We start from the raw sequence: 72,089 nt of genomic DNA, 5'->3' as shown, positions 1-72,089 counted from the left end.
AGGTATGTCTTTCATTCTGTGTTTTGTGTTCAAACCTCAGTTAAGGTTTAATATTATTCTGGTTTAAGTCTACCATAGGAATGCACAGTTTAGAAGTTGGGTGGATATTTGTGTGAGTTTATATATAACATTAGGGGATATTAGTCCGTTTTCACACTACTATAAAGACATACCTGTGACTGGGTAATTTATAAAGGAAAAAAGGTTTAATTGACTCACAGTTATGCATGACTGGGGAGGCCTCAGGGAACTTATAATCATGGCAGAAGGGGAAGCAGGCACAACTTACATGCCAGCAGGTGAGAGAGCATGCTTGAGAGCACAGAAAAATCTACCATTTATAAAACCATCAGATCTCATGAGACTTCACTCGCTAGCCCGAGAACAGCGTGGGGGAAACTGTCCCCCTAATCTAATCACTTCCTACCAGGTTCCTCCTTCAACACCTGGGGATTATAATTCAAGATGAGATTTGAGTGGGGATACAAAGCCTAAACATTTCAGGCTCTGTCTCCTAAGATGTTTCCCATCATTTCTCCTGTTCACAAGAGTGTTCCCTGCTTCCACTAGCAATAATTATAGTGGGATTTTTGTATTTGTATTAGCTGTTTGGGTAGCACTTATCTATGATTGTGACAAAACCTTCCAGGAAAGTCTTGTAAGGAAAAATTGTGAGAAAACTTATCCTCATGCAGTTTGCTTCCCCATATTTAGATTCCCTTGAACAATATTCATGCTTTTGTTTACTTTTCAGAGACTGTAGTTTATTTTGGATATTTTCTAGAATTTTTAGTTAAAATCAGAGGAAGGAATGGGCCATAGGAGGTGTCTATCACTGTAGCAAAAGCAGAATTTGTTTAGTTTTGTCTCTAACTTCTGCCATACCTATAATTTTGTCTCCTTTGTGACTAGATATTTTACTTATTTCTGTTTTTTTTAATGAAACTTGCAAGATATTTGGTATCTTAGTAGTTGCTTTAAAAAACCAAGTTTGACCTAATTTATTTCTCAACTGAATCTTTGTTTTCTGTTTCTCTAATTTCTCATTTTATATTAATTATTATTTCCTTCTACCATATTTAAGTGTTTCTTTTCATTTAAAAATTTTCTAAAATGAGGACTTTAGCTAATTAATTTTAACTTCTTTATATTAAAACACAAGCATTTAAACTTCTAAAGTTCTCCTTAAGTATTGTTTTTATTATACCCTATGAAATATAAAATGCAGCATCAAAAATATTATTTAGTTGTACTTTTACATTTGTATTAATTTTTTGTTGCATAAGTTATTTAGAAGTATGTTTTGAAAATTTCAAATACAGGTCTTAGATACTTTATCTTTTCATTATTATTTCTAGTTGAATTGCCATGGACTAAAGAAACTTCCTTCTCTGAAATTTGCTTTATGATCAAATGTGTGGTAAATTATTATAAATTTGATACAAGTGAAGGAAAACTTAGATAATGTAGGATATTCAGGTAATGAAATACTTAGCTGTTCTTGATGGTTATCAATTTAAAGTGAAAAATGGGGATTAAATGCTTTAATTTCTCAATTTTCAGATTTCTATTTAGAAGTCCAAAGAAAAATATAATGATGTTCATTCTGTTTTTAAACAAATAACAAAAAAAGAAGAGAAATATAGACAAAATTTGATAGTGTTTGCAAGACATATGAGGATGTGGATGGACTGCTGGGACATGGATCTAGGCTATGTTAGGAGGGGAGTGTTGCAGTGTGCAGGAGGATGGCTGCAGAGATGAGAGGGAGAAAATGAATAGGAATACAGGACGTATCGATCAAAGAGTCTGATGTTTACACTGAAGTTTCAGAGACAGTGGAGTTACTGCAGTTGCAGTTTGTGGGTTGAAGAACAGATGGGTTGGAAAAAAACATTATTGGAGGTGATATAGGTAATAAACGAAGAGAAAGGAAAGTGGAGAGGTCACCAGAAGGCATATTTAGGACACCAAGAATGATTATAACAACTGGGGAGAAATTAAAGGAAAGAAAAATGAAAATGTTTTTAAATGATACGTACCTACTAAAGTACAGTATGTGACAAAAAATGAGGTGTGTCTTATTCATAGAATAAATGGGGTGACAGTTTAGAGAAGAGAAATATGCAGTGGAGTGTGTTAATCTCAAATGGGTGGCTCCAACATGCACAATGAAAGGGATCCTTGCCTCTGTCGACCCATCTTCCTTCTCCTCATATATCTGCAATTCTTAAACCAATCTCTGAACATTCGTAATAATTTCCTTTCCCGACTGATATGGTTTGGCTGTGTCCCCACCCAAATTTCCACTTGAATTGTATCTCCCAGAATTCCCACGAGTTGTGGAAGGGATCCAGGGGGAGGTAATTGAATCATGGGGGCTGGTCTTTCCTGTGCTGTTCTTGTGACAGTAAGTCTCATGATATCCAATGGGTTTATCAGGAATTTCTGCTTTTGCTTCTTCCTCATTTTTCTTTTGCTGCTGCTATGTAAGAAGTGCCTTTTGCCTCCCACCATGATTCTGAGGCCTCCCAAGCCATGTGGAACTGTAAGTCCAATTAAACATATTTTTCTTCTCAGTCTCAGGTATGTCTTTATCAGCAGCATGAAAACAGATTAATACACCAACCTACAATGATTGTTACTTGCAAAGTTTTCTATATACTGTAGGAACGATGTTTTCCATATTTTACCAAGTAATGCTAATTAATATCTATTGATCTCATAGCATTTTTCTTTTAATTTTTAAATATTTAATTTAATGTTTATCCATTTTGAATGTGTGCCAACTGCTGTTACCAGTTAAGATCTAAGAACATGGAAGGCAAATGCCATAGTATCATTTTGCTTTTATTTTGATAGCACTTTGGGTATTTTTAGGTATATATAGGTACTACATGGATACTAAACAGTTCTTCAAATTTTTAAAACACTTTTCCTTTTTTAAAATTTTATTTTTTTTATCTCTTTAAAAAAATGTCAGTAGGTTTTGGGGGAACAGGTGGTATTTGATTACATGGATAAGTTCTTCAGTGGTGATTTCTGGATTTTTGATGCACTCATCACCCAAGCAGTGTACACTGTACCCAATGTGTAGTCTTTTATTCCTCACCTCCTCCCTTTCTTCCCCCTCAAAAAGTCCACTGTATTATTCTTATGGTTTTGCAACCTCATAGCTTAGATCCCACTTATAAGTGAGAACATACAATGTTTTTTCATTCTGGAGTTACCTCACTTAGAATAATGATCTCCAGTTCCATCCAGGTTGCTGTGAATGCCATTCATTTTTATGACTGAGGAGTATTCCATCATGGGGGTGTGTGTGTGTGTGTGTGTGTGTGTGTGTGTGTGTGTGTGTGTGTATAAAAAACATTTTCTTTATCCACTCGTTGATTGATGGGCATTTAGGCTAGTTCCATATTTTTGTATTTTGTAATTGTGAATTGTGCTGCTATAAACATGCGTGTGCAAGTATCGTTTACTTCTTTTCCTCTGGGTAGATACCCTGTAGTGGGATTGCTGGATCAAATGGTAGCTCTACTTTTAGTTCTTTAAGGAATTTCCATACTGTTTTCCATAGTGGATGTACTAGTTTACGTTCCCACCAGCAGTGTAAAAGTGCTCCCTTTTGACCACAACCACGGCAACATCTATTATTTTTTGAATTTTTGATAATGGGCATTCTTGCAGGAGTAAGGTGGTATTGCATTGTGGTTTTGATTTGCATTTCTCTGATAATTAGTGATGCTGAGCATTTTTTCATATGCTTCTTGGCCATTTGTATATCTTCTTTTGAGAATTTTCTGTTCATGTCCTTAGCTCATTTTTGATGAGATTATATTTTTTTTCCTGCTGATTTGTTTGAGTTCCTTGTAGATTCTGAGTATTAGTCCTTTGTTGGATGTATAGACTGTGAAGATTTTCTCCCATTCTGTGAGTTTTATGTTTACTTTGCTGATTATTTCCTTTGATGTGCAGAAGCTTTTTAGTTTAATTAAGTCCCATCAATTTATCTTTGTTTTTGTTGCATTTGCTTTTGGGTTCTTGGTCATGAAGTCTTTGCCTAAGCCAATGTCTAGAAGGGTTTTTTTATGTTATCTTCTAAAATTTTCATGGTTTCAGTTCTTAGATTTAAGTCTTTGATTCATTTTGAGTTGATTTTTATATAAGGTGAGAGATAAAGATCCAGTTTCGTTCTTATAGATGTGGCTTGCCAATTATCCCAGCATCATTTGTTGAATTGGGTGTCCTTTCCCCACTTTATGTTTTGGTTTGCTTTGTCAAAGATCAGTTAGCTGTAAGTACTTGGCTTTATTTCTGTGTTCTCTATTCTGTTTCATTGGTCTATGTGCCTATTTTTATACCAGTACCATGCTATTTTGGTGACTATAGCCTTATGGTAGAGTTTGAAGTTGGGTAATCTGATGCCTCCAAATTTGTTCCTTTTGCTTAGTCTTGCTTTGGCTATGTGGGCTCTTTTTTGGTTCCAAATGAATTTTAGGATTTTTTTTCTAGTTCTGTGAAGAATTTGATGGGAATTGCATTGAATTTGTAGATTGCTTTTGGCAGTGTGGTCATTTCCATAATATTGGTTCTATCTATCCCGATCACAGGATGTGTTTCCATTTGTTTGAGTTGTCTATAATTTCTTTCAGCTGTGTTTTGTAGTTTTCCTTCTAGAGGTCTTTCACCACCTTGGTTAGGTATATTCGTAAGTATTTTATCTTATTTTTGCATCTATTTGTAAAAGGGGTCGAGTTCTTGAGTTGGTTCTCAGCCCTTGGTTGCTGTTGGTGTATAGCAGTGCTACTGATTTGTGTATATTGATTTTCTATCATGAAATTGTACTGAATTCATTTATTAGATCTAGGGGTCTTTTGGATGAACCTTTGGCGTTTTCTAGGTATACAATCATATCAATGGTGAACAGCGACAGTCTGACTTCCTCTTTACCAATTTGGATGCCCTTTATTTATTTCTCTTGTCTGATTGCTCTGACTAGGACTTCCAGTGCTACGTGGAATAGAAGTAGTAAAAGTGGGCATCTTTGTCTTATTCCAGTTCTCAGGGGAATACTTTCAGCTTTTCCCCATTCAATATAATGTTTGTTGTGGGTTTGTCATAGATGCTTTTATTACCTTAAGGTATACTCCTTCTATGCTGATTTTGCTGAGGGTTTTAATCATAAAGAAATACTGAATTTTGTCAAATGCATTTTCTGCATCTATTGAGATGATCATGTGATTTTTGTTTTTAATTCTGTTTTTGTGGTGTATCACATTTATTGACTTGTGTATGTGAAACCATCCCTGCATCCCTGGTATAAAATCCACTTGACCATGGTGAATTATCTTTTCGATATGCTTTTGGATTTTGTTTGCTAGTATTCTGTTGAGGATTTTGCATCTATGTTCATCAGGAATATTGGTCTGTAGTTTTCTCTTCTTGTTATGTCTTTGTCTGGTTTTGGTATTAGAATGATACTGGCTTCGTAGGATGCTTTAGGGAGGATTCCATTTTTCACTATGTTTTGGAATAGTTTCAATAGGATTGGTACCAATTAATTCTTCTTAGAATGTCTGGTAGATTTCAGCTGTGAATTTATCTGGTCCTGGACTTTTTTTTGTTGGCAATTTTTTTATTGCCATTTCAATATCACTGCTTGTTATTGGTCTGTTCAGAGTTTCTACTTCTTCCTGGTTTAATCTAGGAGGGTTGTATATTTCCAAGAATTTATTCATTTCCTCTAGGTTTTCTATTTTATGCATGTAAAGGTGTTCATAGTAGCCTTCAATAATCTTGTATTTCTGTGATATTGTTGGTAATGTCTTCCATTTCATTTCTAATTGAACTTACTTGGATCTTCTCTCTTCTTTTCTTGGTTAATCTCACTAATGGTGAGATTGTTTATCTTTTCAATTTTGTTTATCTTTTCAAGGAACCAGATTTTTGTTTCATTTATCTTTTGTGTTTCTTTTTTTTCAATTTCATTTAGTTCTGTTCTGATCTTTGTTATTTATTTTCTTCTGTTGATTTTGGGTTTGGTTTGTTCTTGTTTCTCTAGTTCTTAACAGTATGAATGTAGATTGTCTATTTGTGCTCTTTCAGACTTTTTAATGTAGTTAATGTGATGAAATGAAATAAGTGGTCGTCTTAGTACCACTTTTGCTGTATTCCAGAGGTTTTGATAGGTTGTGTCACTGTTAATATTCAGTTCAAAGAATTAAATTTTCATCTTGATTTTATTGTCAGCCCAGTGATCATTCAGGAGCAGGTTATTTAATTTCCATGTGTTTGCATGGTTTTAAGAGTTCCTTTTGGAGTTGATTTCCAGTTTTATTCCACTGTGGTCTAAGAGAGAACTTGATAAAATTTTGACCTTCTTAGATTTATTGAGACTTATTTTGTGGCCTATCATATGGTCTATCTTGGAGAATACTCCATGTGCTGATGAATAGAATGTATATTCTGCAGTCGTTGGGTAGAATATTCTGTAAATATCTATTAAGTCCATTTGTTCTAGGGTATAAAGTTCCTTGTTTCTTTGTTGATGTTTTGTCTTGATTGACCTGTCTAGTGCTGTCAGTGGAGTATTGAATTCCCTCTCCATTATTGTGTTGCTTTCTATCTTATTTCTTAGGTCTAGTACTAATTGCTTTATAAATTTGGGAGCTCCGGTGTTAGGTGCATATATATTTAGGATTGTATTATTTTCCTGTTGGATTAGTCCTTTTATCCTTTATAAAGTCCCTCTTTGTCTTTTTTAACTATTGATGCTTTAAAGTCTGTTTTGTCTGCTGTAAGAATAGCTATTCCTGCTTGCTTTTGGTGTCCATTTGCATAGAATATCTTTTTCCACCTTTTAGGTTTATGTAAGTCCTTATGTGTTCAGTGAGTAACATATCTGTTTATGTGGTGTATCACATTTATTGACTTGAAGACAGTAGATACTTGGTTGGTGAATTCTTATCCATTCTGTGATTCTGTATTTTAAGTGGTACATTTAGGCCATTTACATTCAATGTCAGTATTGAGATGCACAGTAGTATTCTATTCAGCCTACTAGTTGTTGCCTGAATACCTTGTTTTGTTTTGTGTTATTGTTGTACAGACCCTGTGAGATTTATGCTTTAAGGTGGTTCTATTTTGGTATATTTCAAGGTTTTGTTTCAAGATTTAGAATACCTCTTAGCAGTTCTTGTAGTGCTGGCTGTGTAGTGGCAAATTCTGTCAGTGTTTGCCTGAGAAAGATTTTATCTTTCCTTCATTTATGAACCTTAGTTTTGCTAACTACAAAATTATTGGATGATAATTGTTTTGTTTAAGGAGGCTAAAGATAGGACTTTAATCCCTTTTAGCTTGTAGGTTTTCTGCTGAGACATTTGCTGTTAATCTGATAAGTTTTCCTTTATAGGTTACTTGGTGCTTTTGCCTCATAGCTCTTAAGATTCTTTCTTCATCTTGAATTTAGATAACCTGCTGACAATGTGCCTAGGTGAGGATCTTTTGGTGATTAATTTCCTGGGTGGTCTTTGAGCTTCTTGCATTTGGATGTCTAAATCTCCAGCAAGGCCAGGGAAGATTTCCTCAGTTATCCCCTCAAATAAGTTTTCTACAATTTCAGATTTCTCTTCTTCCTTGGGAACACCAATTATTCTTAGGTCTGGTCATTTAACAGAATCCCAAACTTTTTGGAGGCTTTGTTCATTTTTTTATTATTATTCTTTTTTCTTTGTTTTTGTCAGATGGGGTTAATTCGGAAGCCTTGTCTTTGAGCTCTGAAGTTGTTTCTTCTACTTGTTTGATTCTATTTTTGTAACTTCCCAGTGTATTTTACATTTCTCTAAGTGTGCCTTTGATTTGCAGTAGTTGTGATTGTTTTTTATGGATGCTTTCTATTTCTCTGGAGTTTTTGTCAATTCTGTATTCTTAAAATTTTTCGAGATGGTTTCTCCCGCTGCCCTCCATGCTGGAGTGCAATGGCATAATCTCAGCCCACTGCAACCTCTGCCTCCCAGGTTCAAGCAATTCTCCTGCCTCAGCCTCCTGAATAGCTGGAATTATAGGTGTGGGCCCCATGCCTGGCTAATTTTGGTATTTTTAGTAGAGATGGGGTTTTGCTATGTTGGCCAGGCTGGTCTCAAACTCCTGACCTCAGGTGACCTGCCCACCTCAGCCTCCCAAAGTACTGGAATTACAGGTGTGAGCCACCGTGCCTGGCTAAATTTTTTTAAGTTGGTTTCCTCTGGTTAGCTCCTTTCTCTGGTGCCTCCTCAAGTAGATTAATAATCAACCTTTTGAATTAATTTTTCTGGCAATTTAGAGATTTCTTCTTGGTTTGGATCTATTGCTGGTGAGCTAGTGTGGTCTTTTGGTGGTGTTAGATAACCTTGCTTTGTCATATTATTACAATTGTTTTTCTGGTTCTTTCTCATTTGGGTAGACTATGTCAGAGGAAAGATCTGGGGCTCGAGGGCTACTTTTCAGATTGTTTTGTCCCATGGGCTAATCCTTTGATGTAGTGATCTTCCCCTTTCCCTAGGAATGGGGCTTCCTGAGAGCCAGACTGCACTGATTGTTATTGCTCTTCTGGGTCTAGGCACCCAGGGGAGCAACCAGGCTCCAAGCTCCGGTCTGATGGTGGGAGTGTCTAAAGAGTCCTGTGATGTGATCCATCTTCAGGTCTCTCAGCCATGAATACCAGCACCCGTTTTGGTGGAAGTAGCAGGGGAATTAAGTGGACCTGTTAAGATTCTTGGTTGTAGTTTTGTTTACTGCACCGGTTTTCTTGAATTCTGGTTGCGTTAGCAGTATAGTTGTCATGTGGACAGAGTCTGGACCTCTGGTTAGCCAGGATGTTACAGGTGGTGAAATTAGCTGTTGTTTTCTTCTTTCTTGGAGCTGGGCTGTTCTTTTATGAGTTGCTGTACTAGCTTGAGTTGGTTGGCCTCCAGCCAGAAGGTGGCACTTTCCAGAGAGCATCAGCTGTGGTAGTATAGGGGGAAGACAAGCTTGCCCTAAGTTTGCCTGGATAAGTATTTGGGTTTCTCAGGTGATGGGTGGGGACATAGAACTCCCAGGTGATTATGTCTTTTGTCTTTGGCTAACAGGGTGGGTAGAGAAGGACTATCAGGTAGAGGCAGGGTTAGGCATGGCTGAGCTCAGACTCTCCTTAGGCGGGGCTTGCTGCAGCTGCTGGTGGGGATGGGTGTGTTGTTCTCAGGCTAATGAAGTTATGTTCCCAGGGGGATTTTGGTTGCCTTCTGCTGCATCATACAGGTCTCCAGGGAAGTGGGAGAAAGCTGGCAGTGATAGACGTCATCCAGCTCCCACACAGCCAGCATGGCCAGTCTCACTCTCATGTGCCCCACCAATAGCACTGAGTTTACATCCAGCCAACCCCATGAACAGGGCTGAGATCTTGCCCTAGGCTACAAGCTTCCCCACAGAGAAAGCAAGCAAGGCTTTCAGGTCCCCACCTCTCTGCTTGCATCAGCTTTTGTGCATATCTGCACTTCCTGTTCATGCCCCCATCCTACTCCCCTGATTCTGCCCAGGAAAATTTGGCCTGGGTTGAAATTATTACCAAGTTCAGCTGGGGGTTTCCTTCTTCCTGGGGTCCTTCCCCAATTCTACTTGCAGCCCTCCCCAAGGACTCCTGTGTGAGAAAGTCAGAAATGGCTTCCCTGGGCTTCCCTGGGGACCGGGAGTGCATACAGGGCTCTTCTCATTGCTTCTACTTTTGTATTTCACTCAGCTATCTAAATTTGTTTCAACTCTAGGTAAGGTATAATCTGGATTTTTAGGTTCCCTCCTCTCATTATCTGGATTTTCAGGTTCCCCAGTGAGGATGTTTGTTTAGAGGCTGACTTTCCCCCCTTACACTTTGTGTATTCAGTTTTTTGGCTGTCTCATGGAGTTTCCTGTGGCAAGCTGCTTCTTTGAAAGTGTCTGTGAATTCTTTTGTTTTTTCCTATGGTCGTTCTTGGAGCAAAAGTTCACTGTATGAGTCTCCACATGCTGTTCTGTCCATCTGAGTAGGAGCTGCAAGTTAGCCCTGCTTCCTATCTGCCTTTTTTTTTTTTTTCTCTGTAAAAGACATTTTTAATACTGTCACATTTTACTAATGTGGATACACATTCAGGGAAGTAAGGAGATTTGCTCTAGTTCCTGCAGTTAACCCTAAAATTATAGAATGTTTCTCCAAGCTCAGTATTCTTTCTATGACACTATGCAGTTTCTTCCTTTTGAATTACTTTTAATGAGGGAGTATAATTTTCCAACTGGTGAAATTAAAGCATTCTGCCACCCTTTCAGCATTAATTACTAACTTGAGAAATTAAAGGAAAAAGCAAAGAAGTGATAGCAATTATTATTACAGGCTTATAGAATAGCCTCAATATGAAAAAAAACCTGCTTAAATTTAGAAACTAAATGATTATGTGTGTGTGTGCATTTGTGGTGATGGGGGCTGTCATAAGGAATTTGAATAAAGGAAATTAAAATATATGAATAAATTATTAAGATATATTTCCTTGGTTCCCTTAGGACAGAGAAAGCATTAAAAAGCATGCAAGCTAAACATCATAGTGCTTAACACATATTGTGTTAAATACCAAACAACTTTTGTTTTAAACAAACATGATCAATATGGTAAAAAAACTACCTTTTGGTATTGATTTTATTCAGTATTGCCTGGTAGTAGAGAGAATATCATTTAATATGTGACTCTAGTTTTAATGTCTTGAGAAGAAAGATTCAATGGTTTCAATCCTTCTACTCTCATATTAACATATATACATCCACAAATTAGGTTGAGAAAGGGCAAATGTTTCTGGAAGGAAGAAGACATCCAGGTAGACCTTTTAGACTGATTTACCTCTCATATACAAGGACAATAAGTTTGTGGAGCTTGTGTCTACAGTCCTTTTCATATTAGAAGAAAAAACTCTTCCTCACAGTCATACTGAAGAAGAGGTCCATGTGTTCTTAATATTGTGGACAATGACTAAGTCTTGACTACATATGGAGAGGCAGAAATGAGAAGACAGAGAATGTTCTGATACTGCTACTCTGCCCACTTCTGTTCAAAGAGCATGGTGAAACCAAATGTCTGGGAGAACAGAAGTTCTAAGCTTTGTACCAAGAGCTTGAAATGTTTATTCTCAATGATGCTCTGCTAAGTCTCCTCAGCTTCATGTGGTTGCTGTGTCCCCAGTAATTTGGGATCCCTGCCAACTTTAGGTTGGTTTAAATGAACAGGTTATCACTGGCACTGGGGGACAGAATATCAATGAACATTTGTACAGTCAGCAAGAGTGTTACTTAGTAAACAAGTAGTACCTAAAGATGGAAAGCTTATGGTACTACAGAATGAAACAATACATAGCGAATTATCAGGAAGTGCTGAAGTATATAAATGTATATATTTATATGTATGTCTGTCTACCTTCATCAATATTGATATGGCTCCGATTAGTGGAGAAACAAGGGCTCTTGTCTCATGCTGAATTAGATAAAATGACACGGACACACATGGAGTGGTTTTAATGAGTAGAGAGTTTAATAGGCAGGAAAGAAGGGAGAGGAAAGAAGGAAGAAGCTCCCCCATGCAGAGACAAAGGGAGGGGGTCCCCAAAGCCGAGAGAGGAGACCCTGAGTCTGGCTGATACCAGTCAGTTATATGAGGAGGCTGGGTGAGGCAGTGTCTGATTGGCATAAGGCTCAGGGCATTGGCTTGACCAGGCATGTCATCCAGGTAGCCGGCAAAAAATCTGGCTCTCCCACTCTAGCCTTTTAATATGCAAATGCAGGGCACCATGATGCTCTACACACACGGGGCGGGTATGTTGCCAGGCACATGTGGGGGCATGGGCAGGAAGAAGAGGGCAGGAATCACCATGTTTGTGTGGACCCAGTTTCTAATGGACTGCATTTGCCTGTCAAAGGTTGCCTGCTGGGCTCTAAGAGATGGGGCTTTCCTGCTAGACAGGAAATGTTTCTGGAGCTGCTTTAAAGGAAACAACTTTCCAAGGACCTCTTTTCCTCTCTGCCTAAAATTATTTCTTAATAACTCCCATAACAATATCTGCATATAATTAGGAGACAGGAAAGACTCTTTTTTTCTTTTCCTTTTTCTTTTTGCTTTTCTCTTGATGACAATGAAAGGGCCCAGATGTGTGCATTTGTCTCTAACTTGAATGAAACATGTGAATATGTTTTCAGGGTAAGGCATATCTCACAAACCATTGCCTTATCCTTCATACATTTATACCAGAGAAAATAAATCTAACTTCCACTTAAAAATTAGTGTATATGGTAAGAATTATAGGTTTAATGATTATTAAAATGTTCTGCAAATTATTTTAATGGAATAGGCACATGCTATTTCTGGTCATTTTACCCACCTCCTTTTCTCTCCCTCCCCTACCCATCTTTTTTTTTTTTTTCTAACAGAGAAGAGACTTGTTGAAATCATATCTTCCGAACAAACTTTCTCTATCATGAACACATCTTCTTCTTCTTTTTTTATTATTATTATACTTTAAGTTCTAGGGTACATGTGCACAACGTGCAGATTTGTTACATATGTATACATGTGCCATGGTGGTGTGCTGCACCCATTAACTCGTCATTTACATTAGGTATATCTCCTAATGCTATCCCTCCCCACAATAGGACCCAGTGTGTGATGTTCCCCTTAATGTGTCCAAGTGATCTCATTGTTCAATTCCACATGGACACATCTTCTATAAGGCCACATCATATGGCTAGAGACCAAACTTCCACAAGTGAGAATTTCTGTGACCAAGACTGGGAATATCTTTAAAAGGCTTGATTGTATAAAAATATTGTTTTTATTTATAGAAAACTCACAAGTTGTCACTGATAACTTTGCAGTGGTCCAAGTGATGAAGAAACTGCATTGGTTTTGCTATCTCAACATAGACCTAAGCACACAGCAGGTGCTCAACATAAAGTTAAACAAAAATATTCTTAAAGGAAAATAATTATTTTCATTAAGGCTAAGGGTATATATAAAAATGAAAGCATATAAATTGTGTAAAAATATACCTGATAGGCAACATATATGGGCCGAATGAAAATATTTTTCTGTGAGTTGAAGAAAGACATAATTTGTATGAACTAATAGCATTTATTTAGCACTGACTATGGTGAACAAAAAGAAACATAAGATGTTGTTTTGCCCAAAGGGTGCTTTCAGTTCCATTGATCTAAATAAACTTGTATTACTATCTAATTTTTTAAAGTATTTAGTTAATACATTGAATTGTTTAGGTGAATGTGGGACAGAGCGTCTAATGCATAAAAAACAAACAGAATTACATTCTACTTTGCAGAAGTAAACTTATTTGGCTTAATCAGAAAAAAATTAATAATGAAAAATCAGGACACAAATTAGTCAAAAATTTTTTGTGAATTTAGGTCAGGATATCGAGAAATTTCAATGTGTTAGAGTTTTGTGTATTCCTATCCTGTGAATGTGTATATACATTTCAACACCCCCATATACATATGTATTATACACACACACACATATGCACACACACACATACACATAGGTATACATATGGGAGATGTTTACATATATAAATGTATATATACACATATCTCAGCAAATTTTTGGTAGCAGTTATAGTATGCAAAGCACTTTCTCATGGTTAATTACAAACTTTTTGTCATCTAAATATTGTTACCTTAAATTAACAGATGAAGAAACAGAGTTGGCATTGAAATGAGTCTGAGGCCTAGTCTGTTTGTTTCCTACTACAGACACCTGCAGAATACTAAGAAGGAGTGTTGAGAAACCTTATGTAAGGCCCTACATTATGATGTGTAATTCATAACCAATGCTTTTTCCTTTTGGACAATTCCAGTTTATTAGGGTAATGTCTTCTTATTATCATCATCTATCTTAAAACATCATACATATATCCTCATTATTCTGCAGGTCACAAATGTCACTAATAAGCATTATTTCATTTTTGGTTTTCTTAATGGATCTGATGATAAAAATGTTTTTCTGAAAGATATAAAACCCATAGTTGCCTTCCCTGGATTGGTTAAAGTAATAGTTGTTAGAGTCCAAAATCTGCTCTGATGTTGTCTCTTGATTTTTTTTGTATCATCGAAGTTCTCTTTCATCTTAGTGTCTTCATCTTTCATTGTCTCTTCGGTTCAATGGAAAAAGATATCAGAGAAACTTAGATATGTAGAGGATATTAATTCTAACCTCTCATTAAAACTCTTGTCTAAATATTTTAAACAAGTAGTTTATAAGTTGCTACAATTACTTTGAGATTGTTCCTAACTAAAGTATTCAACTTCGACTTCGTGAGCAATTTCTGAAGAAACTGATTTTCCATTGTAGTTCCAGGCATAAGTGATTTTGGTAGGCTGTTATTCTACCTGTAAGCCAAAAGCCATTCTAGCTACTTACAAATGTGGTCATGAATTGATTGTAACTCCTAAAGAATAAGGGCTGTAACCTCAGTGCACATATCAGGTGTCTAGCAAGTAATATCAATTTATTAATTCACTCAATAAATATTTATTGAACAGTAGGCACTACGATAGAGGCTGGAGACACAATGGAAAACAAGATACCTGTTAATTATTTTCATTATTATTAGTTTTCCCGACTAGAATGTGGACCTTATGAGGTCAGGGTCTTTTTGTCTTGTTCGTTGCCATCCCTGGCACATAGGATAGTGCTTGGCACAGAACTATTACTCAACAAATACCTGTTGAATGGGCAAATGATGTAAATGAGTAATGTCAACAATCTAAGAGAGGAGAGAAGCAAAAATAAACATTCACTAAAGATATGAGATGATTTTCAAATTGTGATAATTCTTATGAAGAAAAAGTAACCACTAATGGCTGGCAGAGAATAATGGAGGGGGAGGTTCTTTAGGTGGTATGGTCAGGGAAAGCTTCTTTCTGCAAAGCTGGTGCTGTTTCAGCTGAGGCCTGAAGGTCTCAGAAGGATGAATATGAGAGTGAACCAGCTATGAGACAAGTGGAGAAGAGAGAGTTCTAGATGGAAGCAGTAGTATGTTCAGAACCCGAAGAAGAAAAGCTTGGCCTGTTCACAGAACTGAAAGAAGGGTGCTTGGCTGGAATTCAATCACTAAAGGTCAGAGTGGCACCAAATGTGATTGGTGGGGTGGGCTGAGTTGGTTTGTTCAGGATCTCCCACCCTGTAGGTCAGGATGAGGAGGGTAGATTTTATGCTAAGGGCACTAGAATGCCAGAGGCTATTACTGGTTGCCAAGCCATTATATGGTCTCTTTTCTTCCTCACTGACAAACCCCTGGTATTTTTGATGGCAGCAATGTTTTTTAAAAATGAACAACAAGAAAAACCCACTGTAGCCTCCACTCTTCCTTGCATCCAGGAGAACCATGCTATGTTTCCATCCAATAATATTTAAGTGGAAGGAAGATGTTTGGAGCTTGCAGGAATATTTTGCTTTCTGGTAAAAGGTGCAACTATGACTGTTATTGTGCCTTTACCCCTTTTCTCCTGCCTTGAATACCTGTGATGCCTGAGCTAAGACCATCCACTTTTGACTATAAGGAAAAGGCTGAACAATTGCAGAGAAGCCAGTCTTAACATCCTTGAGTGGCTGAAGCTATGTGAGAGCCCCTCAAACTTCAGATAATGTGAGAAAAAGAAACCGTATACTGTTGATCTTGAACACCATGGGTTTGAGCTGCACAGGTCCACTTATATACAGATTTTCTTCCTCCTCTGCCACCCTGAGACAGCAAGACCAACCCCTTCTCCTCCTCAGTCTACTCAATGTGAAGACTACAATGATGAAGACATTTAGGGTGATCTACTTCCACTTAATAATTAGTAAATATATGTTCTCTTTCTTATGATTTTCTTAACAACATTTTCTTTTCTCTAGCTCATTTTATTGTAAGAATACAGTATATAGTACCTATAACGTACAAAATATATGTTAGTCAACAGTTTATGTTATTAATAAGGCTTTGGTCAACAGCAGGCTATTAGTAGTTAAGGTTTGGGGGAGATGAAAGTTATTGGTGGATTTTTCAAGTGCAGGGTTGGCGAGAGGGGGGATCAATGCCCCTAATCCTTGTGTTGTTCGAGGCTAACCTGTCTCTTAAAGCAAGTATCGGTCAGGTTTTCCTTGCTTGTAGCTTCAACATTCCTGATTAATGCTGTGACATACGGATTGAGCAAAAGCTGCCAGTGCAAAGGAATACACTGATGATACATTAGCGAAGAAAGATTTTTTTTTTTTTTTTTTTTGAGACCAAATCTCACTCTTGTCGCCCAGGCTGTAGTGCAGTGGCCCAATCTCAGCTCACTACAACCTCCGCCTTCCGGGTTCAAGTGATTCTCGTGCCTCAGCCTTCTGAGTAGCTGGGATTGCAGGCACCCACCACTACGCCTGGATAATTTTTGGATTTTTAGTAGAGACAGGGTTTCACCCTGTTGGCCAGGCTGGTCTCGAACAGGCGTAAGCCACCACACCCAGCCAGAAAGAAATGATTAAGTAGCATCTTTTTTTTGAGACAGAGTCTCGCTCTGTCGCCCAGGCTGGAGTGCAGTGGCGCGATCTCGGCTCACTGCAAGCTCTGCCTCCCGGGTTCACGCCATTCTCCTGCCTCAGCCTCCTGAGTAGCTGGGACTACAGGTGCCCGCCACCATGTCTAGCTAATATTTTCGTATTTTTAGTAGAGACGGGGTTTCACTGTGGTCTCGATCTCCTGACCTTGTGATCTGCCCGCCTCGGCCTCCCAAAGTGCGATAAAGTAGCATCTTGTAGACAGGAAAGGCTAGAACTAAATAATAGGCCCTTTTCTCCCCCTTTTACTTACAGAATGAATTAAAGAAATGATGGAATAGGCACTTATGGCTCTTCAGGTTTCTTAGCTTCACCTTTCTTGGCTTTAGTTTCATCAGCTGCACAATGGACTAAATGGCCTCCAAAGTCTTCTTTAGTCCTGTAAGTCTATGACATAGTGCTAGCTTTGGGGACTAACTGATATTATCAATTCTGCCTTTAGCATTGTACTATATTGTAACTGTAAGTACAAGTAGAAAGTGCTACATATGATGAGAGTTATGAACAAGTAATGTGATGCTTCAAAGGAAGAGAAGATTCACACTGGTGCAATGATGGAAAGCTGTCATCTGGTCACTAATGTAGAGAACTGGGTTTTGACAAAAAACAACCTACTCATCATCTGCTGCTGCTCTTGGAATCATTGGCTCCAACCTCCCTTCTCTGTCTCATAAATGCCGTGACTGAAGGCCTCGAAAGTGTATGCTCCTTTGCTCTTCAAATGGTGCAGGGAGATCAGTGTCAGTCCTGGAACCTACTTTCTGGAAAAGACCTAAGAGAAGGCCACTTGGGGCAGGAGTCAGTCAGCTTCAAAGGCTAGGACAGCTACAGTGTCCAGAGAAACAGGAGACTTTGGGGGAGAAGCTCACCCAGAATGGAGTTCCTTGCTTTTTATTGATAGCTTTGAAGAGAGTTGCCTAGGAGAGGGCAGGAGCCACTCCAGACAGAGCTGAACTCCTGATGAAGTTGTAATTTGAAAATTCTCACAGATGATTTCTAAAAATATGCTCTTTATTTTGAGATTATCAAGTAACTTTATCCAAATGGGCCAAAAAAAACGGGACAACTCTGATACTCCTCTCTGACTGGAAGGGTCAACCCAGGACAGTATAAGATGCAGGAATGCTCTATATCTCAATTCAACGGGAGTCAGAGGGGTGGCTAAAAGGACATGGCCCATGTAACTCTACTCTCCTCCCAGCTCAGTGAGGAAGATAATTTCAAAGAAACTGAAAGAACCACTCCTGGGTCTTCTCAGGAAAACCCCCTCTTAGAAGGCTATGTGGTAGATGGGTCAAGCTTGACTTTTAATGTGGAGAAGTCAAATATGATTATGTTGATTGTGTAACCAAACCTTGCTATATTGAAAAAAATACTGGGGCCCTAGGACTGTTTCTACAATCACAGAAGGATGGGCACAATCCAGTCTGACCACTTAGGACAATCTAACATTAGAGGACAGTGCAGATGATCCTGATGACAGGTCAAGGAGGTTGGGGTGGGAGGGGTTTGGTGATAGTGGGGTAACTCCCGGGTGTCTGCTGCATTGATCTTCCTGAGTATGGATTGGAATTTGTGGTTAGTTCTAAAAGACATTCTTCACCTGGTAGATAGGAAACCGTTTAAAGCAAAGAAGGTGGAATGTAGGGTTGTATATTAACTGTGAAACTGTCTGCCTGAAATTCTTCGGTGTGTCTTTCACAGACTGTAGACTCCTTAGCTTAGCAATATACTGCACTTATAAAATAAATTAAAATTTTAAAACTTTTTGAAGCTATCCATTTATGTATTTCATATATTTTAGGATTTTTTTTTTTTTCCTAGAGTACAAGTTTCCTTGTTGTTTTGTTTGGACTTTTGAGGCTCCCTACTTTTTGTGGAAGTGTTAGGTTCAAATGCCTTACTTATGCAAGGCGCAAGGCCCAATCTCCTGTCCTATGTCTGCTGAAATCCAGGTCCTTCCATTAATGAAATGATCAAATATATCATGGTAGCAAATTGCCAATGCCTCACAATTCTAGAGTTTATTTTTCTTTTCATTTTTAGTCTTTGGAGATACTCCTTACTTTCTTGGAATGTATTTATAAGGTTTGTAATATTTATTTCTAACATTTTTAGCAATTTTGTTTTGGAAGGGTCTTTTCAAAATAAGTATTCCAACATGCTACTGAAAAAAATCTCTAAAACTTTTTTAAAACTTCTTATTGAAGTATATATACAATCATGCATCACTTAACAACAGGGATATGTTCTGAGAAATGCACCATTCAGCCATGTCATCATTGTGCAAGTATCATAAAGGGCACTTACGCCTGGGTTCAGTGGCTCATGCCTGTAATTCCAGCACTTTGCAAGGCGAGGGTGGGTGGATCTCTTGAGGTCAGGAGTTCAAGACCAGCCTGGCCAACATGGTGAAACCCCTTCTCTACTAAAAATAAAAAATTAGCCGGACATGGTGGTGTGTGCCTATAATCCCAGCTACTTGGGAGGCTAAGGACGAGAATCACTTGAACCCAGGAGGTGGAGGTTGCAGTGAGCCAAGATCATGCCACTCCACTCCAGCCTGGGCAATGGAGTGAGACACCATCTCCAAAAAAAGGCACTTATACAATTTATACAAACCTAGTTGGTATACCCTAGTACACATCTAGGCTGTATGGTATGGCTGATTGCTCCTAAACCACAAACTGCACAGCGTGTTACTGTCCTGAATGCCATAGGCAATTGTAACATAAAAGTATTTGCATATCAAAGCATTGAAAAGCTACAGTAAAAATATGAATATGATATTATAATCTTACAGAACCACTGTTGTATACATGGTCCATTGTTGACTGAAACGTTATATGGTGCATGACTATCTTATGGACTTGTAGTAAAGTGCACATTAGTGTACCACCACATGAAAAATCAGAAAATTAACTTAACCATGTGATATCACCTAGGCCAACAAGTTGAACATTACCAGCTCCTGACAACCACAACCTTCTCCTCTACCTAAAGATCTCTAGAATATTGATTTCTAACACCACCGATTAATGTTGCCTGATTTTGAATGTAATCACGCTGTATAGATTATATTGTGTCTTATTTTCAAAAATATTGTTTATAAGAATTAATCATTTTGTTATATAGGGGCTCAGAAAATGATACATCAAAATGAAGGCTTTTCGAGATAACCAAAGTTTCTCTCTGATCTCCTGCCCTCCTGTTGCTTGCCTCTTACTCTCCCCCAAGGCAAGTTACAGAAACTAGAGTTCCTCTTCTCCAAGGCAAGTCATGGAAATTAGAACCCTTTTTCCCCAAAGCCAGCCATAAAGCCTAAAATATTACTGTAACCTTTATGCACTTTTCTGTGTAAGAACTGGTCATAAGAAAACTAAGACCCTCATTCCAGAGGGGTCCTACCCTAAACCTGGAAGAAAGAAAAGCTGCAGTAGAAAAGCCAAGAAGACTCTGAACAGATGGGCCCTGCTAGGTTTCCCCTGTCTAGTACCATTAACTCATACCCCTTTTTTGGCCAATCACATTTCTTTTTTTTTTTTTTTTCAAATTAAAGTTTTTATTTTTCTGATGAAATATTTGAGCACTTACTTTTGTCTTTAAGCCTATTAATTAGAGCTTTTTATATATTTTGGCAGTGAAACACCACAAACACATGACATGTATAAACACATAGACTTGCAGACATATAGACAGAAACAGATTTTATAGATTTATAAGATTTTTAATTTGCTAGTTTTTAATTTTATTTATTTTTTTAAAATTTATTTATTATTATTATACTTTAAGTTCTAGGGTACATGTGCATAACGTGCAGGTTTGTTACATATGTATACTTGTGCCATGTTGGTGTGCTGCACCCATCAACTCGTCAGCACCCATCAACTCGTCATTTACATCAGGTATAACTCCCAATGCAATCCCTCCCCCCTCCCCCCTCCCCATGATAGGCCCCGGTGTGTGATGTTCACATTTCTACATGCCTATTTTTGCTTTGTCAAATTTAATCATAAAATCAGAGAGCTTCTCCTGTATTTTGGGGTCTCCAGTCTGAAAGCTGCCGTGTTATGAAACACCATGGTCAAATTCATTTTTATGCTTTTATCTTGTTAACTTTTGTTATAGGGGTGTGGGTCATGACCCTTGTAATGGGAAGGACAGAGATTGCCCGTTTTCCTCCTTACAGTTACATGTAGCTGCATTCGTTAGTTTTCATTGCTGTAGATTCCATTGTATGAATATACCACATTATATTCATCCATTTAACGGATGATGGGCATTTGGGTTGTTTTAAGTTTTTGCTTATTATAAATTATGCTGCCATGAACATTGTCATAATGTTTTCTGGGTGTATATGTGAATGTACTTCTATTAAGAATTGGCAACAAATAAATGTGAAAATGCTGGGTCATAAGAGGATGCATTTCTCGTATTCGTAGATAATGCCAAGCAGCTATCCTAAGTTTTACATGAATTTACGCTGTGGCCCGCAGTAAAAGAGTTCCTTAGGCTTCATGTTTACCAACACTTAGTGATTCAATCAGAAATTTTTAAAGTTATTTTGTTGAGTGTACGTTGGTATCATAAGAAAATTGTAATTTGTATTTCCTAGATGACTGGACTGTTTTCATAGTTTTTTGGACATTTAGATATCACCTTTTGTTAATTTCCAGTTTAAGTGGTTAGTCCATTTTTTATTAAGTTGTCTTTTTGCTTGCTTTATATATACTTGGATAAGAGCTTTTGTTGGTTATATGGCTTGTAAATATCTTCTCCTATGCTATAGTTATTATGTTCTCTATCTGATGATTTTTCATTAGTATAAGTTATTAGTACAATTTAGTTTATCAAACCTTTTCTCTACAGTTAATGTTCTTTGATTTTAATAACTTGTCCTATCCTTTTGACCTGATGATATTTTATGTTATTATCTAAATGCTAGATTCTAGAAGTTTTATTATCTTACCTTTTGTAATTAGAGTAATAAAAGTGATCTGAAATTGATATGTGTATGGAAACTGCCTTCTCTTATAGTTTGATAAAATTTTCTTTTGTTTTCCTTTTTAGTGTGAATACATATTGAAATGTATCAAACATTTTTCTACATTTATTGAGATGATCATATTTTTCTTTTTTCTTTTCATTATGTGACAGAGTATGTTGAGTTTCTGTAATATTAAAACATCATTGTATTCCTGGAGTAACCCAACATTAGTCATATGTAATATTTCTCTATTGCTGGATTTTGGTTTGCCAGTATTTTGCTTAATATTTCTATCTATGTTCATGCCAGTTTTGGTGTCAAGATTACACTGAATTCTTTAAATAAGTTAGAAAGTATTCCTCCCTTTTTTCTTCTTGAAAGAGTTTTTACAGGTGTTGAATTTGCTTCTTCCTGAATATTAGTAGAAATTGCTAGAAAATTAGAGTAGAATCTACTGGTGAAAGCATTTTGATCTAGAGTTTTTTTGGTGGAAGTTTTATAGTTATGGATATCGAATCTATGATTGCAAAAAACTTCAATAAATTCTTCAGATTTTCTATTCATTTTTGTGGTAGTATTTGTACATTGTGTTTTCTTAGAATATTCCCTTTTCATCTAAATTTTCAAATTTCTTTGTATACAATTGATATAATATTTCATTATCTTTTTAATGGCTATAAACCCTGGTAATGTCTACATCTGAAAGTTTTGTCATGTTTATTCTTTGAAGTTTTGCTAGAAATTTATAAATTTCTAAAGTCTTTTCAAAGTATCAACTGTTGCTTTTGTTGATAGACTCAAAGGTAACATTTGTTTATGGGTCCATTGATTATTCGTTATTTTCTTCTTTCTTTTTTTTGGTAGGTAGAAGTAATTTATTGAACATTTTAAAGTTTCTTGAGATAGATGTTTATTATTTGGTCATCTATTGCTGTGCAATGAATTATTCCAAAACTCAGTGAAACTGTTTATTTTTTATGGCTCTCTGAATTGATAGGGCTTAGCTGGGGTCTCTTGTGCTGTTATAGATGAATGCCATTTGGGGCTGGAGTCATCTGAAGCCTTGAGAGGAAGGCCACCTAATGTAGCTTCTTTACTCACATGTCTGATGCCTCATAGTGGGATGGCTGGAATAGTCGGGGGCTGACTGAGCTTTATCTTATCTCCACACTATTCCTTCACTGTGGATGGCTTACTCACAGCATGGTGATCTCAAGACAGTTGAATTTTTTACATCTGGCTGGCTTGTGCCAGAGTGAGCACTCTGAGAGAGTTAGATGGAAGTATTGTTCTAAGAGAGCATGGAGGAGCTTTCTTTTTTTTTTAAATCACTTTACTTAGGTATGATTGACAGCAAAGTGGAAGCTATAAGACTTTCTATAACCTGGCTCAGAAACTATGGGAATTCATGTCTGCTGCATTATGCTGGTAAAAAGTGAGTGAGAAGGCCAGCCCAAATTCAAGAAAGGAGACCACACAAGAATGTGAATAACAAGAGGCTGTTTCATTCTGAGGTCACCTCTGGAGCCTAGCTACCAAATGTTGTTTATTAAATTTTCTAACTATTTAAATAAAGATATACATTTACTTATAAGCACAGCTTTTTCTGCATTATCTAGGTTTAATATGCTGTATTTTATAAGCATTCAATAAAAATACTTTCTAAGTTCTATTGCTATTTTTTATCACTCATTGGTTATTTAGAAGTATACTTCTTTCTAAATATATATAGATTCCAGATATCTTTTTATTTTTTTATTTCTAACATATTTCCTACAATCAGAAAATATACTTGCTTTAAATCCTTTGTTAATATCTTAGTGTTTCTTAATTATGCTAAATATTCCATGAATATTTGAAAAGAATGTGTTTTTGGCAACTCTCACAGACAGATTACTATATATGATTTAAATTTCTAAAATAACATTATTCAAATCTTTTATATTCTTATTGAAATTTGGTTTCACTAAAAGTTTCCCAATGATTACTTAATAACTTTATTCTTAATTCTGTTAATTTATTGTTTATATTTTAAGAATCATGTGAATAAAGACAGTTTTACTCCCTTCTTTCCAATCTGGATAACTTTGATTTCTTTTACTTGCCTTAATGCGCTGTTCAGATCTTCCATTTTAATGTTGAATAGATGAGCTAAGGAGTAACATTCTTGTCTGGTTCTTCATCTTAGGGGGAAAGCATCTAGTCTTTTACCATTTAGTATGCTGTTGGCTGATTTTTTAGATAATAGATGCCCTTTATCAGATTAAGGAAATTCCTGCCCGTTATTAGTTGGCTAAGTTTTTTTCAGTAATAGATGTTGGACGTTTTTGTCAAATGAATTTTCTACATCTATTGAGATTATTATATAATTTTCTTTTTTAATCTTTTAATATGAACTACATTGATTTTCAACTGTGAGACAATTTTTGCATTCCTGAAGTAAATGCCACTTGGTCAGGGTGTATTATATTTTGATATGTTGTTGAATTTAATTTGCCCATATCTTACCAATATTTTGAGAATTGATGCATCTATATTCATGAGGGACATGAGTATGTAGCTTTCTTATAGTGTCTTTGATTTAGTATCAGAACAATGCTGGCCTCAAAGGAAGAGTTCCACTTCAATTTTTCTGGGAAAAGTTTTATATAGAATTGGAATTATTTCTTCCTGAAATGCTTGGGAGAATTCTCCAGCAAAGCCATTCAGGCCTGGAGTTTTATTTAAGAAGCAACTCTCTAAACTAAAGAGGAAAATAATCAAAGATGTGTATACTTCTATTGGAGCCTTATTTTGTTGAATATTCTCAACACTAAATTTTTTCTCTCAGTGAACCTGCAGGAGAATTTATATACTCTATACATGCTGGAGCTATTAGTTCACTGGTGTCTCAGCAAGCATAGATTTTATTTATCTCTGATTCAAAAACATTTCTAGCTATATTACAAATATCTTTAACATTTAAATTGAAATGTTGAATATTTGTTAGCTCATTATCGCGTTTCTCTGAAATATTAGTACTCTCCTGTCTTGCATTTTTTTTGCTTTATATATGGCAAAGATGTTTTCTTTAAATTACAATGCAATGAATTGGAGATTTTTTTCATTATTTTTAAAAAACTTTTCCTATGATGTTTGTTTTAAATTCTGTATCCTGGATAAAAGCAGTTTTACTATGAAACACTGCTTTGGTTATAGATAGAACAAATATTTTCCAAAATGACCAAGCTAAATGTACAATTCCATGATTGAACTTCATTTTATTCAGTGATGCTAAAGAGAAGGTATTTAACCTGATGCCAAAATTTATAATAGAGAAAACATCATTCATGTTGTCATGTTGCCAAGCCATTTTTATCTTGGAAATGTACTGTTATCTTTTTTATTACTATGCAGTTCTGGTATCTAAGTATCATAAAGTCTTCATCGAATGAGTGCTTCTGTTATTCTATTTCCCAACTCATTGATATAAAAGAGATTCCATGGAGATAAGTTATGAGGCTAAGTTTTTTAAGTACAGAATAAAATGCTTCAAAATCTTAAAAATCTTTTTGTGAGGAAATTTAGGTTATCTTAAATATAATAGTCATATTTATAAGTTGAATGATTATTTGGTAGAAAATAATATAGGGAATGTACCAATGCTTTAATAGGCTTAATTTGTTTTAACATAAAATAATTTGATATCAGACTTCGGTTGGATGCATAGTTTATGATTTTCTCTCATTCTGTAGGTTGTCTGTTTACTATTTTGATAGTATATTGTACTGTACAGAAACACTTTCGTTTAAGTAGGTTCTGTTGTAAATTTTTGTTTCTGTTGCAATTGCTTTTGGGGACTTAGCCAAAAATGCTTTGCCAAAGCCAGTGTCAAGAAGGGTATTTCCTAGGTTTTCTTCTAAGATTTTTATAGTTTGAGGTCTTACATTCCAATCTTTAATCTGTCTTGTTAATTTTTGTATATGGTAAAAGGCAAGGGGGTAGTTTCATTCTTCTGCATATGGCTAGTCACTTATCCCACCACCATTTGTTGAATGGTGAGTCCTTTCCTCATTGCTTGTTTTTGTCGGCCTTGTCGAAGATCAGATGATTATAGGTGTGTGGCTTTATTGCTGATTAAATGTGGCACATATACACCATGGAACAGTACACAGCATAAAAAATAATTAAATTATGTTCTTTGCAGCAACCTGGGTGGAGCTGGAGGCTGTAATCCTAAGTGAATAACACAGGGAGAGAAAACAAAGTACCACATGTTCTCACTTTTAAGTGGGAGCTAAATATTGAGCACACATGGACAGAAACATGGGGAAAAAAGATACTGTGGACCATTAGATGCAGTAGGGAAGGAGGGGAATGTGGGTTGAAAGACTACCTCCTGCGTATTATGCTTACTACCTGGATGCAGTACACCCAGGCAACAAACTGATATAAATACCCACTGTATCTACATGAAAGTTAAAATTTTAAAGGAAATAATATAATCTGAGCCCCTTAATAAGATTTTGTCTGGGGTACCAGGGTGGAAGGCAGGCAGATCCTGTAGGACTAGTATGGTCAAGAACACACTTTGATTTCCTTCTAAAATAAATATGTACACAAACAGACAAATTACTTTCTAGGAATAGTGTAGAAAGGAGATAAGAAGGTAAGTTTTAGAGATACTCACTCCTTTGTGAAGGTTCTGAGTTGGCTTCTACACTATTCCTATATCTATTCGCTCAAATCTTACTCTTTCCAGTTCTCTTCTCTTCCTTACCTCCAGGATGCCTTCAGTCCGGGATTAGTTTACCCAGGGATAGGCAGGGAGTAAACCAATCTTCCGATCAGATCATCTGCTCAATCCTACCATTGTGCATGTTTTCCTCTGTTTATTCTTTCCTCTGTTTATTCTTCCCTGATATTACCAACACTTGTTGATCAAACTGTTATTGGTTCTCTTTCTGACTTTTGAAGGTATTTTGAAAAGAAACATTTCCTGTATTCTTAAAAAATCCATATCGTGTATTATTTTTCTATGTGATTTAAAACATTTTTCTTGCCTCTTGATTAAATATTCACCTTCAACTTTTATTTAAATGAGTTTTCCCTTCATGTATGGAAGAGGCAAACTTCTACCCATCCTCTTTCCAAATAATCACACATTTTTAATTCATGTATTTCAATATGAACTTCCTCTATCCCAGAGGAATTAACTCAGACCAAAACTGTGGACGAAACTGCAATCTGAAATTAAAAGGAACCATATCTACTAGGAGAATTAAGTATTGAGCTCAGTGATTGCTTTTCTACAACCAAATTGTGAATAGAATTATTATCTAATATGGAAAACAAAACCAGCTAAAACTCAACAAACCAAATGCTAATGAATTACTGAAGACTTTTGGTGAACATCCAGTGAAATCATAAAGTGACAATAGGCAGTCATTTCCCTCCCACTCAGTGCATTTCAGAATTTATCAGATCCTGAATATATTATGGCCATCATCCATTTTAAAAAATGTTTTACAGTAGGAGATGCTTCTGTAATTTGAAATAATTTTTTTTTGGCATCTCAGAAAACTTTTTATATTCTGAGGCATTGTGAGTTCACATATTTTAAATAGGCAGTTGTACACCTTTCACTTTATCTTCTTCCCCTCACTGTAAATATCAGATGCTCTAATTAAAGAAAGACGTGAAACTGGAGTACAAAATAGATGGTGTGTCTCCCAAAAGTACAACTTTGAAAGAAAAAAAATTTCTTGTAAAGCAACAGGAGCGTACTCTGTGATTACGTGCTCTGGGGCAGTTACACAGCTAGCATGATGGGGATTACAAATTTGCTTGCTCTGGCAAGAAGGATATGCCTATTAACAGAAACCAGCTGTTCGGAAAAAATGCGATGCTCAAAGTGGTGAAAGGATGTCTTAATATAGCTCTGGGCTGCATTTATTACTGCTGAAAAATTTTCTAGAAACTATCAACTCCTTTCAATTAATAGCATTCTTGTGAATTTATGCAACACAAAGGAAATATTAAGAATGGTTCATCTAAAGTAAATCAATCTCTATGACTTAACAATGCCTTTGTAATTTTTTTATTATTTTTTTTGGCATGCCGTATCTGTAGGCTTTCCGACTTGTCATTTTTTATTCAGGCCTATGCAAGGAAGCAACTTAATCATGTTACTAGAAACTGTTTGTGTTTTCAGAGTGACTAACAGATTGTACAGTTCACTTAGAGCCCTCCCTGATCATCAAGGAGAGAAGAGAACTGCATTTAGGATTAACTGAGCATCAAATCTCTCTACTTTTCTTAATCTATATTTTTGGGCACATATCTTGCATCCTCCTAAATTTGAGTCAGATTATGTGGAAAAATAAAAATATGACTTATAGAAATATTTAACTCAAAAATGAAAAAGGCACAAAGATAGTAAAAATCTAACTGGAATATGTATAGTCTGAAACACAAAGGTCTTATTTAAAGCTCTGGGACTTCTTTATCTTCACAGTGATTTTTTTTTTTTGTCATCTGTTATAATAAAAGGATGTTTTGCTGAGAATCTATTAATGGTCAAACGAAATGGCAAGCACTTTCTATACAACATTCAGTAAGACAGGTTTTCTCTTGCAGGTCAGTGAAGGTGAAACAATCAGGTGTTGACAAACCTAAGTGATAAGTACTATGGAGATATTCCAAAGATTATAGGAGTACAAAGATTCAGCACTAAAAAGAGGCAATTGAGTTAGCCTTGGGTGTGGTTTGTATGTGTGTCTGTGTGTGTGTGTGTGTGTGTGTGTGTGTATGTGTGCACACAGGCATTCTTGCAGAGGGAAGAGATGCTGTAAACAAGAATTGAAATATTGATTCAACTTAGTTTAATCTGGTGGGCAATACAGGGAAAGGAAAGGCATTCTAGACAATGGGATCAGCATGGACAGAAGCTTCCGAAGAAGAGCAACCAAGGGTCAAGCTTTTTCAAAGAGTGTCAGAGGACTGACGTGTAGCTGAGGTCAGAGATGCATGTGGCAGGCTAGTCAAGGAAGACTTTGTGAACAATGGTAAGAAGTTTGAACTTTATCCTAAAAGCAAGGGGAAAATCTTGGAGGATTTTAAGTAAATAAATGATATGACAGTTAAGATGTTAGAAATATTAACACCTCTACTCTCTTAGCACATCCGTCTGCCTAGGTGGTTAGAGCCTGGGTGACATTTTAACCTTAAAAGACCCTTCAGGGCAACAACTAACCTGTTACACACTGTTAAATATCCAGAACTGGGGATATTTTCTGGAACAACAGATGAATTAGGTAATTTTTTTAAAGAAGGTGAATAGATAAATGAAGAGGCTGGGCGCAGTGGCTCACACCTGTAATCCCAGCAATTTGGGAGGCAGAGACAGGTGAATCACCTGAGGCCAGGAGTTTGAGACCAGCCTGGCCAACATGGTGAAAACCCATCTCTACTAAAAATACAAAAAATTAGCCAGGCATGGTGGTGGATGTCTGTGGTCTCAGCTGTTTGGGAGACTGAGGCAGGACAGTTTTTTGAACCTGGGAGGTGAAGGTTGCAGTGTGCTGAGAATGCACCACTGCACTCCAGCCTGGGCAATAGAGCGAGACCCCATCTCAAAAAAAAAAGTTAATAAAAAAAGTCTGTGAGCATCTAATCAACTCTCTCCTCCAGACATAATATAGAAGTTCTGATATTGCCTGACCTCAACTTACAATATTTAATTTATCCCATGCCTCATTAGGACTATGCTGGAACAAACTCTCAAATAACTCAATTAATGGTTTTTATCAATCAGAAATTTGGTTTGTTACAACAAAAATATATTGAGATCCCGTGCATATGTTAGTGTCTTAGATGTTAGGTGACACAAAGACAACAGATCTGGAACTTTATCATTAAGCAGTTCAGAATCTCACCTCTCTTTTATAAACAGTTTTTAAAATATCTTGTATCTTACTTTATATAGTTGAATCTTCATTGCATCAGGGTAGGTCAGGAATTATCACCTTTATTCAATATTTTATTGTATCAATTTTATTTCTTTTTTTTTAAATTAGAGATAGGGTTTCACCATGTGGCCCAGGCTGGTGTTGAACTCTTGAGCTCAGGTAATCCACCTACCTCAGCCTCCCAGAGTGTTGGGATTACAGGTGTGAGCCACTGTGCCCAGCCACTTGTATCAATTTTCTAACTACTCAAAGATTTGATATTATTTTAGTCTCATAAATGTTTGTCAAATCTCTATTTTAATTAAAAATAGTTCTCTTTAACTGTATAAATCAATCATTTAAAATCTGATCATATTTTGTTATCTACACCATATCACTGCCCACTTGATACTAATTCCATTAGTACAATAAAAAATGTTTGATTTTAACAGCAATAGACAATTCTGCAATTTCAGGGAGAAAAGCCTTTTTGTTTCCGCCATTTTATTATACACAGACTTGGTTTACATTTTATACTTAAATAAGCTGAAGTTCTTTCAAAATCTTAAATTCTGTTCTGGTCACTTTGGATTTCTTTTCCACATACCATTTTCTTAACTACTTTATAGCCTCAAAAGTTGGATGAAGGTTCTGGGATCCTTATAACACAGTATTTGGGAGAGAACTTTCAATCATTTTTTTGATACTGTTTTTGCAAGTTAATGACATTATTTAGGAGAAAAAATACTGTTAAATGCATGGACAGGGAAAATGTGAAAAACAAATGTTAGAACAAAGGAATGCTTTACAGTCAATTGTTTTGGTTTTTCATTTTGGATACATGAGGTCAAACAGCATGAAAATCTGTAGTTTTAAATTTACCTTCACAGCTAACATTTTTAATATACCATATGTAGAAAATGTAAAATTCTCACTGTCTATATTGATACAAAATTATCTTTATTTTGGAAATTATATTTAATATGACTAGAGTATATATTGCAAGATTACTGCTGCACTACTATAAATTTTTGAATGTTGGATGCTTAAATTTTGCCCATTTCAGTAATTTTTTTTGCTCTCATTTTCTTTTCAAGTAGGAGTAGAGAAAAGAAACATTTAAATCTGTAAGAAAATTACATGGTACATTCATAGTTCTCAATTACTGGGCCAATTTGCAGTGTCGTTCAGCTATGCCATTAAATAAGCGCTAAACACATTTTGTAAATTGAAAAAAAAGAGTTCAAAACTTTGTTTGCTTGTGTGATATCTAATAGATTTCTTTTCTAGATGATAGACTTGGATGGGCTTCTCCTAAGGGCAAACAGGACCAGAGGATTTAAGAGCCTGCTCAGCCATGCTTGTTGCCCTGAGCCTGGAGCGCAGGCATTGCCTTTTTGAAGGTGAGTCTTCTGATGACCTGGGAGAGAAGATGGGAGGGGCTTCAGAGATACTGCAAAGGAGCGTCCCCTTTTGCTAGAGCTAGGTAAGACATGGCTGGTGAGTGCTTCTTTTTCATCCCTAAAAATAACAATAACAAAAACGGTCATAATTAACTTGAATTAACAGCTTATAATGTGTCTGCCTATGTGCTCCCTGCTTTAGGAGAGGTCATTTCTTTCGATCAGGCTCTGTGAAGTAGGTTTAACGTGTACATTGTAGAGACAAGGAAATTGAGGTTTACAGGGATTAGGCAGTTTATCAACAGTCATGAGAGGAGTCAGTAGAGGATATTGTGGGTCTAACCCCGGAACCCAAGCCTTCCATCACCGTAGTGGCAGTTTCTCTCTTGATCCCACTGTGCTAGACCAGCCCTGTTTGGAAGCAGGCATATGTTCCTCCATCCAGCCTCTTTCTAGGGCTCTGGGCATGGATGGGTACCTAAGGTCCTCATGGTTTTTTGCACTCCTCCTTCATAATGTGCTTATGGAGAATTATATAATATAATAGTTTCGTATCTCAGTGTTAAAGACTAAGAATTGACACATTTCTCTCAGGGAATCTGTACCTCAATTCTTGGACAGTATTAGTAATCTTTTTCTAGCTTTATGTAGGTATGATTGACAAGTAAAAATTGTATATATTCAGGGTATACAATGTGATGTTTTGATATACGTGTATATTGTGAAATGATTACTACAATCTAATTAACATATCCATTACCTCACATAGTTACTGTGTGTGTGTGTGTGTGTGTGTTGAGAACACTTGAGATCTACTCTACTAGCAATACAGTATAATGAACTATTAATCACCATACTGTACTCCAGAACTGATTCATCTTATAACTGCAGGATGTTGTCCTTTGACCAACATCTTCCTTTTCTCCCTATCCCCCAGCCGCTGGTACCACTATTCTACTCTCCGTTCCTACGAGTTTGACGTCTTCTAAAAGATCCTACATGTAAGAGAGATCAGGCAGTACTTGTCTTGTTTCACTTAGTAGAGTGTCTTCCAGGTTCATCCATGTTGCAAATGGCAAAGATCTCTGACCTTTTGAAGGCTGAGTGATATTCCAATGCATGTATTTAGACACACACACACACAATTTATACACACAGACACCCATTTTCTTTATCCATTCATCTGTCAACCGACTTAGGTTCTTAGGTTGTTTCCAACCTAGGAACCAATAGGGAATAGCCAGTATCTTGGCTAGTGTGAATAATGCTGTAAGGAACCTGGAGGTATACTTATCTCTTTGAGATATTGATTTTATTTCCTTTGGATACATACCCTGAAGTAGGATTGCTGGATCATATGCCACATTTCTTACCATATGAAACCATACGTTGGTCAAAGGACAATATCCCACAGTTATCAGATGAATCAGTTCTGGAGACCTAATGTAGAGTATGGTGATTAATAGTTAATTATACTGTATTGCTAATAGAGTAGAAGTCTCTGGGCTGATTTCATGGGAATATTGAGAGTGTGGCATATTCCTCCCATTTCAGTAATCTCTAAGGTTTTGAAGTGCATTTCAAAGCTCTATCTTCATCTCCTCTCTCCTAAATTTCAGAGGCGATTCTCCCTGGAAGGCAGGAATCCCACCATGGAGAATCCACATACGGTTAGTCACTGTTCTATACGAATGTACTTCCTTTGGGTAGGTTAGAGCTAAATAATTTTTGTAAAAATCTGTTAAAATATTTTGTTCTTTGAAATGTCTGAATACTGGACAAGTCTTAATTCAGTTGCATTACGATAAATCAACAGATAATAACAAATGGTACCTTTCTCAAACATTAGCCAGGTAGCTTGCTTACAGGTAATATAATTCCTGGGCAGTTTCAGTCTTGAAATCTACTCATTCACAGCCATTACTAAATTCCTCCCAGGGGCTGAGGTGTAAAACTTCCCCTGTGTTTACTTCTCTGTTCTGCTTCCTCTGAGGAATCCAAATATTTTAAGTCCCTTCTTTGATGCAGAAAAATGCAAAATCAGAAGTATGATTCTTCCTGTAAAAAAGAATCAGCTTTAATTAAAGGGAGGCACAGCATTTCCCTGGGGGAAAATACTTCTGTGTTCAATTTCTCTCTTAGAAATCCCTTCTGTGTGTTTACAGGGAAGCTGGAATCTTGATGTAGTAAACTGAACACGAAAGCTTTGGTTGGCTGACTAATCATATTTGAAATCAGTTTCTCAGACAAAAGCTTCTACTTAACTCTGAGGATGGTGATTATTTTTCTGTGGTGTTTTCCTGCCAGTCAGTGTGAAGAGAAAAGTATACACCTAGCCAGCTGTGGTGGCTCACGCCTGTGATCCCAGAACTTCGGGAAGTTGAGGCAGGAGGATTGCTTGAGCCCAGGAGTTCGAGACCAGCCTGGGTAACATAACAAGATTCTGTATCTACAAACAATTACAACATAACAAGATTCTGTGTCTACAAACAATTAAAAAGTTAGCTCGTCGTGGTGACGCATGCCTGTAGTCCCAGCTTCTAGGGAGGCTGAGGCAGGAGGCTGGCTTGAACCCAGGAGTTCAAAGATGTAGTAAGCTAGGATTGTGCCACTGCACTTCTGCTTGGATGACAGATTGAGTCCTTGTCTCTAAAAATACAATTTGTTAATAAAAAAATAAAAATAATAAAAATAAATAAATTTTAAAAAGTGTGGGTTGCAAGTAAGAGAATAAGCAATGTAAACCCACTTTATTGTTGACACAGGGACACACCTATTGTCATTTTACTCAGCAGAAATGTAACCTCTTAAATATAAAACTTGGTGTTTATGTTGCAAGTTTATGAATTCCATTTTGGAGAACTGAGGCAAGTCTTAGAATATGACCACGGCAGGAAATAGGGATGGTTTATAATTATTTTCACTTACGGTTAAAAAACACAGACAGAATCAACTTAAGTGAACTTAGTGTCTTTTAATCTTTACCCCATCCCAAAGCCAAAGTCTTTATTTTGAATACTTATAAAAACATCAGTAAGATTTCCCATATTTGGAAGCAACCTTGTATCCTATCTCCTAGTCATAGCTGTTGAGAATAAGCTTGAAATAATTTTGGCAGTTTCAAATTCAAATCATAACATAAAACTTTTTTCATGTCTTAACACACATTTCCTAGCTCCAATAGCATTTGACTTTTGTATTAATTTCAGGTTCCTCCAAACTCTATGTTCAATGTACCTTCTGTCATGTATGTAGCTCACTTATTTACCAGGACAAGCTATTGTCCAAACTCACAGGTAACCTTGGATCTGGGCACTTGGTTAAGATCTAATATCATTAATTAGGTAGGAGTGAATATTTTATTTGTATCTGGGCCTTCCTGAGACTTCTGAAACCACACTGTATATGTAGCTAACATTTTTTAGCAACGGGAAGAAAATGATAATGACAACGTTCACATCAACAGCAAACAAAAATCAAACAGTAAGACACAGCATTAAAGTAGCGTGCTTTTTAGCAATTATTATGTGCCAGGCACTCTGTTAAGAATTTTCAGCCAATTGTGTCATTTGAGAAAACTCTTGGAGAAATACAATTTGATGAGTATAACTGGCTAAATTATAATGTTCTAACAGTAGGAGGTGTATCTGTTTTGTAGCCTGTCATATCTCTAGGGTCTGACACAGACCGGTGCTCAATTAATATGTATTTACTCATAGAATGACCACCATCACCTCTGCTTTATAGATGTGGAGATGGAGGATCTGAGAAGTGACAGAGGCATATGATTTGTAAATGCTGAAGCCAGGATAACTAACTTGAAAACCCAGGCTTAGATCATTATGCCCTTTTGCCTTCCTACGCTGATAGGTAAACGTAATTCTGGTTCTATGTAAAAAGCATGTAAAATCGGGGAGTGGAGGCTCTTAGTGGTTTGCAATACAGAGATCCAAAAGTTGATTGCAAACATGCAGCTGACACACAGTTTTCTCTCACGCAATGGTTTAAGCTCATTCTCACAGGACATAAGGCATCGTATCGTGACAGTATTTAGCTAATAATAACGGCCTGAATTCAGTAAGAAATGGGTTTATTCAGCCTGTGTCAAGGGAATCTGTCCTTGCTGTTGCTAAAGTTCTCTAAATCAATATGGTGACTTTATTAATCATTCTAGATCTCAGCTCTGAAAAGCTTAAAACTATCTGCAAAACAAAAATATTTTCTCAGCCAAAATTTTCAAAATCCTCCACTGTTCCCCACCCGCCAGACCTGAAGGGTATCAAACTAAGTATAAAATGTTATTCCAGTGATTGAGGTCGCTGGTTTTGTATTCACCTTTCATTTTCTTAGCACTCTTCCGTGTGAGAATTCAAATTCCTAATAGCCCCAGAGTTAACATCCCCTGTCCACTTATCCATTCTGCACTCCAGAGAGACCGTCACTCCCTTTCAAGTCTTGTGCCTTCTCCTTGTTTTATGAAACACAAAAACACTCTGGGAAAAATATCTAATAGTTGTGTGCTTTTGACTTAGATTCAGATTGATCCTGGACCTGAAAACTTTTAAAACATGCATCCCCATTTAACGTTCAGAATCCATGTGAGTTTCTTAAAGGGGGTATATTAGGCATCTTGCCACGGTTATATTCTGACTACATACATTTGAGGGAGAATAAAAAATATAAATGTATCTTTTTGTTCTAAGCTTATAAAAGAACTGCTTCCAGCGGGGCGCGGTGGCTCAAGCCTGTAATCCCAGCACTTTGGGAGGCCGAGACGGGTGGATCACGAGGTCAGGAGATCGAGACCATCCTGGCTAACACGGTAAAACCCCGTCTCTACTAAAAAAAAAAAAAAATACAAAAAACTAGCCGGGCGAGGTGGCGGGCGCCTGTAGTCCCAGCTACTCAGGAGGCTGAGGCAGGAGAATGGCGTGAACCCGGGAGGCGGAGCTTGCAGTGAGCCGAGATCCCGCCACTGTACTCCAGCCTGGCGACAGAGCCAGACTCCGTCTCAAAAAAAGAACTGCTTCCCTGGTTTCTTTTGTTATTAGAAGACTAAAATATGCCAATATGTTGCTATGAATTAACCAATCCTCCCAAGATATTAAAAAGAGGTTCCAAGCCTCTGGAGGCTTTCTATGAAATAAGAAGGACCAACTATTTCTTGAATCTACGGTGTGATGGAACCAAGAGGCTCCTTGGGTACTGGAAAGGTATATCTGGCAGAGAAAGACAGATGCCAAATCTTCTATTTTCAGAGATATTGCAAAGGGAGCTCTGCCCCAGTGTGTAATGAGAAGCCCACAATACAAATTCTGTCTGGCTTCGGCACTGTCCATAGTACTCCCCTGTCCACATACTCATGGGGTATCTTTTAAATTATTTTCTTATGTAGACGGACGATCTTACATAAGTCTTCTTAGCATTGGAAATATTTATATAATTCATCAAATTGATTGGGAGCACCTGGGCCCCAAATCAGCCTTGCGTAAGTTTTGTCGTCCGATTCATTTTGCCTAGGACCTGGTGAAACTGGGTGAAGCTAATTGCTAAGTTCCCAAGCCTACAAAATTCAGCAAATGGATAATGTACAGTAGTGCATGGAAAGATAACAGAAGCTTGCAAATCCCTAAACATTCACTTTTCATCACAACAGATTAAGAGATAGAAAATTTATCCTAAAGCATTGACTTTCAATTTCAAAATGACTGTTTACAGAATTTTAGGTGAATCACCAAGTAGCTTACTGTTAGACTGAGGTGAGGAATACATACAGATTAGCAGAAAAATCTTTGAGTACTGTATGTATTTATCATATTCCTGAGTGATTTTTTTTATTACTCCTCAGCTCAAATTCAGCTATTTTTTGGAAAAGATGAAGTATGTAGATAATATAAGACATTTGAATTCACTTTCTTAGTGTTTGAGGCCCAAATTCTCCTTTTTTTTTTTTTTTTGAGATGAAGTCTCGCTTTGTCTGTCGCCCAGGCTGGAGTGTAGTGGACTGATCCTAGCTCACTGTAACCTCCACTTCCCGGGTTCAAGCGATTCTCCTGCCTCAGCCTCCTGAGCAGCTGGGATTACCAGTGTCCGCCACCACACCTGGCTAATTTTTGTGTTTTTAGTAGAGACAGGGTTTCGCCATGTTGGCCAGGCTGCTTTCGAACTCCTGACCTCAAGTGATCTGCATGCCTTGGCCTCCTGAAGTGCTGGGATTATAGTCATGAGCCACTGCTCCTGGCCCCAAATTCTTTATTGTACACAGTATCAAATTTTCCTATATTTGTTTTAATAATAGAAACCGTAGGCTGGGTGCGGTGGCTCATGCCTGTAGTCCCAACTACTTGTGAGGCTGAGGCATGAGAATTGCTTGAAGCCAGGAGGTGGAGGTTGCAGTGAGCAGAGATTGCACCATTGCACTCCAGCCTGGGTGACACAGTGAGACTCTATCTCAAAGCAACAACAACAACAACAGCAACAACAACAACAACAACAAAATAATAGAAACTCCAAGTTTTAGCTGGAAATGTGTCTGACTGCCTAAAGATAACGGCTAAGCAGATGGCAGCCACAGGATGGAAGGAAACAGATCCCTGAATATTCCCCAAATGACCTCTTGGAACGCTTTACTTTTTCTACTCTTTTGTTATAGCATCCTAGCCTGTGCTCTAGCTGATTCACTGTGTGAATACTATTTATTTAGAATTTTAATTGTGTTATCTATCTTTTTTAGTCTTTAATTCATTTCAGTGCAATTCAATTCAATGTTTAGATAGAAGACTTTCACTTTCAGCCAAGATGTAATGACAGGGGCTAGATTTACCCTCCCTTCTGAAACAATTATGAATATTATATACAGTACACAAAACCATGGTTTGTAAGACAAGGCACATCAGCAGTGAAGAACAGTGATCCCTCAGAGATGGGAAACAAATGAGATGAGCCCTGTGATGATCCCAGCTTTCTGTTTGAGGGAATTTTCAGGTCCCAATGCTAAGAAAGAAACCCAGGCAGAGAATGCTGGTTTCCAGCTGCACCCATGTCCCTACAAAGGACATGAACTCATCCTTTTTTATGGCTGTGTAGTATTCCATGGTATATATGTGCCATATTTTCTTTTCTTTTCTTTTTTTTTTTGAGACAGAGTCTCGCTCTGTTGCCCAAGCTGGAGTGCAGTGGCGCGATCTCAGCTCACTGCAAGCTCCGCCTCCCGGGTTCCCGCCATTCTCCTGCCTCAGCCTCCCGAGTAGCTGGGACTACAGGCAGCTGCCACCACGCCTGGCTAATTTTTGTATTTTTAGTAGAGACGGGGTTTCACCAGGTTAGCCAGGATGGTCTCGATTTCCTGACCTCGTGATCCACCCCCCTCGGCCTCCCAAAGTGCTGGGATTACAGGCTTGAGCCACCGCGCCCGGCCGCCATATTTTCTTAATCCAGTCTGTCATTGATGGACATTTGCAGCACACCAACGTGGCACATGTATACATATGTAACAAACCTGCATGTTGTGCATATGTACCCTAGAACATAATAAAAAAAAAAAAACAAAAAAAAAGAAAAAACTATCAATAAAGAGAATGTTATTCTACATTTCAAAAAAAAAAGAAACCCAGGCAGAGCCTGGTGGGGTCTCTGAGTTGAAGAGATAGATCAGACAGAGACAGAGCGCCTCAGATTTAAAGAGGGTCTCCCTTGCATATTGTAGCTGAGTGCTGATCAGTGCATATAAATGACACCCAAGGTCAGGAAAAAACAAAACCAAACAGATCCCTTAAAGGGATTAAAGGCAGTGCCATACCCCCAGAGAGAAGCGGATTGTAGTCCCTGTCCAACTAGTCAACATAGAAAACCTTGTGATTCACACGGTGCCGAACAGAGTACTCAAAAGTGTACTCTGAGTACTCAAAAGTACCTCAGTAATTGGGTATTTTGTCCCTTGACTAGACACTGCTCTTGTCTTACCTAACAAATCTTTTTTTTTTTTTCAGACAGAGTCTCGCTCTGTCTCCCAGGCTGGAGTGCAGTGGCATAATCTTGGCTCACTGCAACCTCTGCCTCCCACTACCTAACAAATCTTAAAACCAAGATCTGAAAAGATCAAACTGTTTCCGAGTAATGTAACTGTGTCCCAGATGAAGCTCAGGAATATTTATGGAAATACAAAAATACCCAGCGCCTAACAAGGAAATAGTCACAATATGTGGCATCCAATCAAAGATTACCAGTCATGTAAGAGGCAAGAAAACATGATCTATCATAAGCAGAAAAATAAATTGAAACTGACGCAAATGTTAGAATTAAAACTGTTGTTATAAATGATTTCATACATTCAAAAAATTAAGTAAAGATGTGGAGGGTATAACAAATATTCAATATTTAATCAGTTGCTTAAAAATTCATTCCTAGACTGGAGACAGAGCAGGAGGTGGGAGGAACAAACCAGGCAGTATATGACAACTAGAGGCACTTTGTGTGAGGTAGAAGCTTGCATGTTAACGAAAGGGAAACAAAGGTTTTAATCTGGTACAAGATTCTTAATTTGAAGTCATGGGACTCCTGATAGACTGTTCCCACATTCTCAGACTCTCAAGTTCTCTATTTCTTTACATGCATCTCGTTCTATATATTTAATTCTGTGATTGTATTTAGATGACGATTTAAAGAGTTGAAAGCATGTTCTTGATAATCCTTACGATCAAGATATAGTCAGATCATGCCATAACCGACTTTGTGTCCTTACTGTCACGGAAGTCAGTTGCACTATTCATTGCTGTGAATATATCTGTGACCACATTGTCCTCAAGGAATCATTTAAAGTAAGAGCTTTATCCCAATGCAACATTTCTCACCTAGGATCCGAATATTCCTGCGTGCTTTAAGATGGATTTTGCATTTCCTCAGGTTCTTGCATTCTAAATTAGTGGCCTAGAATGTTATTGCTGAGCATGATAATTTGTTGAAGGAAGGAATTATATAATTATGGGAAAAATTCTATTTATGTCTTGGAATTTAAAGTTTAAAAACATAATTTTAAAAATGTCTGTGAGGGTGAGAGAATTTTGATAATTTTGTGCATCTTCTTGAAAATATGCCGATAAGCAATAATTTTCAATTTCACAGCTGAAACGGAGAAGTTCGGAAATAAGCTACAGGAACGTACTTGGACTTTAGGTTTTGTGGAGTAGCAGATAATTATTTTAATTATTATTAGAGTTACAAAATGGCATTTATTTCAGCTACAGAATAAAAGCAGTTTCCTATGCTCAGCATACGGGACAAAGCCAAGTATTTATCCTTCAGACAAAAAGGATAAATTTAACTTAGACAGTTCAGAGACAACAATTGAGGTTAGAAGAAAAAGGCAGAAAGCACATGTTTTCTATTTTATTTCATATAATTTCTATTTATGCTGTGCACATATAGTGAATAGGGAAATTTGTTGCCATTATTTTAATGTCTTTCTTTTTTAATGGCAGTTATGTTGTCTGGATCATATGTTATAATTGGTATCTTGATTCTCTCTGTGTGGAGATAATTTTTCTTGATTCGATTGCCTGAGTTATTAGCAGTCACTACTACCTCTTGATAGTTGTTGAAATTGCCCTCACGGAGCTAGCAAGAAATAATCAGCATCTCTAGGCCTTATCTGTTAAAACAAATTTATAAAGTCACAGTGAATGACATAGAATTCAAAACTGAGATAACCACAAATATAGCAATTCGATGTTCAATACGAAGAAAATGTTGGGTTTCAGTGGATTATATTTCTTTTACAAAATAAACCTGTAATATTCAAATTATTCATATTTGGGGAAATTTTCCAGGATCACTGCAGGATGTTCAATTATTAAAATTATGAAATAAATGAGATGTCACAAATATCTGATTCTAATATTCATTTTTTATTTTTGCATCCAAATTAAGCTCAATTCTTAAGTTGCAAGGTTTTGGGGATTTCTGGCTATGTTTGCCTTTAAAAAATCTAAATGCTGTATTAATTTTTCTTTCTTTGCTCAGTGTCTAGTAGCTCTAAATAAGAACAAATTTGTACTTTTTCATAGCTTTGTGACATCCACTCTCTTACAATTTTGTCAATTCAAATCTTTAAAGCCTATAAATTTATATTTACATCTGCACATCAAAGTGCTTATTTCATCATCTTCTTTCTTAGAATGGATGAGAATAACCACAGGAAGTCATCACTGAGCAGTAGCCTTAACACAGACTCCTATAGGATGGATAAATACCTTCTCTCGAGAACACTGCTCCAGGGCACACATCCCACTAAAGAGTTGGCTTCAGACAGTGGGAATCATTAAGCAGGTTATATTTCCTCCTGTAAACATTAATCTATGACTTTAATCTGGCAAATATTTTGAAACAGATGATGATTTGTTCTAGTTTATTCTGTATAACTTGTACTTTGTTATATTCTTACACACACTCTTACACACGTATACATTACACACGTATACTTACACACGTATACTTACACACGTTATATTCTTACACACACTCTTACACATGTATGCACGTAGATGATGAATCTTTGCTTTGCTATGTTGATGAGTGATGTCTTTCATATAACCACAATAAGGTTTTTTTTTTTTTTAATGCTATTCACTCATTGCAGTAGGCAGTAGGTAAGCAAGTGATGCCTTCTTCCCATGGGGGAGATCAAATGACTCTGAGTGGAGACATCTATTTATCCAAGATAAACACAGAAATATAGGTTGGAGGGAAGAGGTTACTGGGAGAAGAGAGATTTTTAGTTCTGAAGAAACTGGAGCCCGAAAGAGAATGCTTCTGGAGTAGCCAGGGGAGGTAGGGCAGTTCAGATGGAACTGAGAAGAAGAAAAACAAGAAGGGCTGGCCCTTGGATGGGAGCCATCAAGCCAGACAGCCTGCTGAGCTGCCCCGACTTACTGACTTGAATACCAACATTTTTTTCTGACCTGTGGTTTCTTCCAATTCATCTCCCTGCTATATTTGCTGCAGTTGAGTGGATATTCTAGTATAGTTCTTTCTTCCACAATTCCCTATATTCCTAGAATAATCTCTTGTTTGTATCACACAGAAAGTTTTTTTCCCAATTACAACAGGTGATTACTGTTTGAGAGAGGAGTGATAATGATAATATCTTACAGTTCTAATGAGCTTTTGACTTTCCTAAACAGTTTCTCATCTATTAGTTATTAGCACATTTAAATCTCAGAGCAACCAGGGGATATGTTGTAGATTTAAAATTTACTTTGGATGGGCCAGGCGCAGTGGCTCAAGCCTATAATCCCAGCACTTTGGGAGGCCAAGGCAGGTGGATCACGAGGTCAGGAGATCGAGACCATCCTGGCTAACACGGTGAAACCCCATCTCTACTAAAAATACAAAAAATTAGCTGGGCATGGTGGCACATGCCTGTAGTCCCAGCTATTCTGGAGGCTGAGGCAGGAGAATTACTTGAATCTGGAAGGCAGAGGTTGCAGTGAGCCGAGATTATGTCACGGCACTCCAGCCTGGGCAACAGAGTGAGACTCCATCTCAAAAAAAAAAAAAAAAAAAAATTATTTTGGATAAAAAAGGGAAAAGCAATTTAAAGTAGTAGAAACGAAGAAATGGGTGAAAATGTGGCTGAGAGCAAATGAGTCTAGCTAACTAATAAGGTGAGGATCTTAGAAATGTAAAAAGAAAAAAAATGGAAAAAAGAATGTTTTCATGTACATTTCTTTGATTGTGTGGGTGGGGTTATTCAAATTCCCAGGGAATTTCAGCTCACTGACTTTCTGCCTTTGATCTGTTTGCTCTTATGCATTTTCTGTGGCTTTTTTAAAAACAATATTTCATTCTCAGATAATATTCAGAATTCCTGGCAGCACTGTCAGCTTTTGGGATACCTTGAGGCAGGGTCCCGAAGTGATTAAAAAGGTAGAAGGTATCTCACAAATGTATTAATAACTTGGTCCTATTTAACCATTCAGAAGGTAGTGAGAAAAATGATGTTAAGGCAATATATTTGAGTGCATTATCCTATATAACTCATCTCTAATTGTGAGGTTTTTGAGAGAGATGGACTCATTTTATCTGTATTATCTTGTCTGTAAAATCATGTTTGGAACTATTTGATCGCTTATATTCCATTTAGGCATAATGAGCTTTGATACTCTCTAAAATTGTTGATGGAATTGTGGTAGATTATAAGTATAGAAACAGCAAGCAAAGTGAAACCGTATCAATTGATTATCCTTTTCAAATCAAAACAAAGTTATAATCCAGTTTTTTTTGTTTTTGTTTTTGTTTTTTTTTTGAGACAGAGTTTCACTCTTGTCACTCATGCAGGAGTGCAATGGCACAATCTTGGCTTACTGCAACCTCCGCCTCCTGAGTTCAAGCGATTCTCCTGCCTCAGCCTCCTGAGTAGCTGAGATTACAGGCGCCTGCCACCAGTCCCAGCTAATTTTTTGTATTTTTGGTAGAGATGACTTTTCACCAGGTTGGCCAGGCTGGTCTCGAACTCCTGAGCTCAGGTAATCTGCCTGCCTCGGCCTCCCAAAGTGCTGGGATTACAGCCACCATGTGAGCCACCATGCCTGGCGGATGCGGTGTTAAATAAACCCCTGACACACTTTGATAGAAAACTACAGACACTTTAGTGGTTATTTGAGGTTATTTTAGGTAACCTCAAATAATGAACCTGTATATTATAAATGTCTACGAATTCTAAAATTAAACTGGGCAAAGTAGTAACCAATTCCCCAAATTTAATTTAAATTATGTAAACGTTTTTTACAAGGGTGTTTCTCTGTGTTAGCAAACAATTTCTCGAGGGGGCCAAGTCTGAATTCTAGGATTCAGAGCTTTCTGGGTTTAAATGGCAGTTTGAGATATTAGTTTGTTTTGGATTGGGGGAAAAAAAAAACTTAGTCTTAGTTGACATAGGAATTTGCTTTAAAATTTTTAAATGAAAAAATAGTTTTCTCTTTTAGAAAGGCAAATTGGCTGTTTTAGATGGTGGCAGAGAGGAGGGCACTCATGTTCCAAATAAAGGCCAAGAAACCGAGGTTTGCTGTGAAAATGAATTTCTCTTTGGTAAGACCATTAAAAATGAGTTTCATTCATTTAACAGGTATTCGAGGAATGATTAACATATGGTTAGCACTGCGCTGTTTGCTAAAAGGAATAGTAACAAAATTCGAGATCTGGCTACTACCTGTCTCAAGTATTTTGAAAATAATTTGGAAGAGACAATTTATTTATCCTAAATAATTATTTAGCAGGGTAGAAACTATTGTGTCAAAAAGTAGACTATAAACAATAATTCAATTACAGGTAAATTACTATTGGAAAAGCAAAAGAATGTTGTTTTGGAGAAGATGAAATGAGCTTCAATTGGCTTTAGAGAAATGAATGGATTGAGGGGTGAGGATAAGAAACTATAATTTAAGTGTAGTGAGCAACATAAGCAAATGCTTACAGGCCTTAGCAACCATGGTGTATGCAGGGGATAATGATACCAGAGTGAGGGGTGTGGAGATTTGTGTTGAGATATTGTAGAAAATAATGGTAGGTAAGGCAAGGCCAGATAATTGAGAACTTTGAGTGGCAGAAAATTTGGATTGTATTTTCAGACAAAGGAGAGCCACTGACAGCTTTGAGGAGCTGAAATTAGCATCTGAAGAAGATAAATCTAAAGGCAGAATAATATATAGGTTGGGTGTGATAGAAAAAGTATGTGTTGTCAAAGAGATTTCCTTGGTTATAATTTTCATTTTACAACTTACTAGCTATATGTTGTTAGATAATTCACTGAACTTTTCTGGGCTTCAAGAAAATCATCTATAAAGTCTCTAGGAATGTGAGGGAGAGGGTCCTTATTAGAGATATATCATTTTCAGATTTGCTTCCAGCTAAACTGGACCAGAAAGACAAATTAGAAAATTACACTATTAATCCAAGTGCAAGTTCACAGTGACCTGGAAAAACTAATGAATATCCAGGAAAAAGGGAAAAGAAATGTCAGAGAGTTCATCCTTTCTAAACTGGTTGAGTCTTAAGAACCATCAATAGATTAGTTAAGGTATTGCTATGGTTTGAATATGTCCCGCAAAAAGCATGTGTTGGAAATGTGATCTGCCCTACAACAGTGTTGGGGGGTGGGGCCTAATGAGAACGGACTAGGCCATGAAGGCTCTGCCCTCATAAATAGATTAATGCCATTATCAAGGGAGTGGGTTTGTTATACTGGGATTGGATTCCTCATAAAAGAATAGATTTTGTCTTCCTCTCTCTCTTGTTCTATCTTTGCCCTTTTGCCTTCCATCATGGAATGATGTAGCAAGAAGCAAGAATGCCCTCTCCAGATGCCAGCCCCCTGATCCTTGGCTTTCTAGCCTCCAGAACTGTGAAAAATAAATTTCTGTTTACTATAAATTGCCCAGTCTTGGGAGGTTCTGTTAGAGTAGCACAAAATGAATTATAAGAAAAGTGAGGTGTTGTTACTAACAAATACCTGAAAATGTGGAAGCAGCTTTGGAACTGGGTAATGAGCAGAAGCTGGAAGAGTTTGGAAGTGTGGGCAAGAAAGCCTAGAATCCCATCAGTGGGATTTTGGGTGAGGTCCCAGAAGAGAAGAACTGTACAGAAAGTATAAAACTCCTTAGATATAGTTAATTGATGAATTAATTAATTTTTAAACTTTTTTTAGGTTGAGAGTGCATGTGCAGGTTTGTTATATAGGTAAACTTGTGTCATGGAGGTTTGATGTACAGATTATTTTGTCATGCAAGTACTAACCCGAGTGCCCAGTAGTTATTTTTTTCTGATCTTCTGCCTTCTTCCATCCTCCTCCCTCAAGCAGACCCCAGTGTCTGTTGTTTCCATTTGCTTTTTTGTAGTCATGTGTTGTCATCATTTAGCTCCCACTTATAATTCAGAACATGTGATATTTGGTTTTCTGTTCCTGTGTTAGTTTGCTAAGGATAATGACCTCCAGCTCCATCCATGTTCCTGCAAAGGACATGATCTCATTCTTTTTTATGGCTGCATAGTATTCCACGGTGTATATGTACCATATTTTATTTATCCAATCTTCCATTGATGGACATTTATGTCAAATCCATGTCTTTGCTATTATGAATAGTGCTACAATGAACATATGTGTGAATGTGTCTTCATGATAGAATGATATATATTCCTTTGGGTTATAACTAGAAAGGAGATTGCTGGATTGAATGGTAGTTCTGTTTTTAGCTCTTTGAAGAATCACTACACTGCTTTCCACAATGGTTGAACTAACTTGCATTTCCACCAGCAGTGTATTAGCATTTCCTTTTCTCTGCAACCTTGCCAGCATCTGTTATTTTTTGACTTTTTCATAGTAGCCCTTCTGACTACTGTGAGATGGTATCAAATTGTGATTTTGATTTACATTTCTCTAATGATCAGTGATATTGAACTTTTTTCCATATGCTTATTGGCCACATGTATGTCTTCTTTTGAAAAGTGTCTGTTCATGTCTTTTCTCCACTTTTTAATGGGGTTGTTCATTTATTTCTTGTAAATTTGTTTAAGCTCCTTATAGATGCTGGATATTAGAACTTTGTCAGAAGCATAATTTGCAAATATTTTCTCCCATTCTGAGGGTGTCTGTTTACTCTGTTGATTGTTTCTTTTGCTGTGCAGAAACTCTTTAGTTTAATTAGATTCAATTTGTCAATTTTTGCTTTTGTTGCAATTGCTTTTGGCATCTTTGTCATGAAATCTTTGCCAGGTCCTGTGTCCAGTATGATATTGCCTAGGTTGTTTTCCAGGACTTTTTAAGTTTTGGGTTTTAGATTTAGGTCTTTAATCCATCTTGAGTTGATTTTTGTCTTTGGCATAAGGGAAGGGTCCAGTTTTAGTGTTCTGCATACAGCTAGCCAGTTATCCCAGCACCCTTTTTTGAGTAGGAGAGTCCTTTCTCCATTGCTTTTTTTTGGTCAGCTTTGTTGAAGATCAGATGGTTGTAGTTGTGTGGCCTTATTTCTGGGCTCTTTATTCTGTTCCATTGGTCTATGTTTCTGTTTTTGTACCAGTACCATGCTGTTTTGGTTACTGTAGCCCTGTAGTATAATTTGAATTCAGGTAGTGTGATATTTCCAGCTTTGTTGTGTTTGCTTAGGATTTAAATTTTAAAATGCCTTTTTCCTAGTTCTATGAAGAATGTCATTGGTAGCTGGATAGGAATAGCATTGAATCTGCAAATTGATTTGAGCAGTATAGTGATTTTAATAATATTGATTCTTCCTATACATGAGCGCAGAATGTTTTTCCATTTATTTGTGTTTTTTAATTCTTATTGTAGACTTCTTTCACCTCCCTGGTTAAGTGTATTCTAGGCATTTTATTTGTGGCAATTATGAATGGGTTTATGTTCCTGAATTGGCTCTTGGCTTGACTGTTGTTGGTGTGTAGGAATGCTAGTATTTTTCAAATGTTAATTTTGTATCCTGAAAATTTGTTGAAGTTTTCTTTTTATCACCTTAAGGAGCTTTTGGGCTGAGACTGTGGAATTTTCTAGATATAGAATAATCTCATCTACCACAGGGATAGTTTGACTTCCTCTTTTCCTATTTGGATGCCCTTTATTTATTTCTCTTGCCTTATCTTCTGGCCAGGATTTCTAACACCATGTTAAATAGGAATGGTGAGAGAGGGTATCCTTTTGTGCTGATTTTCAAGGGGAATGCTTCCAACTTTTGCCCATTCAGTATGATGTTGACTGAGGGTTTGTCATAAGTGCCTTATTATTTTGAGGTATGTTTTTTCAGTATGTAGCTTGTTGAGACTTTTTAACACCAAGAGATGTTGAATTTTATTGAAAACCTTTTCTGCATCTATTGAGCTAATCATGTGTTTTTTGTCTTTAGTTTTATGTGATGAATTACATTTATCAATTTGCATATGTGGGACCAACTTGTATCCCAGGGATAAAGCCTACTTGATCATGGTGGATTAGCTTTTTGATGTGCTGCTGGATTTGGTTTTCTAGTATTTTGTTGAGATTTTTTCCACTGATGTTCATCAAGGATGTTGGTCTGAAGTTTTCTTTATTTGTTGTGTCTCTGCCAAGTTTTGGTTTCAGGATGGTGCTTGTCTCATAGAATGAGTTTGGGAGGAGTCCCTCCTCATCAGTTTTTTTTTTTAATAGTTTCAGTAGGAGTGGTACCAGCTCTTCCTTGTACATCTGGTAGAATTTAACTGTGAATCCATCTTGTCTAGGGCTTTCTTTGGTTGGTGGGCTATTTATTACTACTTCAATTTCAGAGCTCATTACTGATCTGCTCAGGGATTCATGGTGGGAGCGAGTTGCTTTTAAAGGGACAAGAGTAGCCCCCTTTTTACTTTCACTTGCCCTTTCTTTGCCCTTCTGCCTTGCACCATGGAATGACACAGCACTAAGGTCCTTACCGGAGGTCAGCTTGTAGTTCTTGGACTTCCCAGCCTTCAGAACTGTGAGCAAATACATTTCTGTTTCTTATAAATTATTCAGTTTCAGATAGTCTGTTAGAGTAGCACAAAACAAACTAAGACAAGTGTGAAATGATTAGAGGAGAAGTCTGTAATTATATGGGTACATTGACCTTAATATGATGTTAGGACATCCAATTCTATATAACCAAATGTAGATGAGTAAAAAGTATTTATTATGGCCTTAAACAATACTATTACTTTAGCTTATATTCTTTTATATCTAATCTTCTTTCTCTCATACCAAAAGTCAGTCTATTACCTAATACTTGTATCTATCTTAGATAATGTTTGTACTAATCTGGTTCTCTCCATCCACTTTGCCTTTAGCCGCATGGATTACTGATACAGACTGTGATAAATTGGCAAGAAAGCCAGATATATTAGGGATGGTAGCAGCAATATAAGAAACATTTAGGTAGTTTAAGTGAAGTTATTTTTATATATTCCAGCCAATGTCATGGTCTTAATCAATTTAGAACTGGGAGAAGGTAAAAAGAAGGGAGCCAGGCATTTTGTTACAGAATTCATGTACCTGCAGGCTTTACACACAACAAATTCAGGAGAACTTGGTAATTAGGTAAGATACAGTTCAAAAAATAGAAGGGGAAATAAAGTTTGTTTATGTAGCTGTGCTATATTAAATGGTTCTCATATAAAAATGGGTCATGGTTCTCTGACCTAACTTTGTAAAACTCAAAATCTGAAAACTCCTTTCTTGGATGTCTTTTATTGAATCATTGGATCTTTGCATTTTTAAAGCCTATTCTAGATATCTGAAAATTACTCGTGTGCTTTTCATCTCCTGTAAGAGTCTCCAAGATGGTGCAGTAACTACTCCATAAGATCCTATCATGAACCAATTTCTTCATGTTTAAGATGAACTCCAGATGAGCAGAGCATCTTCCCCATTTCTGCGGTTAGTTCAGGAAGGCCATATATATACATGGATATATTTTTAGCATTAATAATTCAAAATAACCACAGTTTCTATATTTAGAAGACTATGTTTCTAATCTCTTTATTTTCTAGGTTGTTCTGTGAACTAATCTTGTCACCTTTAAGGAGACAGACTATATGCTTCATTGGAAGGGTGGTTTTAAAAATTATAGGCGGATCCTAAATTTTACAGTTTTATTTTTATAAAGTATTTTCTTATTTTACATTATTATGTATTGATATCCATAAGCTCTTTCTAGTGCTTAAACCTCACATATTATCTGAAAAACAAGAATTTTGAGCTATGTTGGCACTGACTGACAGCCAACCGTTCTGTTTGTCATTGTTCATGGTTTTGCACTTCATTATCTGAATATTTTACTGCATTTGTCCTTATTCATTTAGAAAAAAATGGATGGATTAATAGAAAAAGTAGTAAGTGTTGGTTCCATAAGCTTCAGAAATTGCAACAAAGATTGAAATAATTGGCTATGCAAAAATGATGAATTTTTAGCTCCAGTTCAATACTCAGCTAATTGAGTGCTCAATTATAAGGGAAAATAATAAAATTAAAGAATATGTACAAAATGTTAGAGATAGACTGCCAAAACTGAGTATTAGAATTCTATAATTTTTAAATTTTATAGGGATATATCTTTACCTACAAGTCCTGATATTTTCACTTCACTTCTACAATTTGAATTGCTGTTTTAGAAAGACATCATAATTGAAAGTCCTGTACTGAATTTCTTCTTTACCTTATTAATCTGTCAGTGTTGCTTGGGGTTTTTGTAATCAGAAAGAGATTAATTATTCCTTCTAGATCATACACACGCTACATTCAGTAGAAATGTTCTATTCCTAAATATAGAGACACATCTACTCAGTATTCTGCTTTTCTTGGGCTTTTTTCCCCCTATATTTTAAAGTGTTCATGTGGAGAGTTGTTCCACATTAACTAAATTTTAGTAACAGAATATTTACAAAGTTACAAAACTGATTTCATTAGATTTTTGTTATAAGCACATCCCATTGATCCTCAATTGATTTTGCTGAGCATAGTATTCTCTGGCTGAAGCCATATAGTCTTGGCTGGTTCAAGACTATTTGGTCCAGTGTATTTGATTATTCTTTCCTTCCTCACAAATATTTTCTTATCATTCATTTATTTATGGGAAGTCAAAATGAGTCTCTTTAGACTCATCTTGCTTGGGTTTGCTTTAGATATTTGCCAGAAAATTTCTTTTTCCATCATTGTTTCCCTCATGATGTTAGTTTATTCAAAATACTCCGTCCCATTCCAGATCTCTAGATCTGGATTTCAATATACCCCATTATCTTTTCCCTCCTTATTCCCTTCCTCAAAAGCCTCATTTTTCTTATTCTTTTGCTTTTATTTATTAATGAGGTCTAATTTATCTTCTTGGAATATTCACATAATATTTGTTTTAGCATTCAGATGGAGGAGAGGGAAGAAAAGGGTTGAAGGAGACAATGGGGTCGGGGAGGAAGGGAAGACAGAAGAAAGAGAAAGGGGAAAGTATCCGAAGGAGGAGAGGACAGAACAGGCCTCTGCTATTCCATGTGGTATCTCAGTGTAAATGTGTACCGGGTACAGAGCTTCATGAGCAGAGCCAGGGATGCATGCCCCTTGCACCCCCCACCACTTGCTCCTTTTGGTGTGAAGGGGACCTTTTGTGTAGGTGCAAATCCATGCACTTACTTTGGGAAACAAAAGATGAAAATTTCTCTTGCCAGAAGAAATAAATGTTAACTTACCCTGCTTCCCAGAGCATGTGTTATGATACTCTTAGAAAGCAGGTTGTTCCTCATGTGCTAGTTACCATTCCCTGAGACAGTCATTATGGCCTTTCCATGGGCCTATAATTCTGAACCTCTCTCCCTCGACATGTGCCAGGACCTTGGGCCTCCAAAGCATTTGCTGTTCTTTCTCTAAGACCTGTCAGCTCACCATTATAACTAAGGCAAGGTGCCCCTTCCTACTGAACTCTATCTAACACAAACTTTTATTTTTCAGATGTGCAGATTGAATATGTTTCACTTGATGGTGTTGGAAGTGAGGAGCTAAGGTAAGACACACAGAATATTTAATTTTATAACACCACAGTGGATCAGCTAAAATTAAGTATTACACTTACCTTTGGGTTGGTGAATTTTTGTCCTTGTTTTAAACGTACATAGCATCTCACATTTGTATAATTGGATTATAATTTAAAAAATTAAACAACTCCTTGTAAAAGGGCAAAATTGGAAATCACAACACCCTTTTAAAGCTGTGTCATAAAGCTACAATTACATGATTATTTATAAATTTTTTAAAGTACCAAAAAAATTATTTAAAAAACCAGTTGTGTTATTGTAGATAAAATACAGTGGTATATGTAATTAGAACCCTTCATGATTCCCTCCCTGAATTGTAAAGACTAACTTCTCATAGAGGACTGGTCTGTTAAGGGAAAAATTCAACCCTGTGATGTCAGGATCGCATTGACTTTCGTGAGTCTCAAGAGAGCATTTTTTACTGTCAGAATATGAGCAACTAATAACCCAAAAGATTTTTCTCTGGCAGTCCCTGGAGCTTAAAAATTTTGTCAGAGATATATTTCTAGTACATCAGGAAGTCCACTCTTGTGATGTGACTCATTCTCGCTTATGCAGGGATTTTCAGGAAAAATGGTTTTGTGGTTGCCACAACTATATCAGAGGGCTGTATATTAGCATTTGTATCTTTCTACATACATTTAATAGTTTCCAATTGCAAAAGTTGGAAAGGGACAATGAAATACTTCAGCCAATATGTCCTCATAGAATCTATTTGAGTGTCTTAAGGGAATGCATTAAAAAAGAAAATTCAACCGATTGACTTTATCTTAATATGGAACACATTTGCTAAATGTTATTTCCTTTTTCTTTTACCAGGTGCATAGTAAATATGTACTTTTTAAATTTTAATTTTTGTGGGTACATAGGTGGACATGTTTATAGGGTACATGAGATATTTTGATACAGGCATGCAAAGCATAATAATCACATCATGGAAAATGGGATGTCCATGCCCTCAAACATTTATCCTTTGTGTTTCAACCAAATATACAATTAAATTATTATTAACTATAGTCATACTGTTGTGCTATCAAGTACTAGATCTTATTCAATTTGTTTTGTACCTATTAATCATCCCCTTCTACCTCCCCACTACCCTTCCCAGCTGGTAACCATCCCAGCTGGTTCCCTGTGGTAACCATCCTTTTACTCTCTCCATGAATTCAGTTGTTTTGATTTTTAGATCCCACAAATAAGTGAGAACTTGTGAAGTTTGTCTTTCTGTGCCTAGCCTATTTCACTTAACATAATGACCTCCAGGTCCATCCATGTTGTTGCAAATAGCAGGATCCCATTCTTTTTTATGGCTGAATAGTACTCCCTTGTGTATATATACCACATTTTCCTTATTCATCTATTGATGGACACTTGGGTTGCTTCCAAATCTTGGCTATTGTGAAAAGTGCTGCAACAAACATGCAGATATCTCATCAATGTACTGAATTTCTTTCTTTTGGATATATGCCCAGCAGTGGGATTGCTGGATATTTATTTTTAGTTTTTTGAGGAACCTCCAAACTGTTCTCCATAGTAGTTGTACTAATTTACATTCCCACCAACAGTATGAGAGTTTCCTTTTTTCCACATCCTACCGAGCATTTTTTATTGCCTGCCTTTTGGATAAAATTCATTTTAACTGGGGTGATATGAAATTTCATTGTTGTTTTAATTTGCATTTCTCTGATGATCAGTGATGTGAGCACCTTTTCATGTACCTGTTTGCCATTTGTATGTCTTATTTTGAGAAATGTCTACTTAAATATTTTGTGCATTTTTAATTGAATAATTAAATTTCTTCATATAGAGTTGTTTAAGCTCCTTTTATATTCTGGTTATTAATCCCTTGTCAGATGGGTAGTTTGCAAATGTTTTCTTTCATACTGTGCATTATCTCTTTAGTTTGTTGATTGTTGCCTTTGCTGCATAGAAGCTTTTAACTTGATGTGATCCCATTTGTTCACTTTTTCTTTGGTTGCCTGTGCTTGTGGGGTATTACTCAAGAAATTTTTGCCCAGACTCATGTCCTGGAGACTTATCCCAATGTTTTCTTGTAGTAGTTGCATAATTTGAGGTCTTAGATTTAACCTGTTTCCTGTTTAGAAAAAAAAAATTGCAGCTCACAGCCAGAACTCACTTAATTTTATATAAACAAACTCTTTGAGGCTGAAGCAAATCTGATTAATTTTCCAATGTAAAAGTAATATGAAAATATTTCATTTTCTAATGTGAAAATAAAATATAAAAATTGTTCTTGGTGTTATTTCTAAACAGAACTTGTCTCTAATCCTAATATATATGATGTTACATTAGGATTAGAGACAAGTGTATTATTGGGGCAAACGGGAAATGAGTTGAGTCTTTAATCCACTTTGATTTGATTTTTGTATATGGTGAGACATAAGAGTCTAGTTTCATTTGTTTACATATGGATTCCCAGTTTTCCCAGCACTGTTTATTGAAGAGACTGTATTTTCCCCAGTGTATGTTCTTGGCACCCTTGCTGAAAATAAGTTCACTGTAGGTGTGTGGATTTGTTGGTAGGTTCTCTATTCTGTTCCATTGGCCTATGTGTCTGTTTTTATGCCAGTATCATGCTGTTTTGTTTACTATAGCTCTGTAGTATAATTTGAAGTCAGGCAATATGATTCCTCTAGTTTTGCTGTTTTTGCTTAGGATAGCTTTGGCTAATCTGGGTCTTTTTTGGTTCCATATAAATTTTAGGATTTTTTTTCTATTTCTGTGAAGAATGTAATTAGTATTTTGATACAGATTGCACTGAGTCAGTAGATTGCTTTTAGTAGTATGGACATTTTAGTAATATTGATTCTTCCTATCTGTGAACATGGATTATCTTTCCATTTTTTGGTGTCCTCTTCAATTGCTTTCAGCAATGTTTTATAGTTTTCATTATAAGGAACTTTCACTTCTTTGGTGAATTCAGTTTCTAGGTATTTAATTGTATAATTGTATTTGTAGTTATTGTAAATAGGATTATTTTCTTGATTTCTTCTCAGATTGTTCACTCTTGGCATATAGAAATGCTGCTGATTTTTGCATTTTGCTTTGGTATCCTGAAACTTTACTGAATTTGATTATCAGTTCTAATTGTTTTTTGGTGGAGTCTTTCAGTTTCTACAGAAATAAGATCATATAATCTGCAATCCAGGATAATGTGATTTCTTCCATTCCAATTTGGATGCCCTTTATTTCTCTTTTGTCTTATTGCTATAGCTAGGACTTCCAGTACTATGTTGAATAATAGTGGTGACAGTGGGCATCCCTGTTGTGTTCCAGATCTTAGAGGGAGGGCTTTCACATTTTGCCCATTCAGTGTGATACTAAATGTGCGCCTGTCATATATGGCTTTTTATTGTGTTAAGGTATGTTCCTTCTATTACTCATTTTTTTGAGTTGTTTTTTTTACATGAAGGAATGTTGAATTTTATCAAATGCTTTTTCAGCATCAGTTGAAATGATCATATGGTTTTTGTCTTTCATTCCATTGATATGGTGTATCACATTGATTAATTTGTGTATGTTGAACTATCATTGCATTTCAGGGGTAAATCCCACTCGACCATGTTGAAGGATCTTTTAAATCTATTATTGAATTTGGTTTACTAATATTTTGTTGAAAATTTTTGCATCAATATTAATCAGGATATTGGCCTGTAATATTCTCTCTCTCTCTCGATATGTTTTTGTCTGGTTTTGATATGAGGTTAATACTGGCCTCATAGAATGAGTTTGGAAATATTCCCTCCTCCTCTAGTTTTTGAAATAATTTGAGTAGAGTTGTTATTAGTTCTTCTGTAAATGTTAGGTAGAATTCAGCTGTGAAACCATTGAGTCCCAGGCTTTTCTTTACAGGGAGACTTTTTATTATGGCTTCAATCTCATTACTTGTTATTTGTCTCTTTAGGTTTTGAATTTCTTTCTTGTTTAATTGTGGTAGGTTGTATGTGTCTAGAAATTTCTTCATTTCTTCTAGATTTTTCGACTTATTGGCATATAGTTACTCATAGTTGCCACTAATCATTTGAATTTCTCCAGTATCAGTTAAAATGTCTTCTTTTTCATGTCTGATTTTTAAGTTTGGGTCTTCTCTCTCTTTTTTCTTAGTCTGGCTAGAACATTGTTGATTTTGTTTAACTTTTCAAAAACTTTTTGTTTCATTAATTTTTTTTTCACTTCAATCTTATTTATCTCTGCTCTGATCTTTATTATTTCTTTTCTTCTAATTTGGAATTTGTTTCACTAGTTTTTCTATTTCTTTAGCATGCACAGTTAGGTTGTTTATTTGAAGTTTTTTCTCTTTCTGATGTAGGCACTTATAGCTGTAAACTTCCCTCAGTACTGCTTTTGTTGTATCCCCTAGGTTTTGATGTGTTGTGTTTCCATTATTATTTGTTTCAAGAAAAATTTCAATTTCCTTCTTAATTTTTTCATTGACCCACTGGTTATTCTGAAGCATATTGTTTAATTTTCATGTATTTGTGTACTTTCCAAAATTCCTCTTGTTATTGATTTTTAGTTTTATTCCATTGTGGTCAGAGAAGATGCTTGACATTATTTCAATTTTTTGAATGTTTTAAGACTTGTTTTGTGACCTAACATATGGTCTACCCCTGAGAATAATCCATGTGCTGAGGAAAAGAATGTGTATTCTGTAGCCATTGGATGAAATGTTCTGTAAATATCTACTAGGTCCATTTGGTGTATAGTGGAGATTAAGTCCAATGTTTCTTTGTTGATTTTTCTGTTTGGATGATCTGTCCAATGCTAAAAGTGGATGTTGGTCTCTAGCTATGTTTGGGGCCTATCTCTCTCTTTAGCTCTAATAATATTTGCTTTATATATTTGGGTGTTCCAGTGTTGGGTGCATATATATTTATAATTGTCACATCCTCTTGATGAATTGACCCCTTTATCATTATAGTATGACTTGCTTTATCTCTTTTTATAGTTTTTGTCTTGAAATCTGTTTTGTATGATGTAAAGTAGCTATTCCTGCTCCTTTTTGGTTTCAATTTGCATGGATTATCATTTTTCCATACCTTTATTTTCAGTATATATGTGTATCTTTATAGACGAAGTGTTTCGTGTTTCTGGTAGGCAACAGATCATTGGTTCGTTTTTTTTTTTTTTTAATCCATTCAGCCACTCTATGTATTTTGATTGGAGAGTTTAATCCATTTATAATCAATGTTATAACTGATAAGTAGAGCTATTCCTGCCATTTTGTTAATTGGTTTTTTGGGTTGTTTTGTGGTCATCACTTTCTTTTCGTCCTATCTTTTTTTTTAGCGAAAGTGGTGTTCTACTTTGATATAATTTAGTTTCTTTTTATTTTTTGTGTATTCATTGTAGGCTTTTTGGTTTGAGGTTATCATGAGGCTTGCAAATGCTATCTTATAACCCATGATTTTAAACTGGTAACAACTGAACCCTGTTTGCATAAACAAACAAAACAAACAAGCAAAAATAAAACGAATGAAGACTCTACTCCTTAACTTCATGTCCCTGCCTTTAAGTTTTTGTTATTTATACTTGTATCTTATTGTAGTGCCTATGTCTTGAGAAGTTTTTGTAATCAATTTGATTGGTTCATTGTATAGTCTTTCTACTTACCACAGTTTTATAATATTACAGTGTTATATTCTGTGTTTCTTGGTGTGTGTACTGACTACTACCAGTGAGTTTTGTACCTTAAGATAATTTCTTATTGCTCATCAACATTGTTTTTTCTTTTTTCTTTCCTATTGAAGTACTCTCTCTAGCATTTCTTATAGAACAGGTCTGTGTTGATGCAATTCCTCAGCTTTTGTTTGTCTGGGAAAGTCTTTATTTCTCTTTCATGTTTGAAGATGTTTTCACTGAATATACTATTCTAGTGTAAACTTTTTTCTTTCATCACTTCAAATATGTCATGCCATTTTCTTCTGGCCTGTGAGGTTTCCACTGAAAAGTGATGCCAGATGCATATGAGCTCCATTACATGTTATTTGTTTCTTTTCTCTTGCTGCTTTTAGGATCCTTGCTTTATCCTTGACATTTGGGTGTTATTTGGAATAACAGCATTTGTCTTTTTTCTGTCAGTTTGTATCAGAGAGTAGCAAGCAATAGTTAAGTGGATCACTATGGTGCCAAGTACATTCTTCTCTGACCATATTGCATACCAATATTGTGTAACACTCTACCTCCTCCTGATGGTCAGGTCTACTTCCCCTATCAAGATTGCATCGACACTGTGTGTCTGCTGGTCTCTTGAAACAAGAGCTCACAGTACAGTGACTTTAGAATACAATGAAACTCTTACTGTGGCTGAGCATTCTCAATTTTGCAGAGATTAGAATGCAAATTTCCCAGGTGGGTTCATGGGAAACATGGTAAGTAGGATCATTTCTAGTTTTGCCCGTTATTAGTTTTCTGTTGCTGCATAAGAATTTAACATAAACTTGGAGGCTTAAAACAACATCATTGGCTCACAGTTCTATAGGTCAAAAGTCTGGCATGGCTAGATAGAGTATCAGAGGGTTGATATCAGTGTCAGCCAGGCTGAGTTCTTGCCTGGTGGATCTGGGGAAAAGTACATTTTCAGGCTCATTCTTGTTGACAGAATTTAATTCTTACAGTTGTAGGACTGAGATGCTAGTTATCTTGCTGCCTGTCAGCTGGGGACAAGTCTCAACTCCAAGAGGCCACCTGTATTCCTTGCCATGTAGCTTCTTCTGCCCTCAAGTCAGCAACTGTACTTCAAATTCTTCTTGTGCTTTAAACCTCTGATTTCCTCTTCTGTCACCAGCTGGAGGAAATTCTGTGCATTTATGGTGTTCATGTGACTAGGACAGGTCATGCAGAATAACCTCCTCATCTTATAATCAACTGTGCCATTTAACATAACCTAATTCCAGAGAGAAAATGCATCGTATTCACAGTCTTGAGGACTACTCAGGGTATATACATGGCGGGGTACAGAAAATTATGGGGGCAACTTATAATTCTGCCTACTACACACCTGTTCTATATATCCTTTCTACTGAGCATAGAGCATCACCTAAAAGTTGTTGATTTATGTCTGTATCTTAAAAACGTACCTTATTGTGGCAAAACAGGATCTCAAATGGACACCTCAATTATGCCTTTAACAGACTGTTCCATTGTTCTGTCACAATGGAAGCTTCTGAGTGATACAACCATAGGATCTCTTTATCACATGGCGTTCTGTACCTTTTTTCTGTACCTTCTTTGTATAATGTGAGCCATTGGACAATGGTCCTGCTGAGGCTGTGTGGGCATAAAACATAAACGCATATACAGACATTTGTCTCTTCCTGTCAAAATGAGTCATTATACCTTTCAGGGTCTAAGGGTCCCAATGTTTAGTAAACTTGTCACACATGGTTGGTTCATTCATTGTCTTGAAAGGTGATGTCGTACCAGTCATCTGTTACCAGCAGCAGAGACCACACTGAACTGGTGGTCTCTATTGCTGAAAATTTTGACCTTGGGCGATGGTAGTAGCCAGATCAGCCTTAATATGTGGGAGTTCATGCTGTTAATCCATGCATAACCTCGATGCCTGCCACTGTGGCTACCCTGTGCCACGGAGGCTACCATTTCCCTGTGCCCTTTTGGCCAGGACTTGGATATCTGATAATAGAAGTTGACTGATGGCAACTGGTTGAGTCATTTGGCCGACCTCATTTTGAGATCTTTCTCTTTGGTTAATTATGTTAGACTGCTTTTTGTGTTGCTATAAAGGAATACCTGAGGCTAGGTAATTTATAAAGAAAAGAGGTTTAATCGGCTTACAGTTCTGCAGGCTATACAGGAAGTATGGTGCCAGCATCTGCTTCTGGTGAGGGCCTCAGGAAATTAAAATCATGGCATACGATAAAGAGGGAGCAGGCACATTACATGGTAAGAGTGGGAGCAAGAGAGAGAGGGACAGTGCCACCCACTTTTAAACAACCAGATCTTGCATGAGCTAACTAAGAAAGAACTCACTCATCACCAAGTTGCACCCATGATCTAATTACCTCCCAACAGGGGACTGAACTTCAATATTGGAGATTACATTTCAACATGATTTTGAGGGGACAGACATTCCAACCATATCATTAATGCTCTGTTAGCCCATAATGTATGATACAAAGGCTTCATATTTCCAGCTCGCTACCATTTGTATATTCACATACCTTTAACTTAGACCTCTTTGTCCCTAAGTTTTCAATATTTCTCCTTGCTCCATTTGTCACTGGTCATAATATATATGATCATACATATATATGTATATATTACATATATACATATATGTCAATAAAAATATATATACATATGTGCAATATATATGTACATATATTTATATATAGATATAGGTATATATCTACATATATGTAATATGATTATATATCTCCTATCCAGTGACTTATATACATATTTACATACATATATGTGTGTGTGTGTGGGCCACTTCTCTTTCCACCCAGAATTAATGGGTGAGTGCATGACGCTCTCCCAGTTTGGAGGATTTTCCACAGCAGTGTCTTTCAAGACCACTCCTGAGAAGGTGTGCACTCACGTGTCTAGATGATGCATCTGTGAACCAAGCTCAGATGTTTTACCTTATTTGTACATAAAAAGACTGAGCACTGTAAGTCACATGTTCAAGGTCACACAGAGGAGCCTTGGCAGAGCCAGGATGTGAGCTGGAATCTCAAGCTTATCAGTCTGATGCCTCTCCATTCTACTGACTTTTCCTTGATAATATCAAAGATAAATGAGATAATATCCTGTGACTTGGTTAGGTAATGATTTAGACCTAGTTATTGGCCTTTTGTCCAGGAGGGAAAGTGGGGACAGATGCTGAGGAAAGTAGATGTCACCTTGGTAGGAGAGCCTTCGGTATCTTCTTTAAGTAAGAGGTAGGGCTTGCTTCCCCTTTAAAAGGGAGGAGTGGACTGCTTTTGCATTCCAGAGGGTTTAGGGACATCTGAAGATTCAAGATTTTGTAGCCATCAACCATGATGTGCCTATCTTATTTGCTCGAGTCCCATTTTTTTCCCCCCAACTATGGCTCTGACATTGGCATAGCAGGACTACTTTGGTGGGAGTTTAACATTCTTTGGAGCTTGGTTACCCTGACAGTTAAGCCTTTGGCCTGGTCCTCTGCTTTCTCTGTCCTTTTGCTGCAGGAGATGTGTATTAGTCCATTCTTGCACTGCTATAAAGAACTACCTGAGACGACTGAGTAAGAAAGGAGGTTTAATTGGCTCACAGTTCTGCAGGCTGTACAGGAGACATGGCTGGGGAGGCCTCAGGAAACTTACAATCATGGTGGAAGCAAGTATGTCTTCACAAGTTGGAGCAGGAGAGAGAGCATGAAGGGGGAAGTGCTACACACTTTAAATCAGATCTTATGAGAACTCATTCTATCATGAGAATAGCAAGGGGGAAATTTGCCCCCACGACCCAGTCACCTCCCAGCAGAACCCCTCCCCACCGGGAAGGCTGGAAATTACAATTCAACATGAGCTTGGGGTGGGGACACCAAGCCAAACCATATCAAGGTGAAAGCTCCTTTATAAGCTACTAAAGAGGCATTCTGGTCTTCACACTTACCTTTTAATTACTGATCAACACATTCAGCTTCTTGGTATTCTTTTCAAAAGCATCAATAATGCTTAGCAGCAGCCACTTAATTCCATTGTTTTTAGAGTTACTATTCTCTCTGTATTTCTCAAATGCTGATATAATATCAACCAATACATTTCCTTGCACCAGTATGCCATCCCAGTTTACCACCAGTGAAAGTTTAGCAGTTATTCTGCTCTCTTGTACCTGGAGACATCTGTGCTACAGCTACCACCAGCGATGGGTTCCTTATTGCCATCCAGGTGGTGGGTGATTGAGCTTCAAAGTCTCATCTTAGTATCTGCTTTTATGGACCATTCCTGGTACAAACTGTTAGAGGTTGAGTTCTCTGGGAAGCCAACTCTGAAATGGAGATTGACATGCAGGGTATTTATTAGGGAGTTGATATGGTTTTGTTCTGTGTCCCCACCCAAATCTCATCTCGAATTGTAATTCCCATAATCCCCAGGTGTCGAGGGTGGGACCAGGTGGGAGGTGATTGGTTCATGAGGACGGTTTCCCTCATGTTGTTCTCGTGATAGTGAGTGAGTTCGCGTAAGAGCTGATGGTTTTGTAAGTGTTTGGCAGTTTCTCCTTCACACACACTTCTCTCTCCTGTCACCATGTGAAGAAAGTCCTTGCTGCTTCTTTCACTATGATTATAAGTTTCCTGAGACCTCCCCAGCCATGTGGAACTGAGAGTCATTTAAACCTCTTTCCTTTATAAATTACCCAGTCTCAGGTTTGTGTTTAAAGCAGTGTGAAAATGGACTAATACAGGAGTACTCATGAGATCTATACTTGAGAAAGGGAGGGAAAGAAAGAAAGATGGGGCAGAGGTAGAATTTGGAGTGTGATACAATTCAACAGAACCTTTAGCTGATGTCTTGGGAGTTTGGGATTGGGATGGCCCTTTAGAGTTGTTCAGAGTTTAGGCTAGGGAAATGCGCCTTTATAGAAAACCGCCACACTTACCTCTTGATCAGTCACGGTGTGAGATATACTCAGAAAGCGTCCATGATCCAGATGGCGGCAGCTCTGTCAGTTGAGGTTGTCTCTGAAGAGGCTGACAGCCACAGACTGTCATCATCAGTCAGCTTACCCAGCAGCTTAGAGAGTGATATCTTCATACCTGAAAGAGGACTTGGGCGGCGCATTGCACTGTTTAATAAGTACATATTTTAATAGACAATTCAGTGAAAATGCATGAAAAAATAATTTTACCTTCAACTATAGTATCTTATGCGGCTGTTACCAAGACACTGCCATATACCTGGGGATGATAAATTCTAATTTCATATTCAGTATAACAGAGGAAATGAACATATTCTATCTGTAGTGCTTGGAAATGTCAGAAATGAATAGTTCAGACTTGTTTACTAGAAATCCAAGTTTTGATATTCAGATTCACACAATTATTTTAATACACTATGGGTGACATTTGTTCCTCTTTTTTCCCACTGATCCATCGTTAGGGCACTGGGTCAATTTTCATCAGAGTAAAAAAATATGCTTCCTATTTTCCTTTATTGTTATTATTATTTTTTAATCAGTAAATAATGGTGGTAAAGAGACAAGACAGCTTTGAGTTTGTGAATATAGGAAATGGGTGTTTTGAATCTGTGATGGGTAAAATCATATTTGCATGGAGCTTCTCAGCTCAATCATACATACTACCCTATGTTTATTCTTTTGTTTCTTACACAGTTCTTGAATGCATCATTAGTTGGTAGACAGAATGGGTATTATGCTCTATTAGACATTTTTCTAAAATCAAGGGCTACTTTCTTCTTTTCCATCCAAAAAAGTTTTTGATTCTTTTAAATAAAAGAAGAGGAAGAGCATTCACAAAACTGGGAAATTTAGATACCTGCAATCCCTTTTATTTCTCTTAAAATAAATTTTACAGAACATTCAGACACTGCTCTTCTGTTTCAGTCCTCTCCTTTTTCAATGAATTATTTTTTTTTCTATGTCTGTTCAGAACTAGAGTCTTCATGTTTTAGGGTTGGACGTTATCAGCCATCTTCCTCAAGGAGAGGAGGTTTATGACCTCTTTTATTACAGAAACATTGGCATGGTGATGGCCAAGCATCATTCCATTACTTCTTTGGAGGAAGGTGTGAGGGACCTCAGCTGTTCTTTAGGGGAAACATTAAACAGCATTACATAAACTTCGCAAAGCAGCAAATGCTCTTGTCACAACATACATCCATAAAGGTTAAACATGCATGTTCTATTATGGTAAAATATAACATGCAATTTAACTTTCTGAGAGAGCTTTACATGAATCTTTTGAAACTTACGTGGGAATAATGGCTAACAGCCTCAAATCATTCTTTTTATTTGCTTTTCTCAGACAAAAGATTATTTTATTTGTAAAAATATTATATTTGTGATAGGCATTAAGGGGACATCAGGTCTATACTATGGTATTTTATTAAGTATCTAATGAATAGAAACTATAAGAAATGAAGAGGGAAGTATAATGATTTGTTTATTTGACAAAAGTCAAGGCCAGCTTCAGAGACCTTTATTGCATACGTGAGAATCTAAAATCTCAAAGGGCTTTGCTCACATAAAATGCACATACATTTTGTAAACACTTTACATAATGTGTGTTGACATAGGGAAATAAAATAATTCTCTTAAGAAAAAGGGGTTTCAAAGTTTATAGTTAAGCATGTCTTAGTTGAATGTGGTTTATTTTGCAGCCTTAAATACAGTTATGTGTTGCTTCATGACAGGGATCCATTCTGGGAAACGTGTAGTCAGGTGATTTTGTTGTGGTGTGGACATTATAGGGTAGAGTGCACGTGCCCAAACCTGCATGGTGTAGCCTACCCCACACTTAGGCTGTACAGTATAGCCTGTTGCTCCTGGGCTACAAGCCTGCGCAGCATGTGACGATACTAAATACTGTGGGCAACTACAATACGATGGTGTATCTAAACATATCTAAACATATCTAACCATAGAAAAGTACAGTATCTAAACATATCTAACCATAGAAAAGTACAGTAAAAATATGGTATAAAACTGGTACCCCTGTACAGGACAGCTCCATTAAAATCATATGGGACCACTGTTGTATAGGCAGTCCTTCACTGACTGCAATGCCATTATGTGGCACGTTACTGTAGTGGTATTATTTAATGTTCTAAGTTAGTAAATGAGATCTCTTTCTATGCCTGAACTGGGCAAGGTTTACAGCCAGAATAGCACACTGTTGGGAACGGAAGGTCTAAATTCATTATGACAAAGTTATTTAAAAAGCCTCATTTAAGGGGGCAGCTCTCTGAAGTCTCCCATGACTGAGGGAAGATAAACAGGTTTGGTAGGTTTTACCACGACAGAGCTAGATGGAGGATATGAGGTAGCCTGAAGGAATCACCTTTGTAGGGATTTTAGTGTTCACTGAGAGAGACTATCCAGACATGGGTACTGGTATCTGCCAAAAACAACCTAATGATTATGAAGATCCAAACATGCCTAGGTTAGTTGTAGCAGTAACTTGCAGTGCCATCACGAGACTTCGCTTCATTATAAGACACGCCTACCAGTGATATTATGGAGAAGGAAGCTTCTACACTTCACCTGCCTCTGCCTCAGGCTCTCTACTTTTTGGGAATCAGAAACTAAAGATGGCCACTAATGGGAGGTGTTTTCCAGAACAGGAGAAGGACCTCTGCTTTTAGCTGGTTGGCTCATGAGCTGCTGGGCTCAAGGACTTGGCATGACCAGAGGTGGTTAAAGAGCACTGGAGACAGATAACAAGAGTCAAGTTAAACTTGTAGTTGGATTGTGTGGTAGAATCCCCACTGATGTGTGCTAAATTGACGCTCTGGGCTGAAGAGGCTGCTGGGATCACTGGATTTTAATTCTCATGCGTATCGAAAGACAGAAGCACCTACTCACAGTTTGTAACCAGTTTGCTTTTCTTACAACGTTCATTTCAAATGTTATTTATGGAACCCAGTAGTGCTACTTAGATAGTGATGGTTGAAGTTTGTCGAGGACACTTCTGGACTCTAAATTCCTGACCCACATAATAATTAATGTGTTGCAGTTGGTAACTGCCCTAGGGTGGAGACCAAGATTTCTTAACCTTCTGAACTAGATAATTCTTTGTTAAGTGTGTGTATTAGTGGGAAGTTGTCCTGTGCACTGTAGGATGTTTAGAAATGTCTCTGGCCTCTATTCATTAGATGCCAGTGACACTGCCCCGCACCCCTCCCCCCTGCATTGTGACGACAAACAATGTCTCCAGACATTGCCAAATGTCCCATGGCAGCAAAACTCCCTGTTGAGAACCACTAGTATAGACAAAACTAGCACACCCACACATATAGCACACTGTTGTTGCAGTAAAAGTATGTTATAGTATTTACAGACACTAAAACAAGACAACAGAATATCCATAAGCAGTTCTATAAGGAGGGGACTGCTTGCTTTCTTTTTCCTGTCAACCTTAACTCCACTAAGGGATCAGCTTAAGGAAGGCGTTGTAAGCCTGAGAGAAAGCGGCTTTTGATGACTGAGGCTTATGGTATTCTCTTAGATTTTGCACTGAATGTCTCACATGGTCTTAGCTTAGTCCCAGGTCCTGCGTTTACAACCAAAATGACCCGCTGGCGTTCACACCTGCGCTTCAGTTGGTTTTTATTCATTCTCAGCTTGTCATTCTGTAGCACATCAATGGCTCTCAGCAATAGCCGTCTAACACTACTTCCTCCATGGGTTTCAAATGCTCGACACATCACACCTCCTAATGGATTCACTTCCATTCGTTCACTGTCCCAATTCACCACCAGTGAGAGAGTGTTAGGAGCTGGACTTCTGCCTTGTACTGGGGACGCTCTGGCTCCTTTTACCTTGTTGTCAGCCTGGCAGCACGGATTCCTGTCCCAAACTCCGTGACGCTTTCTCAGGTTGTTTTTGGCACGAACTGTTACAGGTTGGGTTTTCTGGAAGCAAATGCTGAGATTGAATTTATGGTCGAAAATGTTTGTTAGGAATTCACAGTAAAGAACAAGAAAGGAAAGAGCAGAGCCAAGCAGTTTGCAAAGCTGAACTGTGATGGAAGCTCCACAAAGCCTCCGGAAGCCTGTTGCTGGGGGGCTGGGGGTGCCGTGTTGCGGAGTCTGGAGCAGACGTTCCTCTTCAGAGTTGTCTCCTGTCAGGTTGGAAGTTCTGGGGCATTTTATTCTCACCTTGCTTAGCTTCCTGAGGTGGGTGTCCTGGGAAGGGTATGACTTTGAGTGAGGCAGCTTCCCTCCAGCTTAGGTGGACCCTGAAGGAGCTCAACATGAAAGATTGTTGATCACACCCATCCCAGTAAGGCAGAGTCTCTCCTTGAATGGAATTCTGAGTGGACATCTCCTATTTTCCACATTACCATGCATTCCTTCTTTTTTTTTTTTACATCTGCAAGACCCAAGACCAGGCAGGCAGAGACAGGTCCACTCTTTCCTCATCTACAGGTGATTTCATTATCTGTAATGATAATCTTAAAAGTGAATCTAGGAGTGGATTGGAAGAAAGGACAACTGTGGCTGTACAACATCGTACTAAATTCTCTTAGCAAGTACACATTTATTTGTGGAAAGTTAGTATGTACCTGACTTCCCCTTCATCTTTGTACTTACCTTTGGAATGTTTTTAAAAACGCTGGTTCTCTGGCTTGTCAATCATGCTTGGCTGACTAATCTTCAATCTGATCACCCACCTTTGGGTTTATTTGATGTCTTAGGCATAATCAATCACAATCAGGTTCTTTTGGGCCCACCTTGATCTGGAGATCAGTCATCTACCTGGATCCACCATCTCCCTGGTCATGGTGACTTAATGGGTCTTTGATTGTGCTGATGGTTCTATTCTTGTCATCAGGCTCTCACGTAGCCACACCTGTTTTTCCACTGGGATGTGACATTCCCTCCGCTTCCCACCACCCTGTCCCACCCCCATATTCTCAAGTTTGAAAAGGGAAAGGATTTGAGGAGGCTGACTTGCACATATACTTTTAAAAATGTATCTTCTCCTGTCAGTAGTTCTTCACCTGGCATCCAGTGCATTATATTGTAAAACAGTCCTTTTGAAACAGGATTCTTAACCCATGGGAAAGACTTTCCATTATGGAAATTTGGGCATTATGGAAGTTTGGTGCGAGTGAATCTTCCTGGCATTTCCATATTATATTAGTAATAAGTTACTGTATAGGCTCACAAGGTGTGCTCTGATCATATTACCTAAATGAAAAATGGGAATACAATTCTGAGAGAATCGAATTCTGCCAAATTAGTTTAGGGTTTCTCTCGGATTATTTTGTATTATATTTTAAGAGAAGAATTTCTTTATATGTTCAAGCTCAGATTTTATTTTATTGGACAATCCCAGGCTAACAGAAAAGTTGCAAGGACAGTACAAGAAAAGTCTGTTTGTTTGGTCTTAAACCATGTGAGAGTAAGTTGCTAGACTGATGATCCATCACCTCTGAAAATTTTAGTTTATTTTTCCTATAAAGCAGGAAGTTCTCCTGCCTAACTGCAAAGCAAGCATCAATATGATGAAGTTAACTAGGATGCATGACTATCACGTCCTCCTCAGACCGCATTTAAATTTTGCCAATGGTCCCAATAATGTCCTTTGCAACAAAAGTATGTATAACAACAATTCAGGATCTGCTATAATGTTTCTTTCATTTCCGTCAGCCTGGAAGCATTGTTTAGGCGGTTCTTAATTTTCATAACCAGATACTTTTGAAAATTACAAGAGTTACTTTATAGAGTTTATCTCAGTTTGGGTTTCTCTGATCCTAAATCATGATTAGATTTAGCTCGTGCATCTTTGGCAGGGATGTCACAGGAGTGATGTTGGGCTCTTTTCGTATTAATTAGCATACCATTTTGATTAGTCCTATTACTGGTGATAAGTTTGATCAGTTGATCATGGTGACATCTGCCAACCTTCTCTGTAAAAAAAAAAATACTGTTTTTGGTGGGGGTGGGGAAATGAGTGTTTTGTAAGAAATTACTGTAGGACTGTAAACAGACTATTCCTCATTAGTATTTCAATTTATTTCTATCAGTATGGATTCACAGCTTCCTGTTTTAGTCAATGGATTATAATCTGTTATTATCAATTTTCATATTCAAATTGATGGCCTCTTCAAACAGCCTTCTGTCATCTTTTGACACATCTATATCTTTCTCTGAATACTTTCTTATTTTCTGGCCCAACAAGATGTTCAAGGCTCATCTGGTACTTTCCTTGCACAAGCCCTAGAATTAACCTTTTCTCCAAGAAGATCTGGTTCCTCTTAGTGGAGAGTGGTATTGAGAAACCAAGATCTGGACACTAGATGTGCTTACTGCTGTTGAGGCATGCTGCTCCCAAACCCTCTCTCTCAGTAGCTTAGAGCTAAGGAATATATGGATGAAAACGTGTATGCACATGTACCATATATTTACATCTGCATCCATGTTTTTTGAGACAGAGTTGCGTTCTGTCACCCAAGCTGAAGTTCAGTGGTGCAGTCTTGGCTCACTGCAACCTCCGCCTCCAGGGTTCAAGCGATTCTCCTACCTCAGTCTCCAGAGTAGCTGGGATTACAGGCGTACGCCACCTCACCCAGCTAATTTTTTGTATTTTTAGTAGAGATGGAGTTTCACCATGTTGGCCAGGCTGGTCTTGAACTTCTGACCTCAAGTGATCCACCTGCCTCAGCCTCCCAAAGTGCTGGGGTTACGTGCGTAAGCCACTGCACCTGGCTATATTCATTTTTATATGTATATAAAAAATATGTATATATATGTGTATATGTGTGTGTGTGTGTGTGTGTGTGTGTGTATGTGTGTAATATATAAACATATGCTCACAGCAATACCTGCAATCTCAACTCAACACCATAGGGTTTATTTGAGTTTTTCTCTTTTTATTTGTGTATATACTGCTGATATGGTTCGGCTGTGTCCCTAGGCAAATCTCATCTTGGATTGTAGCTCCCATAATTCCCACGTGTTGTGGGAGGGAGCCGGTAGAATTGAATCATGGGGGTGGTTACCCCATAGTATTCTCCCCGTACCATTCTCATGGTAGTGAATAAGTCTCATGAGATCTGATATAAGGGGTTTTCCCTTTTGGGTGGCTCTTTTTCTCTCTTGCCTGCCACCATGTAAGACAAGACTTTGCTCCTCATTTGCCTTCCACCATGATTTTGGGGCCTCCTCAACCATGTGGAACTGTGAGTCCCTTAAACCTCTTTCCTTTATAAATTAGCTAGTCTTGGGTATGTCTTTATTATCAGCATGAGAGCAGACTAATACAACTACCCTCTCCAAAAGTGAGGAAGCAGATTCCTTTTATACTTAATATATTTATTTATTTGGTCAAAATCTTCCCTCCCTGTGCCTTGGCTCAATAGCTAACTTTCTGTCATTGCACGGCCTCTTGCTCCATAGGGAGTGCTCTCACTACCCTATTGGGCTCTTACACCCTGTGCTAGACCACACTCTACCCTGCATGCATACCTTTGTCACCCTATTCAGGATACTTCCTCACCTGGACTGGGCTCTGACACTCTGTAACAGGCTGACCTCTGTGTGTGGATACTTTTTTACCCTCACTGGGCTCCCATACACCATGCCAGGATGCCCCTTCTGTGGACACCCTTCTCACTCCCCTTGCCTTCTGGCATTCCCTCTGGTCATGATGACTGCCTGTGCATTGCCTCCTCCACCCCTGCACAAATATCGACCTTGCTTGGCCCCATCACATGGCTTTTGTACTAGAAGAGAAGGAGAGGAAAGAGAAGAGAAGGTGGAAGAGGAGTAGTTCAGTGCTTAATCATGTTTTACTGAAATTCACAGTTTCTGGTAATTGGCATTCAATCTGAGTCCTTAAGCTTAATCTTTTATAACTTTTGTCAAACAATAATTTAACTTAAGCATATCTATACATATGTTAACATCTCAATAAGCTTCATTTATATTCATTGACCCAAATTATAAGAAAATAAGAAAAGTGATATGGAATAGAGCTATTAATAGTTAAGTATGAGAACTTGTTTTCTGCAGAGGTACTGATTTTCATATAACTCCTTTTTCAAACCACTGTTTATGTATATATAAACATGTATGCATTTCAGCATGAGGAATGAGAACACGTAAACTCTAGAAAATCACGTGATTGATTGTTGACGGATACTATGCATTTTCTTTCCCAAGTAAAAACTACCTTGAGCATGATTTTACAAATATTTACTGAAACACCTAAAATGAGAGAAATAAGCCAGTTTTTATTTAGAAATTTTGCAACACATATTTTTCAGTGTTAGGCTCTCTGTGCAAAAGAAATCTCTTTAACTGAACTATTTTGCAGCTGTTCAACAATGACTTTGAAAAGCAGCTAAGACTAAATGTCTTCGTAAAATAACGTTTTCGGAATTTGGTTAATTTTTTTTCTTTAAAGAAAGCTATTACTTAATAACAAACTGACAGTCACTAAATGTCACTTAACTTTAAATATCGTGCTTTTTATCTTCAGTGAACATAGGTGGGGGGCATCTTTTCGTTTCTCCTCACACAAAAATCGATTCTGAGCAAACTCATTGAAGATTTGGGAATGAAAGGGTTTGACATGGTTATAAAGTAGAGCAACAAAAAAGATTGACTGCAGATTTGCTTTCTAAGAACCCACTTCTTATTCCCCTCATTTTCAAATTGAACACCATTGAGCATTGCTGTGCAGCTGTAAAACGCTGCTTTTCCGTCAAGAGACTCTTGCTCACCAGTTTTCTGTCAGGCAGGAACCCTATAAAGCTTCACTTAAGCTGCCTTTCCTTGCTCCCAATGCTATTTTTATGTCCCTCGTGGGATACTGCCATCTTCAAGGCTAGACACAATTCCTTGCCACCACCGCGACCAACCTGCATCCAGGACTCATCTTAGAAACACTAGTTATTTATCATTTCATAATTGCTTTTTCTCTTCTCTCTTCCAAACAATTAATAGCTACTTAAGGACCAAAAATTGCTCACAATAATGAAGGTTACCATGAGAGATTAAGAAGTGGCAAAAGGTACGATCTTGGCCCTATAATTCACCATTTAATGGGGAGACAGGGCTGACACACATACCCCAAGGGGTAACAATAATAAAAATGTAGATTTTTAAAGATTTTAGTGTAGTTGAATATTCTTTATGGCCAGGCCCGATAATTACAAGTTATGAGGCAGGAAGTACAAATGAAGGTTCACCTATAATATGTGAATTTTAAAATGTTATAGACAAAGTCAGCAAATTGTTAAATAAAATATTTTTTTCTTCCTTCACTGACAAAGATTATTTTATAATGATGAAATAAAAACATTTTTGCAAAGCTTTGGTTTTTGTTTGACTGACCGTTGATAAAATACCAAAAATGACTGATTTCAGTTATTATTGAGTATGCCTGATATTCCTTTAGCTATCATCTTGTTAATGTTTAGATAACTCAATAAATATACAAATAATTCATACTGTATTATATACTTATTCTGTAAGATTTATTTTTATTTCTTTCATTTCATCAAAATTACTAATTAAGTATTCATAGTTATAATCGTCACATACTTTGTTTTCTAGTTACAGTAATGATTTAAGACACTAAAATCATTAATATAATCGTATTAGTAATGAATTAAAAATATATTTCTTTTTTTTTTTGAGACAAAGTCTGGCTCTGTCACCCAGGCTGGAGTGCAGTGGCGTGATCTCGGCTCACTGCAACCTCTGCCTCCCAGGTTCACACCATTCTCCTGCCTCAGCCTCCCGAGTAGCTGGGACTACAGGCGCACGCCACCACGCCCGGCTAATTTTTTGTATTTTTAGTAGAAATGGGATTTCACCGTGTTTGCCAGGATGGTCTCGATCTCCTGACCTTGTGATCCGCCCACCTCGGCATCC

The 72,089-nt window shown here is 37.2% G+C and overlaps 1 long non-coding RNA gene across 1 annotated transcript; it reads left to right on the top strand.

Annotated features, from left to right (window-relative positions):
• The first annotated feature begins 30,757 nt into the window (after window positions 1-30,757).
• Window positions 30,758-51,661, top strand: LOC126949922 (uncharacterized). Its single transcript, XR_007723996.1, has 4 exons — window positions 30,758-30,945; window positions 31,883-31,946; window positions 32,565-32,615; window positions 51,425-51,661. It is a non-coding gene; the product is annotated as an uncharacterized LOC126949922 (long non-coding RNA).
• Window positions 51,662-72,089: the final 20,428 nt, after the last annotated feature.

This window comes from Macaca thibetana, chromosome 3 (assembly GCF_024542745.1).
Source record: "Macaca thibetana thibetana isolate TM-01 chromosome 3, ASM2454274v1, whole genome shotgun sequence".
Taxonomy (NCBI): domain Eukaryota; kingdom Metazoa; phylum Chordata; class Mammalia; order Primates; family Cercopithecidae; genus Macaca; species Macaca thibetana.
Note: the sequence above shows the minus strand (reverse complement) of the source record. Positions and strands in the feature narration are given on the sequence as shown.